This window comes from Larus michahellis, chromosome 9, assembly GCF_964199755.1.
Source record: "Larus michahellis chromosome 9, bLarMic1.1, whole genome shotgun sequence".
Taxonomy (NCBI): domain Eukaryota; kingdom Metazoa; phylum Chordata; class Aves; order Charadriiformes; family Laridae; genus Larus; species Larus michahellis.
The window spans coordinates 43741465-43813553 of NC_133904.1; the positions used below are offsets into that span (position 1 = coordinate 43741465).

General features: G+C 41.7%; 1 protein-coding gene and 1 long non-coding RNA gene across 6 annotated transcripts; one reads left to right on the top strand and one right to left on the bottom strand.

The window, feature by feature from the left end:
* Positions 1–6258: 6258 nt before the first annotated feature.
* Positions 6259–17585, bottom strand: SLITRK2 (SLIT and NTRK like family member 2). 4 transcript variants are annotated; one of them, XM_074600351.1, is made up of 2 exons: positions 10694–17585; positions 6259–9701 (listed from the first exon to the last, which is right to left on the bottom strand). In XM_074600351.1, exon 2 carries the CDS (start codon positions 9656–9658, stop codon positions 7091–7093), a length of 2568 nt encoding a protein of 855 aa, XP_074456452.1. In that variant the 5' UTR covers positions 9659–9701; positions 10694–17585; the 3' UTR covers positions 6259–7090. The 4 variants fall into 4 exon arrangements, with proteins under 4 accessions (XP_074456452.1, XP_074456454.1, XP_074456451.1 ...); XM_074600353.1 differs by having other exon boundaries at positions 12200–12598; XM_074600350.1 differs by having other exon boundaries at positions 12184–12597.
* LOC141748389 (uncharacterized) lies at positions 10358–48773 on the top strand. Of its 2 annotated transcripts, none has more exons than XR_012588980.1 (6): positions 10358–10676; positions 12112–12272; positions 27177–27324; positions 28221–28290; positions 29851–29968; positions 47462–48773. It is a non-coding gene; the product is annotated as an uncharacterized LOC141748389 (long non-coding RNA). The 2 variants fall into 2 exon arrangements; XR_012588979.1 differs by lacking the exon at positions 47462–48773 and adding an exon at positions 30584–38596 and having other exon boundaries at positions 10394–10676.
* The last annotated feature ends 23316 nt before the right edge of the window (positions 48774–72089 follow it).

The following is a 72089-nucleotide window of genomic DNA, read 5'->3' on the forward strand; positions in this document are numbered from 1 at the left end:
ACATCTGAATAGAAGCAACAGCTCAGCAGAATGCGGCAGGCGTGATGGGAGCAGTAAAGCTTCGCTCACTTGAGTGGATCACTGAGTTTCTCAAACTCTGAGCGTTTCAAGCCTCAGCTGCCCTGGTGCTTGAGGAACTTGGCTCCTCGTGAAAGAAGATGAAGGAAAAACAAAGACTTAGCTGAACATATTCCATTTGCCCTCCATAGCAAGAGTACAGTCAGGAATAACCAAGAATTAAAATTTAGCAAAGATATCATAACCTTGGGATTCCAAGCAAAACCAAGCAATACTCCTACTCCTAGGAGTAGGAGAGGTGACAGCTGTTAAGATTTTGGCCACACTTTAAGCCAGAAGGTCACATCATGGAGTACTCGGACATTACTGAAAATCTGATACTTAGTGACGCGGGTATAAACCTGGGAGTATGCTCACTTTGGATTTATGTTGAGTAAGCATTCAGCCTGGAAAACTCCCAAATGGCATTTTAAGTGCTGGTAAGAGGAAATAACCCCTTTTCTCTCTCCTCTGCCACTCACACTTCGTAAGTTCAGTGGCTGCCCTGGTGAGATTCTTGTCCCGGGTGCCACGGCCAGGCGACTCCACTGGAGCGGCTCAGGTGTAAAGCTAGCAAAGGTACTCTGCATCTACACCTGAATCGCTCAGATGTGACGGTACCCCGAAACCTTTAAAAGCCTCTGTGACAGCTTTGCTTCAGAATTGTGTTTGTTCTTTTGTGATTAGAAGAGAATTACATGTAGTCATAGCGTAGTCATTACATTTTCACAGTTCTCTCAGATTTTTCTGTTCATTTTAGCTGTCCAGCTAAAATACTGGCATGTACCAAATCAGTAACAAATCCCTGGGGAGAAGGAAAAAAGTTCATAGCATGGGAAAAAACTGCCTCAACTCCAATTCCTCTGCCTCTCAGACGAGAGGCTCTCAGAACAAAAATCAAGACGTCTTAAAATAGACTCTGTCATATTATCGGTGATCTCGAGGGGATTTTTTTTCCAGGCTTTTGTATGGAAATGGGTCTTATCTCAAGAGGAGATAACTGCAACAGGTCTATATACATTAGCTGTGCCTTTTCCAATGCAGACAGCATTCTTAAAATGGCTGTACTGCCTCCTACGCAGCAGATAACTGGTGCCTAACACTTCAGGCTTTGGGGAGCAATGCACGAGCAGGGCGAGGAAAGGAGATGCAAGGAATCTGTGTTGCTAAGACGCAGCTCTGTACTTGTTCTGTCACCATAAAGAATCCTGATGACATATTGCAGGCATTTGGTGATTTTGGTGTTATTTCTGTTATACTGCCAATACGGGTTTACGTTATCTCGCTTTCTGAATGGTAGTGCCACCTTCCTTTTTAAGATCAGCAACAATGTTTTGCATTGCTTTTGTTTTGCAACTAGCCGCATATATTGATCTGAAGAGTTTGCTGAAAAGTTGGTTTTTACAAAGGGCCTTAGAAGTTGAAAGACTATGGCGTTATTTACACAAATGGTAAATTCATTGTATTTTTAAAAATAGAGATAAAAAAGATTTGGAAATACTGCAACGAACTCTGCTCTTCCAAACTTCATCTTGATTACTTTTTCAAGCACAGGGGTAAATTACCATTAGCAGTGGTAATTTAGATGCATGCACAAATAGGGTAACAATCAGAGATGAGAACCAAATTCTGAACACTTCAGTTACCTGAACATCCTTAAAGGTAATGGAGGTGCATCTGGCCTCTAATTTCATCCCTCCAAATGTTTAACAGCACGTTACAAAAGCCGCTGCTGTACTCAAACGAGAGCCCTCTGTGTTTATCATCTCAGGAAGAAAACCAGTTTTATGATGTCTTGTTTTTCAGACTTCACTCATACTCTTGAGTCTATTCGGTCTTTAGAATGACTGCATCTCCGATTGCAGCTCCAACATTTCTTTCACTCAAAATGATCTATTCATCTGTATTCATAAACATGTCAATCTACTGGTTCAAAAAATCCAACCAACCCTCCAATAACAAAAAAACAACAAAAACCTTCTCATTAATCCACCTCCCTCATTAGCTAGGATTAAAAACCTTAGTCAAAATGATTGGCCTTGTGCCCAGAAAAGCTATGAGATCAATAATCCAAACAGACTTAATGATCCTCTTACAAAAGAATAACTTTTGTACTTCTCTGACAAAACACTTTGAAAAAGTGAAGGGAAAAATACAAGAAATGTCACATCATCTGCATAAGTTAATTTATCTATTGGTTTGGAGTTGTACGGTTGGGGGAGGGACTTTGGGGAATAGGGTTTTTTTTCTTCTCTCTCTGTTAAATGACATTTATTGTCTGCAAAAACAGTAATATGAAAAATCATAAACTGTATCAGTGATTAGCCTGTAAAAGCCTAAGACGTTTCATTAACATTTCCAGTATCTCATTTCACTCATGAGCAGTTTAAAATTATGGCATTTGTACTCCTATAAAGATCAGTATTCTTTAAGACTTTTATTTACGCAATTTAACTTGTTGGTATCCTTATTTTGACACTACTAATTACAGCTTCTAACTTTCAAAAGTTTGATTTTTATTTTACAAACTCAAGTGTTGATGGGAAGAAAAAGAAAACCAAACTCAATCCTACTGTATATCCACAAGGAACATTTCTGTCATGGACAGAACGGAAATTTCTTGGGGGAGAGACGGGTGGACACTCAGCAGACCAGGTATGTCGCATGTGGGTACGCTAGAAAATGATCAGGCTGGGCTGACTGCAGCTGCGTGGGAATTAGCTCTCTAATCAGTGCTCATCATCTAGCTTCTCTACAGTTACTGGAAAAAAGCAGGCATATCTGTAGCCCAATTGGTGCCACATAGTTTGGGAGGGAATAAATCACCTTTGAACTGCCTGATTTTTGCTGTTTACTCCAGAGACCCCTACACAACCAGTTTGAGTCTTAAATTTTAGTGGCTAATTTTGGCAAGATCAGCCCACGCTGCAGGCAGCTCACTGAAATTACAGCAGAGTGGGATGCGATACCAGTAGCTTCGCACAGCTCATCCATTTGTTCTTACTCAGAAATGCTGCTTGCATAGCCAGGGCTGGCACACGGGAAATCCTGCGTGGAAGCTGAAACGCTGTTTGATCCTCCTCTCCTCCGCTCCACGAGTGGAAGGGGGAAGAGCTATGCAGACGTATTCTCCAGCGTATTCACCACTGGGATCGGTTGCCTCATTTCACATGGGGCTACTCAGCAATGTCACAGGAGGAGGTAAGGGCTGAGCTGTCAGTGGAGCAGGGACATCACTTCCCTTCTAGGCTGAAATCGGTCCTCTAGAGATAGCGAGAGAAGAGAAGGAGAGCCTAGGGGGACAGATATGAGGGGAAAGGTTGGGGCGTTACGTGGTGAGGGCTTGAGAAGCAGATAATGGAGGTGAGGTAGGAACTGAGCAAATGCTGGAACCCAAAAGGATGAAATCTGATGGAAGAGAGAGGCTGCAGAAAGGAGGGCTACCAATGGGCATTTGGAGTGGCTCTGCAGCAGAGCTGAGAACCCAGAGAGATAGAAAGTACGGACCCTTTTGCAAAAAGTGGCACTTCGTGGGGAAAAAAAGGGGAAGGCAATTAACCTGTCATCTTCTGGGTGTGTTCTGTTGCTAGCAAAGCCACAGCATCGTCCCAGATGTCTGTCTAGGAACTGTAGGGCAATCTGGGCACACTAGTGTAAGGTTAGCATCTCTCCCCATTTTGCCATTGAAGTTACTTATTGAAATCCAGTTTCTAAGATCGTTGCTAAACTTCATGCTTACAGAGAAAGATCTCTTCAGAAATGTATTCATGCATTGGAAGTGTACTGCCCCTCATTTTCACTGGAGATAACTGCATAGTTTTAACAGCGCTTCAGTCTGCACCGCTGCTGTTTCTGTAAAGGTCATTATGTCCACTTTCACAAAAGGAAACTTGTGAAGAAAGAAAACTATATTTGCATCCCGTTTTCCTGAGGAAAAAAAAATACTTTGTTAACCTGGTTACGTAATTTTCCCCGTTCGACTTTTCAAACTATGAAGGAAAATTTTTTCGGACTCATTATCAAGCCATAACTCCGGCAAGCAGCTCTCCCCTAACAAGCAGCAGCTTCCAGAACTGCACAGCTAAAGAATTGTAGAGACCTTCCACACAGCAGCTGCCGACACACTTTCCCTGTTAAACAAATCTCTTTAAGTGTAACTGAAAAAAATCTCCTTCTCTCTCACCTAGACACACTATGAAAAGAATTTCTTAATAGATGTCAGCTGAAGGATTTAAAAACAAACCTAAAAGATCTACAGCAATAACGATTTTTAAGTTGGTACTGGTGAGGCAAAATAAAATCTAGTCACTAAATAAATTCCACTAGGAAAGCTAAGGAAATGTAAAGCAACAGCAACCTCTGTAAAATATGGCTGTGCTACCAAAGCAAACACGTTAAGACAGTCTGAGACTGAAACAGTAAAAATAAGCAAGATAAAATTACTAAAAGAATCATTTCTCTACCTCTTGTTTGCAAACACTAGAAAATTGAAAACATTTTTGTAGGAAAAATCAGCAGTTTTCTGAGCAAAAACCCTGTAATTGGTTCTGGTTCACTAGAGAATCATAAATAATAATATCCTAGCTGCAAGAGTGCCAGATAAAACATGGTACTTGCTTTGCAGGCAATACTAAAATCATACCTAGAAAGAGTTAATAACTTTACTGTAAAATAATACTTATACTTTTCTTAAGGTTTCAGTAATAGATGCTTTTAATTACCCAGGGAAAGGAGCCATAATAAGACAATCACTACTGGAAGCTTTCGCACAAGTACCTCACTCAAAGATGGATGCTATTCCAGTCAAACGTTCCAAGTTCAACTAATGCGATACCATTTCGCCTCCTCCTTCTTGAAGTGAGACCATTTTGAAGACTGATTCTGCAGCAGTTCATTGTAGCACTTCAGTTTTAAACCTGATCTAATGAACAGCCATAGATGCTATGGACTCTAAACATAAAGAATTGACATGTTAGCATATTAATGTACTCAGATGTCACATAAATCATTAGCAGACAGTTTACTGAATGACTCAGATAGCTGGCAATATACACGCAAAGCCTCTTTAGCTCTTAAATATAAAGCAACTTCCTTTTGGCAAAGTCCTGATTAGAACAACATTGATTGTAGTTATTTATAGCTCAAATGCTATTGCTGAAAATTTCTCAAAGTTGTAGATACTGTATTATTAACTATAGTAAAGCTCTAAAAATCAGTCAGCAGAGGCCACTTCAATCTCCGCATGATAATAAAGGATTATTATGTGCAGTAACCTATTTATGAAAAGGAAACAGTGTGCTTCTTTCAGACTCCATCAATTGCTTTAATAAGGAATTGAAAAGCCTGGCCTACTTTATATGCAGATCACCATCCCAGTTGCATAAGGATTTACAATAGACAAAACAAAACTGTTTTTGTTGTAAATAAGGGCTGTTTGTTTAAATGGCACAATAATGTTTGCATCTAAAAATTATTTAGAAGCTAATAAGGCTTAATAAAGTTTGACTGTGTACTTGTTAATAAAAATGGTTTCAATATTCTCCAGGAAGGAACTGTAAATCGAAGGTGATAACGCAAAGCTTGAAGTAAAACAGGCCTGAGTTAAGGGGAAAGGAGACGACTTACTGCGTTTGTTCACTGCGGGGCTTAAGAAAACCAATGTTGAGAATGGAATTCAGTTAACTTGAAACGTTTTATAAAATTTAAGATAAGGAACTTAATTGTACTTTTCTCTGGTAGATTAGAATTATTGCAGTATTACTTTTGCTTTAGAGACTGAAAACTTGACGTAGTTCAGGCTCCTGAAAGTTAGTGTGACGCACATACTGATTTCTGCTACCTCGAGTTGGAGGGCTCCGGAGACCCAGGTTCAAATTTTACTTTTGGCATTGGTTCATTTGCCTGTATGTTAATAAATTTAATGAGGTGTGGGATGACCCCTGCTGGTGTCCCTGCTTATTAAAAAAAAAATAAAAAAAAAAAATGTATCTGGCAGGAAAAGGACATGTTAATTGCAGTCCAAAAAAGTTACAAATATAAACTCTGTCACAAAATGTATAAAAATACCTAATTTGATGCATAAAATATTATGAGTAATGTTCTCTTAAGTATGAAAATAATCTTAAACCACTGAACATTACTGTGTTAGAGCTGCAACGCCACATATTAAGGAGGACATTAATTGTTCAGTTCACTGTGATATTATGTTAAACGTCTTTTATTAATGAGCTGTTACTCCCAGCTGAGGCATTTGATAACCTCTAGTCCATTGCTAAATCCTCTCAGTGAATCACTCTAAACAAACCTAGAGGGAAAAAATACCCCAATAATTTACATTTGAGTCTGTAAGGTCCTAGAACTAGATTCATTTAAAGAAGGGCACCTTTCCTAGAAATCAAACCTTCTGATTTAATGCAGCTGACATACAGATCTATTTTACAATTTTTTTTTTAATTTCAAAAATACAACACATTAAAATAGGTTCAATTTATCAAAGCTAAGAGCAACAATTAAGTAATAATGTACTTAAAGTGCAAAGGCACTTTAACACAAAAAAGTGACGCCCAGTGGCTATACTTGGTAATTGAAACAGCAGTACTGTATATTATTATTTACAAAAGAAAGTCATAGTCCAGGAAAAAAAGATCTTTGGAGATCTTCTACATAATACAATAAGTTTCCACTTTGACATGAAAAGAAAAAAAAAAACCAACAGAAAACTCAAAAGACCCCCTTCCTCATTTCCTTCAATTAGAGAAGAATTATGCAAGATCTATTACAGAAACATACATTTGCAGTGACAGTTCCTACAGAAGGGTCAAAAGGAGAGAGAGCCAGAAATAACTTAAAGGGAACGTTGCAAAAGCAACACCATCTCCCTGCTATGCTGTAAGGGTTCCATTTCTCTCTCACTCCCTCTCTAATTTAAAAAGTGGAAATGTTGGGAATGCGACAAATGACATCAGCACTGAGTTCAGACTCAATCAAACGTGATGCTGAGCTCATTTAAAAATTTTGTCTCCCACCTCCCCCCTCACAGCTGACTGATTGCAGTTTGTTTTTCCAGAACTTCGAGGTAGTCTGGTTCTGTTTGTAGCTTTCCTTGGAGTAAAGGATGCTCGGGTTTAGACTGTTCTGCAAAATATTTTCTGGGAGTTCCATATAAAACAGTTTTATTTATCCTGTCCTGGTTTTGGCGTCTTGATTCATATGAAGGGGCAAACTGCCTTTTGGGTAAGGTGCAAAAGTTATAATGAACTAATCCTCCGGCGGGGAGTTCCTTGACCCTTTCTGCAATATTTTGATACAGAAGCTCTGGTTCCCTCGGCGAGGATTGCTTTTCCAGTAATTCAGCTGCACTGATTGTAAATGCGAGACTGGTGGGGTCTTCCTTTTTGTGGTCAAGATTGCTATAGCTAAACTCATGGAGATTCCTGTAATAGGCAACTGGATCCCCTTCCTTTTGCATGTAGATGGGGTTTTGGCACATCTGTCCAACAGGAGGGGGAATGTAGTTATAAACATGTCCTTCAGTTTTATCGTGGGTCTCGGTGTTGTAAGACCCATACTGGAGCTGAAATGAACTTATATCTAAGTTGTTTGCGCTGCTGGGCATGCTTTGCACCCCCTTCCGGCGCTTAAGGACAAAGACAAACAGGCCTGCCCCAAAACAGACTGACAAAATAAACACAACCAGCAAGCCTAAAATTAAGACAGACAGCGGAACTTCAGTGTGTATTTCCGGGTAGGAGCTGGGCGAGACACCAAGGAGATGGGGCGTATCTGTATTCATGGAGAGGAGAGAAGAATCTGACAAGTTGGGGTTCTCTGGGCAGATGGCTTCTTTGCTCAGGAATTTCAGATGCTCTCCGGAGTGCTTGGTGGGAGACTCGCATATGACTTCATTGATAACTACAGGGGGATTTGACTGCTGGTTGTTCTGGTTAGTGACTTGCTCTATCCAGTTCCTCAGCCCCAGGATGTCACATGTGCAGTCCCAAGGGTTCTCCTGGAGGTCTATCTGAATTAGCGCCGAGAGCTGGTCCAAGACTCCTCTCACAGGCAGGTGTGAGAAATGGTTGTTTCTAAGGTTGAGTCTGGTGAGGGAAGTGCCGCCAAAGACGTTGTCAGGCAAGGATCTGAGCAGGTTGTTATTAAGAAATAACAGATGAAGATTACTCAGAGTATCAAAGGTGCGTGGCAGGATCTCCTTAATGACATTGTACTCTAGGTAGAGATATTGCAGGCTGTGCAGCCCGTCGAACATAGATGGGTACAGAATCTCAAGGTAGTTGCCATTAAGATAAAGTCTACGTAAACTTGTGAGGTTTTTAAAGGCACCTTCTTGTATCACTGCAATTCTGTTATTTCCTAGGTGTAACAAATCCAGAGAGCTGTACTCTACGAGATCAGTTCTATAAATGACTTGCAGATAGTTACTGGTAAGATAAAGTTTCTTTGGACTGGTTGGCCTAGGGTGGAGATCGGAGATGTTACTTATCTTTTTCTCTTGGCAGTTCACGTTTAAGCCGTTGTCTGAGCTCTGTGAAGTACAGATGCAGCCAGCTGGGCAGGTGATGGGCACAGGAGACTTTGTCTGGTAAACCATGATAGGTCCGAATATTTGTCTGTCTTTCGACACAGTGACACGGGGTGTGGGGCGGTTCCTGGTTTTGGGTGGCCGGCTGGCTTTTGGGGCTCTGGTAGGATTGATGGCAGAGTTGGCTGTGGGCGATAGCCTCGAGATGTGTGGGTCTGAGAGGACAGGGTGTTTTTCCCTCTGGTTTGAATCACTGGAGCTTTTCCTGGGGCAAAGATCTTGCCTGGTGAGCTGGGTCACATCTTTCCCATGAAGCCTGAAGGGGGTTTCGCAGACTATCTCACCCACGAACACGGTGATGGTGTCTAGCCAGGCCTTGAGTGGCAGTAAGTCGCAGGTGCAGTTCCAAGGGTTCTCCTCCAGCTGGATCTCCATGATGCCTCCGATGTGCTCCAGAACACCAGCAAAAGGCATCATCTTCAGCCGGTTGCCCCGCAGGTCCAGGTGAGTGAGAAGCACAAAGCGGAAGACATTGCTGGGCAGGGACAGCAGGAGGTTGTCATTGAGAATCAGCACTTTGAGCTTGTTTAGCTTGCTGAAGGCCCCCGCCTCAATGGCACTGATGTAGTTATAATCGGCCTGCAAGTACTCCAGACTCTCCAAGCCCAGGAACGTGTCCTCCTTCAGCACTTCCAGCTTGTTGTTATTGAGGTGCAGCCTCTTGAGGGTGCGGAGGCCGCTGAAGGCCCCTGTGCGGATCTCCTGCATGTCGTTGTTGCCCAAATGGAGGGTCACGGCATTGGAGTAGTTGACGAACTCATTGGGGAACAGGCGGGTCAGCGCGTTCCCGTTGAGGAACAGCTGGTAGATCTTGGACGGTGGCGGCAGGAGGAGGCTGACGGTTGTAAATCCTTTGTTTTCACAATTAATGTTCAGCACGTTCTCCTTCTCCTCACAAGGGCAGCGGCTCTTGCTGCAAATGTCTTTGGCAGGTTTGCGACTCTCTGTCTGCGAGATCCCAGCCACTGTTAACAAACTGAGCAACCAAACACCCTTCAGCATCTTTATGCGCCGTCGATCCCCGCTTCAGTACCTACAGTCAAACCTTTTGAGACAGGTAAGGAGAGAAAGAAGAAGTCCCCAGTGAAAACGGCCAGGAGCGGAGGCTGCAAGGGGAGGGCAAAGCAGGTTGCAAGGTTGGGGGCTGGGGGGCGGCAAGGCAGCCCTTTGCGAAACTCCTCTGAAATCCCCCCCTCCTCCTGTTCCTCTCGGAAAGCGCCTGCGGAGCTGCTGTGGGGGGAAGCCCCGTCGGGGAGCTCTCAGAAAACCGGGGTCCCCAGCGCCTGCCCCCGCCCGACCCCTCGGCGGCCGCCGGCAGAGCGGTCCCTCCCCGCCCGGCCCGGGGCAGCCCCCGCTCCCGGCTCCCGCTCCCCGTCCGCATTTAAACCCGGGTGGTGGAGAATAAATGACGGCAAACCCTCCCTGCCCCCCTCCCGGCAACAGGGCGCCTCCGCACCGCGCTCCCCTAGCCCGGCGCTCCTCGGCTCCTACCTGCTCTCGGGGCGCCCGAGGGGGCAGCAGGGGCAGGGGCCGCCGCCGAGCGCCGCCGCCGCGTCCCGGCGCCCGGCGGCGAGAGGCATCGCCCGCCTCACGCCTCAGGTGGAGCCCGGCGAGGAGCCGCCGTCCCGTCCCGTCCCGTCCCGTCCCGTCCCGGCCGCGGCTCGGCGGGGAAGTTGGGCCGGGCGGGGGGGGGGGGGCGGCGAGGAGCGGCGGCGGCGCCGCTGCGGGAGCGCGGGCAGCTCCGGCTCTGCGCGGGGCGCGGCGCGGCGCGGGGCTTTTGCCGGCTGCCCCGCACGGAGCCGCGCTGACGTCACGCCGGGGGCGGGGGGGACACGTTTTTCCCAGCCCCCCTCACCCCTTCTGTCTCCCCCCACCCGGCTCCGTCCCCCCGGCTCCCGGTGGCTCTCGCAGCCGGCTCCGCTCCCGGCTCGGCTGCGCATCGCCGGAGCGCTCTGACAGCACCTGCGGCCGCGCCGCGCCCAGGACAGCGCGGGGACCCGGAGCCGGGGAGTGGAATAAGGTAACAAGCGGATTTACCTGGGTCCGGAGGATTTTTTTTTAGCCCCGAGTCCCTAAATCCGTGCCCTCAAAACCGAGAGCAAGTCAAGCAGCTTCTTCGGCAGAAGCCATCCGGCAAGCGCACACACACACCGCACGCACCCCACATACACGCACGCACCGCACACCACACACGCACCGCACACGCACAATCTGGCTCTCGGAGCAGGGGTGCTGCAAAACCCGGATCTGGCATCAGCATCTATCCCCCATGCCGGTTGCAGCAACTCCTTTCCCCACATTGTCGTGCCGAGCTCTCTCCAGCGCGTTGGCGTTTTCTACACGTTCGGGGAAGTTCATCCCCTTCCACCAAACTGGGCTGGCGGGTAACGGCAGTCGTGTGCCTGCATCCCTCCCTCCACGCTCCCGAAAGCCCACCCGAGTGCTGAGCAGCTAAGACCACATCTAACCTGATCGTTCACACTGGCTAGACTGGCCCCGCTGCCAAATTGCTGTGTTACGGTATAGCCTTTGGCTGCATTTAGAAAGAACAAAATGTTGGATGTGGGTTATTGTGACCTCGCTTAAGCACCATGCCCTGGGCACAGATCTGTTTGATGGGAAAGGATTGCTGCTCTTGATCTTTATCTGTAAGGTAAAACTTTGGGTTCACAGTGGGAAAATAAAAAGACACTCCACAATGAATTTTTAAAGTGCTAATATGGCAGGGTGCATTATTACCAGTTTTTTATAGGGAACTATAAACACTTCAGTCTTTAGAGTGTAGAGGTTTGCTGCCAAAAGAGCGCTGGACTTGGCAAAAGTGGTACTGTCATCTTGTGCTATTCTTTAGCCATTAAGTATCAGAGCCCCCATTTTAGGAGCAGCAGGAATCTATTTTCTGTTCTTACAGGGTTTTGAGATCGGAAAAGGTAGCATGCTACAGCAGCCAGCGCAGATGCCTTTGCAGCGCTGCCAGGTAGCAATAGTGCTGGAGTTTGCATTTGGGATTGGAGCAGCTGCAACTTCCCTACCTAAAATTTGAAGAGGTTGTGGAAAAAGCAGGAGCATCCCACACTGGAACATGCTTTTGGTGTGGTGCTGCATGAATTTCATCAAGATTGGGATTCTGAAATGCACTCAGAGCTGCTCCATTTCTAACTCTCTTTATGCAGCTGAATTCAGGAGCAGAGATTGTTAAGATCAGGCAAGATGTATGTAGCAGGTCTGGGGTTTTACAACACCAATACACCAACAGACAGATTTTTTTCTACAAGGTTTTTTGCTTGTTTTCTGCTTTAAATGTTAGCATATGGTTTTGGGGGAGCAAAACTGAGCTAGCTACAGAAATACCAAATCTTACTTTCAGACCTTTCTAACACAGTCTAGGGGCATAAGCCTAAAAAGAGAAGGTAAAAGTAGACCCAGGTTGATTTTTTTGTTTTGCTTTTCTGAAGGGAGGATATTCACACGCACCTGCCCACACTGACACACAGACGGAGGCGCGCACACGTTGCTAGAAAACCTACCTTTAGCGCATCTCACCTGAGCAGCCCTGCGCAGCGGAGCCAGCGCTCACAGGGCTCCCTGCAACGCACAGCCCAAGCTGAAGGCAGAAGTAAGTCCAGTGCATCTTCCTCTCATCTCACAGCGTACGTTTGTTTCGTGTCCGTGAGTTTCAGTGATGTGTTTGGTTGCTGGTGAGCAAGGATCATGTCCTGGAATTGGCTCATGGGGCAGCGTACACTGTCCCGCTTGGCCCGTGTTTACTAGAACGTAGGAAATGTGTTTGTGGTAACTGCTGACGCTGCCCGGGAAGGGGAGGTGTACGCATGGCACGCCTCAGCAGTAATTACCAGATTCATGTGGGATGGAAGGAACAGCATGTTAGGGGATTGCAACAGTAATACGACACAGAGATGATACTGATTCTATTACACTGCAAATGCACGCATATAATAACCACTGTTGGAGGCGGAGGAACAAGGATTTAAAAAAAAAAAAAAGCTACAGCTTTTTATTTAGGAATAAAGTCATGATTTCTCAGCATGCCTGAAGTGTTTTATAATCCCTTCAATTAAAAACACAAAGTATAAAAGAAGAGCTATTTTTTTGCCACCTGTTTTACTGCCTTTTGATTCTGCATGTTGAATGCAGGAACATTTTCAGGCTGTGACTATCTGGGAGCCTCCAGGAATGGAAGGCCAGGAGGCAGGTTGATACAGCAGCCTGCGAGGGTTTGGGAAAGCTCAGTGTTACACCTGATTTGTAAGCATTGTGAAGGTTTCTTTTTTTTTTTCCCAAATACTTTGCTGTGTTCCCTCATCCTCCTTTTTGGAGCAAAGTTATGAAGACTGAGTACAGATTCATAAACTTAATGTCAACCTAGATTATAAGGCTTACTGGCACCATTGTGGCTTTTGGATCTTGCATAACCCAGGCCATCAGCTAAATTGGAATTAATTCCTGTTTAAACTAGATCATACTTCCTAGGAAAAAAAAAACAACAAACAAAACAAAACAAAAAAATGAAAAAATAATAACGTATCCAGACATGTTTTAGCAGTTGCCTACGATGAAAATCTGCCATAATGTTTGATAAATTGTTCCAGCAGCTTTCATCTCCCACAGGTAAAAAATTGCGCGTTCTCTGCAACTCTGCACCTGGCTACCTTCAGTTTGAGATTTTTGTCCTTGTAATATCCTTGTCTGCTGGCTTAAGTGCCCTTAATTATCCCATACCTGTTTCCCATGGGGGCACTCCCAGACCGCTGCAGAGCAAGTATGAACTAAATACTTCACCAACTTCAAACAGTCTGTGTTCGCCCTATGCTGGTGCACACACCAGAGCAGCTCTTGGCTCCTGCATGGTCCTAAAGCCACCACTTGAGCTATCTGCTGGCAGGGAAAAATAAAAGTCAGACCATGGCATGAAGCATAAGCACATAAAATTTGGCACAGATCATTACCCTTCCTGCCTAGTGCACACCATGCTGTTGGCCTTCTGTGACAGCAAATATCAAGGAGCAGAATAAGTCTGGAAATGCGGAGATGATTTTCTCTCTCCACATTGTGTCTTCAGATAGAATCTGAACGCTACTTATGCACCTTTACTTATCAATTTATATAAATGAAGAACATATCCACCAAGTCTCATGGAATAAAGAAAAGAATGCAGCAAGAAACTAAGCAAAAATCTCCGTGAATTGGATGGAGGGCAAGATTTAAGTTTTACTGATAATTAGAAACTGTCAAGGTAGCCTGGGTGCTGGTGGTGGGTAAGGAGGGATTTATTTGTGTTGTATAAATAGATGCCAATATTGATTTTTGTGAACAAAACATGATGACTGATGTGGTGAAACGATGGGAATTTATAAACGTAGGTATTTAGTGATCTCATGTGTTCCTCGTTCTGGGATCCTGAACTGCATAATACGAGATGCCTACTCCATGTCAGCTTCTGGGGTTCGGAGATAATCATTGTTACTATTCAACAAGTTCCCTACATTCTTGCTTTCCAAGGGAATATTTCTCTGCATGCCTTTGTGTGCCTATTTGTAGCCGTAGAAATTCTCCCTCCGTGAGTATGTATGTTTTTGGACTCTTTCCTGTACTGTAAGTGGGATATTTTTGTGCCTCACTTAAAAGTAATTATTAAGGAAATAAACAGTTTCCAGATTTAGCAGTGAGCAGTATGCAAAATAATTGTTACTTGTAATCCAAGGTTTTATTTCATCCAGCAGCACTGGAAAGCATGCTGTAAAGGAGACGGTGAAAGAGGAGGCTCTGGCTTTTATTTTCTTTCTTTGGGCAAGCGATGGGCAAGGGATGAGTGACGGAGGGTGAGCGTGAAAGACCAGGGGAAAGGAACTGGCAGGCTCTGCTCTCCGTGGCCCTGGCGTCCATCCCCGCTCGCCCGTGCTGCCCAGCAACAGCGAACTGGTGCGATGCGTGCCCGCGAGAGGCAGAGGAGGGATGTTTGTGACGAAGTCTCCATGGAAGGAGAGCTGGTGGGTGCGCCAGTCCGTGGGCAGAGGGGCACTGCTGAGTGACAGGGGCTTCTGAACGCGTGGTACCTACTGACCTGCTGTTTGCAGGCGGTCAGGAATGGCCTTTGCTATTACCCATAATGAATTTCCTTGGTTTCGAGATGCATTTTTTAGCTCCGTTTCCCCCAACCATTCAAGCATCTGGAGAGCCATGGGCTACTTCAGAATGTTGTTTACTGACACTTCATGATTACCTACTGTATACATAGACGAATTCAATGAGCTACGACTTAAAATCAACCTGCTTTGTAATTCTTCCCTCAGTGGCTGCTTCCTGCATGCACTCAGATCCTGGCCAAGGGTACATGTTGCTGAGACCCATTATCTAATTTCAAGATAATTTCTTGCAGAGAGACTTCGCCATGATTTCTTTCAGTGTATCTGGGGAAATCTGTTTTGTAACAGCACAGCACGATTGTACACAGGTGGTGCAAAACACAACAGTAAAACTATCAGTTTCTGATTTTTTGTATCATTAACATGGAATCCTAACTCTCTTAAAAATAAGAAGTGAATTTTGTGAGTTATAATACCAGTAATATTGGTTCCAGCAGGAAATGAGATATAGAAGCTGTCAGCCTGAAAGCATCCCCGGTAGCAAGTGCGCTGGGGATAATGACAGACTTACCATTAGGTAATTAACAATGCACTTTATTTTAGCTTTAGCCACTTGTTTTTTCTTTTTTGCATGGAAAAACAAATCTCCCCTCCCCTTGTGTACACACACACACCTTTCAGCATAGGATCCAGCAAAGTACTGTAAGACAGTTGATATTTATGGACGTGTTCATCCTGTTCAGCAAAGTAGTATGTCTGATCCAAAGCCCTTTGGTGTCAGTGGAAGGACTTCTACGGATTTCAGTGGAATTTGGATCAGATCTTTGAACAAATGTTTGACTTAAAAGAATGCACTTAGGTCTTATTGAGTGGGTTAAATATTTTTGGAAGTGCTTTATTTCATCATGTCAATGGGTCTTTTTCTGTGATAGGAACAGCGAGATGAATCTTCCTGATGATAGATACTCTGTGATGACATTGCCGAGCATCAAGAACAAAAAAAAAAAATTTTTTTCCATGCTTAAAACAGCAAAGGATTTACTGTTCCTTTCGTTTCAAATGAGTGAATGCCTACAGGAATATTTACCGCTACCATTTATAAGTGCAATTTTTCAAATTTCCTCGGAGTCATAATCTGCGTGTTATGTATTGTGAATCTTTTAACTGGAAGTGTCCCATCGTGCAAGCGCAAGTGCACACAAGTGTTTTCAGTTGTTCAGAGGGTCTTGTTGAAATTATCAGGTCTTCTTGCTTTACTGAATGGACATGCCTTAGTAATGGGGCTCAGATTTGCATAATGCAGTTGAGGTATGGGTATGATAAATGTTCACTGTTGAAAGTCTGGTGGGTTGATGCGAGAGGTTTCTTCCCTTTATTTATTAGTGGTAAAAGAAACATAATGAAATCTCTCCATATCATTATTTTTATGGCAGTAAAGTTGAAAGAATCCAAATCCCACTGTGCTAATGACATATCTAGCAATAAGTGAGAAGCAGGAGCAATGGGTGAAATTCAGTCCTGGGCAGAGGGCCAGCCCGGAGTGATTCATCATGAAAGCCCCCAATTAAGACCTCAAAACAGGGCCTAAGTGGAACTCCAGTGCCCTACGCCTTGAGCTGGCTTTCTGCAATGGCGTGGGGGGGAAAGTTCCTCCAAATGAATTATTCATCATAAATAAAGCATTCTATTAGTTTAGCCTCTTTTTCTTGATTCCTTGAATTTATTTAATTGAAATTACTCACCAAATAATTTCTATGAATAATCATGGCCTGAGGATTATTTTTGAGCAGTTCACAGTGAGCATTTCATATTCCACATTCGGAATGAGAGCTGTGTCATTGAGTTGTCATTATGCACAGAGGTCACATATTTCTGATTTTGCTCCAGAAAAAAAATGAGATGAGCAGAAAAAAAATCAGTATTTTTTCAGAGTCCGTGAGTTCCCAAAAATTCCTTCCGTTAAGTTAATTCCATGAGATGTTTGTGAACAGTTTCTGACTGAAGAAAAATTTGGGCAGTTATTGGCGTTTTTCACCTGGTTTCTAAGAGAAACGTAACTGTGCTCTATGTATGTGTATATGTCTGGCTGTCAGCCGAGGACCCCTCCCTTCGCAAATATTTCGAACCAGATTTGATGAAAGGCGGTGGCCATTAGGGATTTTAGTTTCCCACTTCTTCAACGAAAGTAAGTGACTGAGAATTGCCCCAGCCAGCGCAAAGATTGCAGCCTGGCCTCATCCACTGTTATCTATCAGAAAAATCCGCGTCAGACTTTGCCTCAAAATTGAAAATTTGTGTTTTGGCCGCTCACCCAACTGCCCGTCGGGAGCAGGGAGGTGGATGTGCTTGTAAGCATTTGACTTGTTGTTTGCAGGCTCCTGCGATATCAAGTAATAACGCATTGGAACAGCCCTATGGTTTGAAAACGTTTTCACTGCAGATCAGACGCGCACCGTTGTTTGTAGGGCTGTTTCAAGGTCTTTTTTCTGCATGGGCTCAATGTGAGTACTTCACCGTGTAAAGTTACGCAGGTGCAAAAGAGGTTGCGGGACTGAGATGGTGGTTTCTGGTGTCAGAGGTGAAGGTAGTTTATGGCTTGTCACTCAACACAGCGCGGGCCAAGAAGCCGCCTTGAGTCGACAGGAAAGAAGAAATTACACTGAAAAAGCAAGCAGTTTATCTCTGCAAAGGGGATGTAATAAATCAGGGGGAGAAAAAAAAAAAAAAAAAGAACAGTGATGTAGCTTTTAGGAAGAAACGGTTTCTGTTCTGGTTTTCCAAGGATAGAAAAGTTAAGTCTCTGAGAAATAAGGACTTCTTTTTTTTTGACTAAAGAAAAATACTCCCTGCTTTCCTGCAGTCTTTCCCACATCGCTTTAGCCAGAAACTTTGCTGTCTCTGAGCAGTAATCATTTACCTGAAAAATACCCTATAATATTTCTCTTTGTGGAGGCCGGTCGGTTACAAATAGTGACTTTGAAGCGTGATGTATAACTCCAAATGGCATGAAAAGAAATTGATGAGACGATTAGAACTTATGAGAATGGTGCTTGCATTAGTATGTTGGGGAGAATCACTTAGATTAAAGAATTCCAAACTCCGGGGAAACCTTAAAATTTATTTGGCATCTGAAGTAGCTCCCCGAGTTGTTATTGCACAAAGCACAATACAAACATACATAAAATCCTGACCTAGACTTCAGCCGCTGACAGATCGCTCTTTGACTTCATGGGGCCAGGATTTCAGCTGACTTCTACTCCGGGGAGCTACACACAAACACACACAAATCTCGAGTATCTAATATGGCATTTTATGGTGAGATTCAGGTGGTCGGGTAGAAAACAGGCATACTCGGAATCTCCTCCCCTGTTGACAGTGATCAAATTCTGATGGTGCTTAAAATCACTTTATATCTCAGTTTTTAACGTTACAGTTTGCCTGGGCCCTGTTTTCCTGGGCATCCTCAGAGACATTTCTGTCTTGATAGACTCATTTCAAAGCAAAGCAGGGATGCGCCCAACGTGGCGCGTTAACTGAAAGGGCAACAGGAAGGGAAGAAGTTATGGTAATACTTCTGCTTTGTATTGAAATCATTATGGCCCAGGATGCTGAAGATACTTAGTGATCTCCTTTCTAGCCTAAATGCCAGGGGATGCCAGGGGACATCTGAATCTGTTGAGCAGTCAGTGGGTGGGTATGTGTCCTAACGGCCACACATGGGGGACCTTGTTTCTTGTGTGGTGTCTTTCTAGTCCGTTAGATTCCATGCGGAATGGAACAGCTTTGGCGAGAGGGAGTGGGCATTTGGCCTTGATCGAAAGTGTGTGTATGTAGCCCGTAACACTTGTAGCATTTCTTTCCATTACAAAGCATATGATTTATGAATAACTGCCCATTGTTTTTATGGCATCTTTTTTTTACCATCTAGCAGTCTTTTTCCTGTAGATCAATAAAATCCTTTGCACAGCAGGAGATTTTAATGTCTGCTTCATGACTGAGCATCAAGTGAAGCTGATAGGAGCAGAGGACAGCTTAGTCAGCTTTGGTAATCAACTCTGGCTTGAAATCTTGAAAACCGTGGGCAAAACCAGTTATTTGTGTGCTTATTTGCTCCGGAGTATTTTTGCTTTGCAACCACTACGCTGGTTAGCATTTGAGCTTTCTAACTAGAAATCTTGCTGTTGCTTTTGCAGATAGAAGTGTTTGGCTTCATTATTTCTAGCTGGTGATACCGGTGCACTTAGAATTATATAGGGATGAGATCATTCCTTTGCAGCTATTTGGCTATGAACTCGTCAGTGGTCCTGATCATCTCCAGTATAAGCATTGCAATACTTCCTTTTTTAGAGCCGTTGAGGTTTTCTGAAGCCTCTCTTTCCTTATGACAACTGCTTGTTTACTGTTGCTAATATTGGTTTTTTCCTGATACAAATACCTGCTCTTTTGACAGAACACTTGAACGTCAACAGCCTATGGGTCTTATTTTGCAGATCACAACTTGCACTGTATCTGCAGTGGAATTGCGCTCAAAAGCAGATGCATTGCACCCACAAATTTCTCCCCCAAAAAGCATTTTTCGTTGTTATTTTTTACCCTTTTTATCGTTAACTTTTGTATTCAGTATTATTAGTGTTTTGTACTGCCGGAACATCTAATAACATGAGTCATGGACCAAGCCGTCGTTGTTGTATTGTTACCTGGTGTTTTGCTTATCTGTTTCTTTATTCCGTAGAGTGCGAGTATACCTGTGAGAAAGTGGTCATATCGGTTTTGATCTATACCTTAAAAGCTTTTGTAATTTTAAGGTTTAGACCTAGAATTATAATTGTGGGGGATGCGATGCTGTATGCAGAAGCAGAATGATAGCACTTGCCAGGTAGTTTACAATGATGTACTAAGAATTTCACTATTTTTGAAACTGAACGTGGAGGTGAAAGATGTACCTATCTCTGAAAGATAGACGCAATTAGATTGACAACTTGTATGTCAGGCTTCTTGCTGGTGTCATTTAAAATAGCTGAAAGAGGGTGTTGCCACTTCCTTCCCCCATCCCCTGAAATGAGGCTTATACTGGAAACGCTGACAAGACCCTTATCTTTTTAGATGGCACCATGCACAGCTTTAAATACTGGTTATGAATGTTAATGTGTTATCTGAATGATATTTTTTCCACATGTAGGCAGCTCAGGATAGAGTCTCGGTAATAAATTTAACGAGTTCAGGGGGAAGACACAGTATGCTTATGTGAGTATTATAATGACTGGCATTTTTGCAAACAGCATATGATAAGTGGTGCAATTTTATTTTCAAAGTTTAATCAATAGAGAGCTCTTTGATATTGCCGTGTACTTTGCAAATAGATGCTTCCTTGGGATGACAGCAAAACAGCTTCTCTATCGTGGTGTGTTGATGCTTAGGTTTTAATCAATCTGCTTTAGTGATTGTCATAAATTTTGATATTCCGAAAAATAAATAGAAGCTATAAAATAATTACGCTTCAGGGTGGCATCCTGCTGCTGCTGGCCTGGGTCATCTGGCGTTACAAAGAGTTAAAAGGGTGCAAAGTCCATGACTGTCCCAAGCACAAGAGCATGGGCTGTGTACCATTTTATTCCCTTGTATTGTGATCCCATGCCAGCTGTTGCATAGGAGATGGATCTTTGGGGGCTTAAGAAGGACCTTATCAATGTATTGTGTTAGCTTTTGGGAGTCAATTTCCTCTCAAATAAGAGGAGTCAGAAATGACCTTCACCCCCACTACTGGGAGGCCACAGCATTACAGTAATTTTGATCCCCATGGGTGGGCAGACCGTGTGTGCATGGACATCCTGCTAGTCCAGAAGCCCTGGGATGGTTCCTTCAGGGCCCCAGCACCAGTACTGGTGCTGTTCAGGGAGGCTGAGAGGAGCAGAGCGTACCTCGCCTTCTCTGCGGCATTTCGAGCCAGCACAGAGGAGTTCAGAGAGGTGCCCGCTGGGTGAGCTTTGTTCTTGCTGAGCAGACGCCGATCGCCTCTGTCTCTTTTGCTCTTGAAAACAACAGTAGCTGTTGAAAGCTGAACTTCGAAAGATCATTTCGCAAACATTTGAAGGCTGGCCATGTCCATAAAGAGCTGTGGTGCCAGCCCAGCTTGTCCTCCATACTGCAGCAGCCTGCACAAATTCGTCCTGGCCCCACAAAACCAGTCCCAGGGAAGCCTGCTTGGAACAGATGGCATTAACGATATATTGGATGTGGCAGCGTAAGGACACACAGTATGAACTTGGAGATAACCTTTGGCAGGGAACTCTCTCTGTCTCTCTCATTCTTTCTGATAAAAATATAGTAACTGGTAGGCATTTGGGAAACAAGGAAGCTGGAGCATTTCAGGTGACTTGACCTGAATTTAACGGACTGCCACTAGCAGTGATGCAGAACCTTCAGAGATGTCAGTGGGAGATCTGTGCCTGGCACCGCTGCAGGGTATGACCCGCTCGGCATCGGGCTGGATCCTGATCTCAGCACAGAAATTCCTTTAGAGGCATGAGAGGCTACTCCAGGCTGACATCAGCATAAGGTCAGGGTTTCTGTGTGCTGTGCATATTAGATGAGCTGTTATAGACACCCATGAAAAAAATGGTCTTTGAAAATGTATTTATTTTTAACGCTTTTTAATTCCAGCAAGAAGATACTGTTTCAGCAGCCAAATACCGCAGCTTTAGCTGCAGTTCTGCTTATTTTCATACGGGCAAAAGATTCAAGAGAATGACCTAAAGAGCAAAGGGGGTTTTTATCCTTTTTATATAATTTTATTATGTGTTATATGTGGGGGGGGAGCTCTGCATATGTAAATATATACATATATGTATGTACATGTGTTTGTTCAAATAACGTGTGTTTTTCCTTTGCCGTCCCTAGCCAACATGAATTTCTGTGCTGCCTCCGTAAATATGCCGTAATGGCTGATTCTTTTGGATTCTTTGTGCTATCTTTGCTTATGCTGAATAGCAGCCGACACTTTAATTGGGATGACTGAGCCGAGTGCGTTTGCCTTTGGAATTGGACACTTTTCAGTGTGAACAGAGGGTACCACAGACTGACTGACTCTTCTGTCTTTATCCTCAATCAAAACTCCATTAAATCAGACCTGTAGTTTGTAGCAAGGGACATTCTCTGTTGCATTGAAATGCATGGGAAAGGCTGGAGACTCACAGCTTTTAAGGTTAATTAGATCCTGAAAAGAAAAATTAACTGAAGTTGTTTTCCTATCTTTTTTCCTATTTTTTAAGAGCCTTCTTAATTACCTTCATCTCTGTTGGTGTATTCATGTACACTTTACCCTTTATAGGAAAAATACCATGTACTTTTGAGTTTATTAAAAACCTTTTTGATAGACGGATTTTACTAATTCTTATTTTAAACTAAAATGAAGAAAGTGCTGGTGCATTGTGTTAAAATTTATGTGTCAGATCTTCCTATATATTAATATGAGCCAGGCAGTTAATCTTTATTTATGTTTAACTGAGCATTAATATTATTCACTGCTTAGGCACTAAATGAGAATTTGATTTTCAGTTGGCTACATCATGTTTGGAAAATAAAGGAAGGAATAGTTTGAGGCATGACCCTTCAAAAATTCTTTGGTGGAGGTGGGGGTTTCATTAGCGAAGTTTTTTTTCAGGGTCCCATTACGTACCTGCTGTGAAACCTACTGTTGGTTCAGAAAGGTAAATAATCTTCTTTTCAACTCTGTTTGGAAGGTTGCCTTTGTCTGCGTGAAAACATGCTTCTTGTATCGATATAGGAACAATAGTTAGGCAACCTGCCCATATGCCAGTAGAAAAATCACTCCTGTGCCCCCAAAGAGGGCTCTCCAACCCGTTTATCGCTGCCAGCAGAGCCAGTCCCCTTGCAGGAGACCATGCAAGGTTTGAGGCAGTAGAAAACTGTTGGCTGGAGTCAGCCTTATAACTTCTTTTGCATATATCCCCAAACTTCTTTCATCTTTGTGTGGCTGAAAATAGAGCTATTTTTCATGCTTACCCTTTTTCTGTCGGTATACATGAAGAATGGAATGCAATGTAGGAGGGAGACGTCATCTTGTTCTTTTATTCAATTTTACTTGAATTGATTTTGCAGATGAGGAAAGTTGCATTCGTAGTCCTCCTCCCCATTCCAGGTTTCCTTGTGTTAGGTTCACTTCCAGCCCTTTCCCCCACATCCCTTTAAAGAGTACCGTGTATTCGGTTCTCTAAACCTTAGCAATAGTCTGGGCATGAGGTGGCTTGAAGAAGTTCAAGAAAGGCACTGTAATTTCAGCAATCATATGGCTCTTCTCATTCTAATTAAGTTCCTTGCTCCATGTTAGATTAAAGCAGTTTTCCGTGGCTTCTTTACTATTGCTATACAACACACTTCAGTCATGAAAGAGCAGTGTTCTCGATGGATTGCAGGATTTTCTTCTTGATCCTTTTTTTTTTTGTTGTTCCTATGATCTCTTTCTTCTCATCTCAGCTCTAGGTTTTAGATCTGTTGTACTGAATGTAAAAAGCCTGGCAAGAACAGGACTGAACAGAGACTGACAAGATAGACTTCCCATCAATCATGTTACCAAAAGAAAGCAGTCAAACTGGAAGAGACACAGAGGAGGGACTGCTGTGGGAGTGCAAAGGAAAAATGGGGTGAACTCCATTTTAAGAGCCCGGTTTGGACATCCCAGGGGTTATCAGAAATAATCAAATGCCGGAACTGGGAGACATGTCAGTGTAAAACAGCGCTGCGATGCTGAGGTGAGGTGATATCTCCATGGTGCTTATGAGCCAGTGCGTGCTCCACTTTGCTTTGTTTCTTGGAATAGGTGGAGGATCTCTGCAGCATATGGCAGAAGGGCAGTCACAGAATTGTTCTCTCTTCTGTATATATATTGGGCTGTTGAAAACCAGGAGATATCAATGCTTCTTTTGTTCTACTCCTCCTAGTGGTACTGTGACCCAGTCTTCTGCCACGACTAAGCCCCATGTGCTCTCCTATTCAGGACCCTTGAAGCCACAGTGTGGTTATTCCCAGCTGGGCAAAGGCAAGTGAGCAGAAGCTGATGTAAGAGCACATCCCTGCATTTTTCTTGATATTCTAGTGCTCTATTTACGTGACCACCCTTAGGTGGTCCTCCAGAGCTAATAATCTTCTGGAGATACTGAATTAATGTCATACAGTCAATCAGGCTTAGCTTCAGAAATTATCTTGACCTCTACTAGAGCTGATAGTTTAACTTTTCCATTCTAGCCTATGTTTTGCAAGCACAGATTTGGTGTGCCAAAGAGGCAGACTGGAAGGCTCTTCTGAGCATCTAAGACTTCAGTCTCCTATACTGTGTTTTGATCAGCTTTGCGTTGGATCCTTAGAGTCCAATGCTAAGTCGCTACGAAAAGCTTGCAAACAGGGTCAATGCGTGATTCTGCTGCAGCGTTTCCTTCACACTCAGGCATTTCACACCTGATGTCATCTAAGAGTTCTTCAACAGAGCCTCATTTGACACATCCTCAGGCATCCAGGAGCATCGAGAAAGTTATTGATTTCAGCCAATTTACAGCGCACTCTCAATTCTTGTCATTCTTGTTTGCATAGCTGTGGGGTTCTGCCATGTCAGAGCAAATAGGCATCAGTTGACACGAACAGATACAAGCAGAATCACTGGGGGTACAAAGGCGTGAGGGGGGGATGTTCACAATTAACTAGTGGCTTTTAAAGGGAGCTGAGTCATGGATTCCCCCTGTGGCTTTGGAACTGCCAACAAAACAAAGTGCCGGGCTTATTTGACAGTTAATGCGGTACTACGGTTGGTACCAGTGCAGTGCCCAGGAACGTTGACTATGGCTCAGACGCCCCTTGCTCTAGACATGGGAAAACGCTGAGTAAGATAGTCATTGCCCTAAGTGTAACTACTGAGCGAAACAGAGATTCCTTGACAACATCAATATCAAAACAGCCTCCAAAGAGCACAAAACCAATCTCCTTTGTAATATGTACTTGTTTTTGCTGGTGTTGGAAAACAAATTGTTTGGATTCAATACAAGGGACTGTCTGATAATAAGTCACTTTTATACAGAGAAAAGTCAAGATTCTTTATGTAATCGCTCAGTGTCAGAAGAAAGCTATTTTACCAGAGCTTAGCGAGTTACAGATGTAAACCCATCCTTTTCTGGCATCTCCTGAAAGTAGTTTATTACCTTGCTAACAGGCAAAATGCCATCCAAGCAGATGAGCTGAGGTAGGCAGCCAAAATACCAGGACCGGGTTCAGCAAGTGTGTTTGCGGAGGTCGAAGCTCCTGGAAGGCAGAGTAACAGAGGTACTGCGTCCTGAGCTTCTGGGGCTGCCACCTGCTAATTGGGTAGACTGTTTCTGCCTTAGTGCTGATCAGAGTTAATGCCCGAAATCAAAAGTAAGCTCAATAAAGATAAATTTGCAGCATGAGAGAATTCATCGTGTAATCGAGAGGTACTGCAATAGGGTATAAGCCAAGCGTTGGTATTATGTAGGTGTGTGTAAGAGTGTAGTGAGGCAAGGTCCTGAGGCATTCACGGAATCTGAACAGTTTGCCATACAGTTTAAAGAAAATTAAGGGTCCTAATTTCTGTTTGAAGTTATAGGCTATATAGAGCAGAGGAGGGAAGACTCCTGCAGCTAAATTGCATCCTTGCGAGCTATTCCAAATATATTAAAATTCCTCCCTCAAATTCTCTAGAAATGGTCCCACGTCCCTAGAACATACCACAGGACTTTCTGATTGCTGCATGATCTTTTCAGAGATGCTGAGGGAATTCGCGTATCACCATAATGTCACGTAAAGACTTTCCTATACTGAGGCAAAACTGGCTCTGCCTGCTGTCCTCTGTGATATAGAGGACTCTGGCTGTAAGAAAACCAGAGAAATTCCTGCCACAGAGGTAGGAATGGGGGAACAGTGCTGGGAATACTGCTCTTTTCCATTAAGCTTCAGCCTCGTCTTTCATCACCAGTGAAAATTTGTTGCCTTACAGCTGAGTACCACTTATCTCTATCCTGAAGGCCTCCTTCACTCAATAAGGGTGAGAACTTATGTAAAAGCTGCTGAAACACCTATGTAATTTTTCCTTTTATAATAGTCAGCGAAGTTTTTCCAATCCCCTTTTTATTCAGACACTTTGGGATATATGGCAGGTGAAGGCTTTTGAAATAGAGTGCAATCTAACCTGGAAACATGGGGGAGCTTTATTTAAAGCAGGTGTATGCACACATACCTCCTACGAATACAGCCTCCTTTTTGCCCATATGAAAAAACACTCTTTCCCAGAATTTGCAGCCGCTGCGTCCTGTGTGCGTGCCTTACACATTCAGGGCATCAAACTGTGATCAGCAGGATAAGGCCGGAGAGGCCAGAAACTGTTGCTTTCTGCTGCAGAACATCCTGGCAGGATGTAAAAACAACAAAGCAAGCCTCTTGGAGACTGCTGAGGAGGTCTGTGCTGTACAGGTAGCGCGCACCGTCCTCTGAAAGGCAGCAGCATGCTTACACAGAGGATGAGCCACCTTTTAAGGTGGAGAGAGCCAAGCTAGGATCTACGAAGACCATTTTGTGGTGTGTGTGTGTTCTGCTACTTCATTAGCAATACTCGATGTAGCTTCAGCGCTCTGACCCTTGATGACCTGCAAGCATGAAGCTTCTTCCAGTTGCTTGCCTCATCTACTTCTTGATCAGGTGGCCTCTAGTCCTGACCCATAAGCTGTCAGCTGGCTCATCTGTCCCAAGGCACAGCCCCAGGCACCCCAGCTACTCTTTCACATCAAGGGCAGCTCTCCCTCCTCGCCGTCCCGACCCGTCCTTCCTGAAGAGCTGGATCCATCCATGGCAGCTCTCCATGGCAGCTGACTGTCCCTTCCTTCCCCCCAGAGCTAGTGCACTGCATCGCTGTGATCCCAGTGAGATCCCAGCCCAGCCCAGGACCTCTAACACCTCCTGTTTGTCCCCACGCTGTATGCCGTAGTGTACAGGCACTTACTGGGGACCATTATGGACCACTATGAACCAGCACTAAGGCATTACATCCTGCCCAGGAGACTCTTGCCCGAGTAGGGCAGGTGCAATGGAGACCTACCAGCCCCATAAAGACTTTTTTTTTAACTTGCACAGCGCTTTCCAGTCCTAACAAACCACTTGACATTGAGGGGCAGATATCTCACCGACGGCTCAGAGACCCCTGCGCGGCACCTCAGTTACAACATGCTGCGTTCAGGTGGCTGTGTGAGCCGAGCTGCCTTGTGGTGGTGTTTCCCAGGTGTGCCGTGTACACAGTGTTTAACAAGACCATGACCTGAGCCCTCCGCGTAGCACTCATTAGCAGCGGGCGCAGCCCCTGGCGCTGGATGGTGCATACTAACTACTTGTTTTCGTCGTTCCAGGGCATGGGAACTGCCTCCACAAGTGCCAGCATCCTCAGCCTTTCCTCGTATGGCATTTGGAGCCTGCCCTGCAGCAGCTTCGCCCGACATGCTGGCTGCCAGCGCTCGGGGCTCCGGGGCAGCCCACAAGGGACCTGCAGAGGTTTGGGTAGGTTACAGGTGATCACATTTACCAGGGAAAAAAAAAAGGAAGCCATCATTTGTTCAGAAGACTGCATTCAGGATTGGTGATAAGTAAGATTTTGCCTTTTTTTTTTCTTTCTTAGTGTGCAGATATCTTTTTCATAACTTCTCTTTTGCCTTGAGGCGAGACAGGCTGTCCACTGCGCTGCAGTGTGATGCTGTGGAGCTGGCAGCCTTTCTTTTTTCACAGCCCCACGCTAAATGCAGGGCAAACAGGCAGGAAAAAAAAAAATATCTGAAAAGGGAGACAGTCGTGCCATTCTGTTTTCCCTCCCCCCATTTTCTTCCTGCTCTTTTCCCCAGGTCTTTTACCCCAGTAAAAATGCAGGTAAAACCCTCCGAGTCTCAACTAGCAAAATCAAGAGAGCCGCAGGCTCGGTCAGTACATATCGGCTCTAATTTCTTTTTTATCATCTCGCCTCATAATCCAGTCAAGTCTTCCATGTTTTCTGCTCCATTCTTTGGGTCAAGAAGACACTGGTTAATAGCCAATTATTTCATACCCTAAGGAAGTTTTGGGAAAACAGTTCCTGGGAAGAGTCAACGTGTTTCAGGAAATAAGACTAATATTCAGTAGGTGAGATGTTTCCCTTTGCTCTCCTTCGTAATACTGTCCCATCCCAGCACAGGCTGAATTTGTAGCTGTGGTAGGTATGGTTCACATAGAGCATAATAGTTTCCTTGAGTTTTTTTTTTTATTTCTTCACAAAAAATGAAGGTTTAGCCAGGGCATCATGGCAAAATTCCAGTTAGGTAATTAAATTCTGCTTACTGAAAATTCCCCTTTTAAAACCTGTCCCAGAATACAATCTGCATTTCCTGTGAGCACTTTAAAAGGGCTGATTAATTTTAACTTCACAGCTATCCGAATTCTGAAGCCTGCTGAAATTATCCTCGGCTGCCTAAACCAGAACGTGCAGTTCTACCCGAGGTATCTAAAGCTACGTTTTACATGCTTAATTGTTGTTGTCTGAATTCTTGTTTAGATACAATTCACATCGACTCAGCCTGTTTACCAACGAGGTCAGATTCTGCTGACTAGCAGGAGTAAACACAATTATTTGCACGTGAAAAGCAAGCACCATTTAAAGCTGTATTTTTGTTAACATGTAGAGTAGACCATGAACAAACTCAATTTGTGCATCGAGGGCCATTTGGCGTGTGCAAAAATACAATAGTGGAAAAAAAAAAAAAAAACAGGCTGAAAGATAACCTGCGGTGTGCGGTCTGGAAAAACCAATCCAGAACAGATGATCCGCGGTATAAATTACTGCGATTTATTTATTTATTTATTTTTATTTACTTGTGCTGCTTTAATTTATTAGTGTTTATTCATTTGATAGATTGCATTTAATTTCGGTATGAGAGCTTCAGGATGAGCGTTTGATGCTAATGGTTGGAATTTATTCCCGGGCAGCAAGCCAACGTGCCACGGCCGTGTTCCACTCGTGCCCTCCAAGCTGTATTTAAGTGGCCTTCTGCTGCCCTTGGGGTATGTTGTACCCAGGAAGCTTAAAGCCGAGGCAGGCCTGCAGCCTGCTCGCTGGAGCGAGGGAAAGATGGCTCTCCCTCTCTTCTCTTCTCCTCAGCAAGAAAAGCAAATAATTGGATTACTGGCCCCTCGATTGTGCTCAGCACAAATGGTTCAAAAGCCTGTTGTCCTGGACCTCTGAGATGAGACGTAAATTGATAAAGAGAACAAATGTGTCGAATTGGTCTAATATGTCAGTTTAGGCCTGAGTAAGTGGAATGGCTATGACTGCTCTTAACAGCTAAGTATATGTAAGACATCTGCTGCTAGACTGGCCACCTGAAAAAAAAAACAAACCAACAATAACAGTAAAAAGGCCCACCCACAGGAGACTAATAGATGCATAAACGAATGCAGGTTTTCCTTCCTTGCTTATTTTTATCTCTGGAATAGAAAATCAAAGCAAACAGGTCAATCCATTGCAGGGTTAAAATTAAAATTACCTAAGGATATATGCAGCACATGAAATATTGGGGCTGATAGAGTAGGACCTGACTGCTTTGTTCTACTTATACCTTCACATGCATTGACTTGAACTTTGAATTTTCTACTCTGTCATTTTTTGTTACTTGCATATATGTTTCATGTATTATTTAGGGCTAAATTCTATTTGTTACATTGTGGTTTTAAGACATAACATCAGCTAAAACTGGGAGAAGCATCCTAACAGATTTTAGACTACTTTATTGTTGTCGCTATTCTACATATTCACACGTGCATGTCATGATCCAAAATATTTTGGGGCAAATCATTCAATTGTGCAAAATAAATGAGTCCATGTGAAAGTGTAGCTGAGTATAAAGCTGGGTATAAAGCATAAATCCCTATACTTTACACAGTGGAGAAAACTTATTTAACAGCCAAGGATTTGACGCTTACATTTTATGTTAGTCTGGTTTCTCTACATGTTTCTTGTTAAAAGTGTTATCTTACTGTCCTTTTGTATTCATGTGTCTGCAGAGCAATAAATAGCTATTGAACTGAGGCCGTCATCACGATCGTGTCTGCGTTTATGTCACTCCACAGCTCTGATGAATGCAGTCTGTACAGGGAGCAGAGGGCTGTAACCTTGGATGATGTAAGTTGGTAGCTCCTGTGTCGAAGTGAATTTTTTGCTGGCCAAATACCTGAGTAGAAATTCTAATGACTTGGGTCTAGAATAGAGCCTCCAAAACTGACTAATAAAATACACATTAAATTAGAAGCTGAGGTATGTTTTTGCAGCTTGTTGAGATTCTGGCACATATTTGTATTAATAAGATAATAAATGCATAATGGATGTGACAGTTACCCACCTGAACATTTTCAAGTTAAAAAAAGACCGATAGACAACGCATTCCATTAGTTCTCTCTTTTACAACTAATAAACTTCCAGTTCATTAAGTTATTACATGCCATTCCTCATCTCACAAATAGAACCCATAATTCAGTTTTTCCCAGAGCTGCACATTCTTTAAGTCTACAGACTAAATTACCAGAGCACATTTTGTCAATAACGCTTCTGTTTGGTGGGGGAAGGAGGGGGCAGTTAAGTAAAGTAATACGAAGTGCAAGCCATTTTTTGTGTCAGAGGTCATTTATTTGCTTCAATATTGCTTTTATTCTATTTATATGTTCGCTAAACGATGATTATTAGGTCAGGCCCATGGTTAATCACTGCATTACATTTAAAATGTTTTACATTTTGTTGCAGACTCTTACACTTGCGAATCTTTAGAGTTATCTTGAACAGTAAGCTGTCCTTCTGCAATGAATCCCTGACAATCTATTAGTTCAGCCGTGCATTTACTGAAAAATAAATGCTTTCTTCTGTGAGCAGTGGGAAAGCCACAGCGGCAAACAAAAATCATCCATATTCTGCAGTCCTAAACCAAAAGACTTGTCGCTTCCTGAGCCAGAATTGCCCAGCGCAGATGCAGGCAGCCAGTGAAACCTTCTGCATGGGAAGTTATATGGGACTAATTTGTGTCCTACACCAAGTTTCCAACACTGCTCTTCTCACCGGGGCTTGAAGTGGGATTACTGTGCTCTCTGTTGAGTATAATATATAGTATCTATTTGTAAAAAATACAACCTAGTGATAAAATGCTCGCCTAGAGAGTGAGATAGAGTGGTCTGGGCTCTTCACAGCTTGCAGTGATTTAAAACCACTTCTGCAGTCCAGAAAAACTGGCGATTGTGATGGGGGGAAAAATGCAGTCTACCCTTTGCTCTGTCAGCTCCGGCGTTTAGGTGGATGCTCAGATAAGGTCCCAATAGGTTGTAACTAACCTCCCCCAGGAGACAGCACTCTGCGAGGAGGGAGGCGAGGGCGAGAGCCGGGAGGGGGAGCAGGACAAAGGGGCCGTGCTGCAGCGTGTTTAGCCCTGTTTGGGGGCTAGCGGGGGAGACCCTGGAAAGCATTGCACTGCCTTCCTTGTGGGGGAGTTGCTATAACCCTGGGAAGGCTCGGAGCCTGCCTTCTTCCCACGTCTCAACCTCTTCAGATTAAAACCTGCGTGCTTTTTTCCTTTCAGTGGAAATTAACAGCTGTGAGCAGGCATAAATTTTTGGCAGAGGGAGAAGGCGGCATTCCCTACCCCAGACTGCCCCAGGGGGGATATGGTTCAATTTGCTGCAAGCATGCAAGCTGCAATTAGCATCACCTGTATAGGGGAATAGTCAGTGTTAGGAGAGGAATGAAAAATATTAGCACTGAACAGGAATATTCAAGCCTGGACACTACTGGGGGGTGTGTGTGTGAATAAAGTTTTAGCTGGTCCGGATCTGTCCAAAACACTATCACATTGTATTACAGTACTTAATATCAGCTAGTACTTCTCATTAAATTTGCAGCTAACAAACACAGAGGTGATTGTTGTCAACTGAAGAAATAACGGTGTCATCGGAAAGCACTTTTTTAAAATGAAGAGCTGTAAAATGGTGCTATGACAACAATATAATGGGGTTACTGTTCATGGCAATTACAGACTCTGAATAATAAATGAGAGAAAAATGGAAAATATAATGTTTTTTAAAAAATGGAAAACGTAATGAATGAAAGGGGAGCAAAAAGTTTCTAACCGATCCTTTTCCCAGAGATCACTCAGAGCAGATCTCATGCAGAACAACCTATCTTGGATGAAGATGCAATTAGCGTATGTTCAGTCTCTGCAACAGTCCCTCACAGCTACAGCAGCGTATACGTCTGTAGATCCATATTGTTGCTTGCTCTTGGGCTTATCTCCATCCGGGCTTGAAACCCCACTCAGAATATGTCCTGACTTCACAGTATGGAAATCATGCTGCCTCGCCTATATTGTTGCCTTAAGCTAACCTCTGAAATGACGGCTCTCTAGACCGTCCTGGAAGTGAGTCGATAATGCTTTTGCCTTATCAAAGCATTTCTAAAATCAGATTTATCTAGATAGCTAGATAGTGAAATATTCAGTATTCTAATGGAGTTTCATAATCTATTGTCACTCTCTACTGTGACTGTAGCCTATGTAATTTAATTAGCCATTTATAACTGTAGTACATAATATATTGTCATGGTTTAACCTCAGACAGCAACTAAGCACCCCACAGCCACTCGCTCACTCCCACCCCCAGTGGGATGGGGGAGAGAATCAGAAAAGTGAGAAAACCTGTGGGTTGAGCTAAAGACAGTTTAATAGGTAGAGCAAAAGCCGCGTGTGCAAGCAAAGCAAAACAAGGAATTCATTCACCACTTCCCATCAGCAGGCAGGTGTTCAGCCACCTCCAGGAAAGCAGGGCTCCATACACATAATGGTTACTTGGGAAGACAAACTCCGTAACTCCAGACATCGCCCCCTTCCTTATTAGTAACTGCTGGCAGCTGGAGTCTAGCCTCCAATCTTCTAGCAAAGAGTAACTTCATTTACCTGAGCTGACCCCTCCTGAGAGGCCCTTACGCTGAATTTATCCAGTACTTCTGAGCTCTTGCTTTATGTTAAAAAAAAAAAAAAAAAAAAGAACTTATTACCTCTAAGCTTGTTGCTTTTTTATCAGGGAAAGTTTTAATGAGAAAGTTTAACTTATCAATGTTAAGGTTTCTACTAATTATGTGAAAAGCGTTTTTTTTTTCTCCAGCAGTTTCTGTTATCTGGTACTCCTGAACTAGCGGGTAGCATCCACGAATAGTGTTATACTGCTTTAGTCTTTAAAAAAAAAATAATTAAGAAGTTATTGACTACTATAGCATTTATATTCATGGGCACAGTTAAAACAGACACTTAAGAGCTGCATGTTGTTTCCGTAGTTCCAGAATTGGAATAGCTCAGCCTTTCTGCTATAGCATATGCTGTTTCAGTAGCAAGACAATTTATGATTCAAAATAATACACTTGACAACAGAAGTGATCGGTCTAGGTCACATCTAGTAACTTAAGCATGTATTCTTGCTCGTTGTTACAAAAAAAACCCCAAAGCTAATTAAGACCTCGGCATTCATTCCTGGCATGCCGTCTGTTTTCACATGCTGGCTGTTTTTATTTTACGGGCCCATCATGAGCTGATATGGTAGTCACTTTTTTTTCCTACTGAGTGAGTAAATTACAAATCCTGGAGCAGGGCTCCGTACGCTGTAATTCTTGCCCATAAGACCTATGAGATATGTTCAAACTGAATGATCCACTACTCGGAGGAGTGATGGCTTCTTTTATAGGCCTCTTGTTCTTGTAGACAATAAACCACCGATACAGACTATGAAGACAAGGACATGTTCACCATATTTTGGTCTTTTCCTGAGTCGGGCACGTACTTTTGTCTGCGCTGTGCAACTCCTCACGCCTTCAGGACCAACTAAGTCCTGTCACTAGTAGTGGTATTTTTTCGCCAGTCTATGCTTTGAATATTAAAACTCTGATAATTTCTGGTAACGTTTGTGCCTCTCTTTAAGGCAAATATAAATATGTATTTCATACTCAAACCCTTTTTAAAAGAGGTTATTGTTCCTCCTCATATTCATCTGCCCAGAAAATGTTTTTCTTCCTCCAGACAGACTCTACCTCCTATTTCCTCAGTCACCTTGTAAATGTAGAGCATTACCGTACAGAGAAAGCGCAGCTTTTTCACTGACTCTATGACTTTGACAATTGCACTTACTGTAATTTTTCTTCTCTCCTGTCCATCTGGAAAGATCCAGCAATGTTATTTTATCCATTATGTGACCTTCTTGCTTGGCATTCCTTTGTATTTGCTCTAAAGCCAGGCAGGAAGAATTGAACAAGGCAGGGATGCGTGGGAAAGGAGAGGCCAGGATTGTTACAGGTAGAGCACAAAGCAGGCGAGTCTGGGAAGTTCTGGTCTGTGACGCCGCGTTGAGCACCCTTGCATTGCATGCCTGTCCGAAGGCTAAAGGATAACACACACGCTCATGACTTCTTCATGACTAAAATTATCTTTCATTCATAAAAGCAAGGTGAGGTACGACATTTTTTTTATACTCGTGTTGGATATTATGATTGCAAAACCCCCACCCTCAATACCACCAGCCCCCGCCACAGGCTTCACCGGGTTTCTACTACTGAGTAGTATGCTTTATAATTTTGTGTGGCAAACTGTTTTCACGTATTTAAATATAACGTCTGTCTAGGTACTGATTTTATTTTCCTGTTTAATTTATTCTCCAGATTCTCTGGCTTTCAGTCAATGCACTGGATGATTGAATTATTATCCCAATAATGAGGTTTGACACAATCTATGCCAGTTACCTATGTGACCTGCTAAGTAGGTTAATTGGCAACCCTGAATAATTATCAGCCGCCTCATCTTGCTGACTGAGGGTTGACAATAAATGAAACATAAAGATTCTGAAAAAGACACACAGTTTTCCATTTCAACTTCTGAATTGTTCCAAGGAAACCTTTTAACTAGTAGCTTATTCATAAAATGCAGCAATTAAAAAAATATCTTGTGAACATTTTGGTCATATAAAAATATAGATGCTTGCTCTTCTGCATCATCATGCCTTCCTAGGAGAAAAATCTGTGGCATATTAGATAAACAGGTCCCTCTATTCTGCAAATTGCTCGTATGAGTGAATTGTATCCTCAGAGAGCAAGCTCAGAAGCAAGGAAGATTCAAGAAGTCCAAGTGATATTTGTGGTGGCATTGCAAGGATCACGTTTTAATGCTTTTTTTGTGAAATCTTGCGAACTAGAAATTAACTTTATTGTTCAATGAAAGCTGTGGTTCTTCTATTCCCATTTCTCAGGAAATAGTCAAGAAAAATAAATATTATGCTACCTGGTGACACTGATATGTATTATAGATCTATTTATCTTTTCTACCTTGCTCCTTTCTGAAAAGCCAAAATGATATTTCTTTCTGCCCTAGAAAACAGAAGATTGGAACTTAGAGAGGAAGCTGAATGGACTCCTAGGGATGAGAAGGTGGGGAAAAATATGTAAGATATAAACTTGTGGTCTTTTCACAAGCTAATCAGCCCAAATTAGTGGTTCAGAACCACAGACTTAGGCAGACTTCTCCCAAAGTCAGTCCTCTGCCCTGGCCAGAAATCCCACCAAAACTTGGGGCAGGAAGAACAATCAAAGAATCCATTTCTTGTTATCAGCAGTTAATGACTGCAACATAAAGTGTCTTCACAGACACACTTTGGAGAGCCCTGCTTGTGCTCCCAGCCTGCGAGGAAGAGCTGCTCTGCATACATTTCCAGGTGGAAAATGTTTCCATTTCTAAGCACATGCTGTAATGGAAAGCAGAGCGTGTACTTTCCTGCGTCCGGAACAAGGACTCTGCACGTAGATACCCATTCCAAAGCCATTGGATCTTTCAGTTAGTCGGTTTATGAGCTTTGGAGTGGGGCGATACAATTCAAGAGAGGATCCCAGCTACGATGAAATCACTTAAACCTGAGCCTTAGCAAGTGAGCAGAGCTCAGATTTTGAGAGCGCCCCACACGTTAAAACCAAACATACGCTCAAGTGCTTTACTGGTTCATGGCCACATTGAATGAACACCTACAATGACCTAAACGGATTTACTCCCCAACAAATTTACCCGTTCCTTTCCTCCTACCTACACATACATTTGCACCTCAGCTAACCACTTATGTCTCTATTTCCTACATTCTACTTTTATTGAAAACGTTATGGCTTGCTTAATTTCCCCTAAGCATGGCTTTAATTCCCTCTTAATTTCCTCTATGATTCATCAACAGGGCTTTTTTACCCCTACCCAAAGAATTTCAATTTTACTGAACAAATTTAATCAAAGCAAAATTGTTAATCAAAGCAAAATTTAAGCAAAGCAAAACAAAAAGAAAGGCTTATTAAAGAAGCGAAGCTGTGCTGTCTCTTTGTGCTCCTTCATCTTGCCTCTCTCCCCATGAAAAGATGAAGGAGGTGCTGAAGATGCACATCAGGTGAAACTACTGTCTACAAATGGCAAAAATAATATCTTTCACCGCTCTGCCTGTGGATTTTTTTTGCTGATATGTGGTCCTGATGTCTAAAATTATAGGCATTTAGATGTCAGGTAGCAGGAGAGAAAAGAAAAAAAGAAGAGGTATTATAGTAAAATAGCAAAGAACCAATGTCTTAGCGATAGTTGTAAGGGTTTTTATTCCTTAAAAATAGCATGGCTTTGTAAAGTTTTTATCATACCTGGTAGAAAATTAAGGGCTGCTGATATTTTGCAACTCGTTGCTTGTTGATTACATAAGTGTTTTTGAATGAAAGAGCACTGTAAGGTTCCGTCAGAAGCTAAGCTGACATGACTTCTGCCTTTCCTTTTTGTTACGATAGTCAATAGCTTAGTTGTAAGGAATATAATTGCTCTTTGTGACTGTATTAGACGTTCTTTTGGGAGAGCTAGCTAAAATTTGAGAACAGAAAAGCATTTCTGGAAAAAAAAAAAAAAACAACAACCCAGCATGCCAGACAAATCAATAATAAGTGGACGGAGCTGAATCTGAGACTTTTGGGTTGGGTTAGAACCTAAATCAAGACAGTATTGACTCTATAAAGCCTGGATTTTTAGGGGTGGCTATATCAAAATCATTATTGCCTACTTGCTTTATTTGAAATCTTCCATGCATTTGTGCAAGCAGATCCATTCTGCAATTATATTTCTTTTCTTGAGATAAAGTCTTCTATTTGGTATGTGTAAATTAACAAAAGGTGAATTGTATGTGATATCTCTCTACTAATGACATTTGCAAAGGAAATGAAATATCTATACAAAGTCTTCAATGCATAAATTATGTACAACTTATATATATAAATTCTTTACAAGCTGTTCACCATTACCTCAGAAATGATTGTTTTATTTTCTGGAAAAAGGATACAAGCATACATTGATCATCAGAATGTGAAAGCATAAACCGTGGGCATTAATGATTTAATACTTTGCCTTTAGGCAGTTTCCCACCCAAGATCTTCTTACTGTATCCAATACATCCAATACTACATTATTGAAACGTACCACACCTTTGTGAGAGGTAGATGTTTGTATACCTATATTGCAGATAAAGCTGCAAGAGCAAATGCGAATTTTACCTGTCTGTGCCCTGAGTTAGGCATGAATCTTGTGATCCTGTGCTTGGCAAAGCACTTGGACTGATCCTGACTGTTAGGAAAGCTCAGTGGGGCTTAGTACCTTAGGCACAGTTACATGGTTCCTGTTCAGAACCAGTTTGTGCTGGCCATTTCAGAGCGTGCGTAGGGAAAGCCTGTCTCTTTGTGCACCTGCCTATGTAGATGTGCTTTAAATAAATTTGGAAATGAGATTTCTCTGTCTTTGAACATTTAGGGTGGAGATAATGCAGTATTAGCTTGCTATAAAGCCACTGAAAAATCTGAACCTGGTCTCCAGAGTTAAACCATTGAGCACTCCATCCTCAGGTCCCTGTCTTCTGCAGGTTTTAGAATGAAAAAGCATTGCTATTATTTTGATTAACTGTTTTGTAGAGCAAAACCACTGCATTCCCAGTAAAGTCATTATGCTAGAAAAATGTATCTACCACAGGTAGCATTTTCTAACTCCTAATGCTTCTAATTTTTGCTTGTGCTACCAGTCTTTCCTGACCTATCTCATAAGTACTCTGTGCGTGGTATTTATGAGATAATATCCAGGTATGATGTTTAATCTCTTAGCAGGAAAGAAAAAACACGATGCACTTACTCAGCAATTCCTTGTGAATAGTGCTTTGACGGTCTGATTTCCATCCCTTGATATGACCAAATTATTACTTCAGCAAAACCGGTATCCTGCAGTGCCAACACACACAGCTGAAGTGATAATAATGGTTTGTTTTACACATACATATGCACATCCTCCAAATTACATTCCTAAGAATAGAGGTTAGAAAACCTATTTGATAACATGAGGGTGAAAGGGGTTTTTTTGTACAATCAATAAACACATGCTGTTTGATGCTTAGTATTGATTGCATCTGCTTCTACAGAAGATGATGTATATTTAAGTGTATAAAATAATTATGTTAAATACTAGCCCTGTGTTTTGAATAGAATAAAATAAAAGTTCTGAGTTAATAGATGTGTTTTCCATTATTTTTTGGTACATTTTCACATCTCAGAGTTTAACAACAAAATGCTTCCTGAGTTAGAAGAAATAAATTCCCCCTTCTGGGTAAAACATTCCCTATAGAACTGGTGAAATTCAAGGTTTAAATTTGTATGCATTGTAAAATATGGTTCATTGCAGCGTAATAAAATGTTTAACGAAAGATAGGTAGAATACACGAATGCTTGAGGGACTGGAGACTACCTCAGTAACGTGTGCTTCTCATGGTTTAGGTTAAGTTGTAAAGGTAGAAAAAAATTAAGTTGTTTATAGATATATAATTATGAAGTTCAATAATGAAACATTCACTGCTGCTAGAGGAGGTCAGAAATGTAGTGACTACATCTTTTCCTGATGGATTGCTTTATAAACATTTCTGAGAGTATGTCATATCATGGGATGTTCATAAAACTCCCTTCATAAAGAAAAACTGCATGGGCGGTCGCCCCCGTTTCCCTACAGCTTGCCCTCTAAGACGGAAATTTGCTGAAGGGAAAGTTCAATACGAAGGTAGATTTGGTGTCTGAGTCCCACAGAGCAAGGGGCTCTTTGGCTCCCCGCAGCCTCCTCAGCCCCACACTGGAGACAAGTTACTGCGCCTGCGCGGTCCCCACCTTTTGTGGGGCCACTTTTATGAGGCAGATCAATGGATTGATCCCTGCTAAGAGTAACCAGTCAGAAAGATCAATTAACACACTTGAAAGTAAGTCATTTCATAAAATAAAATAAATCTGTTTGCACCACCAAAGGAACTATTAAAATCTGATGGGCAATCTCACAGTTTGGACTTGAAAAAAATACGCCTTAAGAGGTGTAATACTAAACAGCAATGATTTCATTAAATAACACTAAGCAATTGCTATCTCTTGTTTGCAGTTTAGGAATCCCTTTGGTCCCTGAGAACACAAACCAATATACATAAACAATCTGGACTGAATAGGGCACTGTCTTGCTTTGTGTAACAACCGATAAGAGCAGAAAATAGCTGTGATCATAATGAATAGATTCTGACTACAATCAGTTTCTTCTTGTGGAGTCCGCATGACAGATGAAGATCAAATTACTGGTACACGTAACAACCTGAGAAGCAAACAGTCCCGTTAAAATGTTTTGCCAACGTTCATAAACCAATGCTTCCCAGAACTCCATCCCTGTCAAGTAAATAACTTTTTGTTGCCTATTAAATACAGAGAGTACAGGTTACTATGGTGATCGATGGAACACAGAATAAACTCTGATTCATCATAATTGCCACATGCTAGAGGAAAAAAATATCTGATCATCATCTCGCAGTTTCAAGCTGGTTCTCTGAAAAATATTTTGAGAATATAAAGTGATTTTATCATGTCCAAATAACACTGGGTGAAGTATGACAAAAACGGAAGTGTTGGGCAGTGTGCCCCTTCAAAGGAAGGTGTTTCAGGTCTGAAACATTTTAAAACTCATGATCACAAACCTTAGGGGTTTTTGTCCTTTTATTCTAATCAATGAAACATATAGAACCATGACAACTGCAAAGACCGGTAGAGAAATACTGTGGGCCACGCTGTCCTGCACATACGTCTTCATCTGGGTCATGGACACCCTCGCCTTTGCCTGTCGTGTACTTTCAGTGCCCAGTTGTTTTCGATCCCATTTACTCTGTATTTTACGTTCAACGGGCTGAATCGTTGACACTGAGAAGCCACCAAGCAGGGACTGCTTTGATGCCAGTCTTGGAGGTTTCAGTCTCTTGATAAGAAGGACACCCATGCTTTTACTAGCACTTATTTGCACTCACTGTTGACTTTGCATTACCGAGGCTTAAGAAAATAATGAAGTAGCTCTTATATTTGCTTTCTCAGTAATCTGTGCTTTAATATAGGTAATCAACACACTAGTTATTCAAATACATACAGTGAATTTCACACCACAAAATTAAATGCAATGTTATAGTTATTTCTAGTAATTCCCAGGGTTAGTTTCTAGTAATGAAAAAGAACTTCGATTAACGTAGCTTTATTGCAGTACAAGTTGGATCTTCACAGAGTCATTGAAATGGTTTAGAAGTAAGGAAGTCAGCACTAGAGCTAACACAACTGAGTGGACCTAGGAAAGAGCCAATTGTTGTTCCATGGCTTTAAATTGTATGCTGTTTGTTTTTGAAAATTTCACCTTCTTCTAGCTTCAGTACAACATCAGATCTACAAAATATCCAAAAGAATTGAAACAAAAAGATTACCTAGTAGTTTGTATACTGACCTTCAGGACTCAACTCTGCCAAGTCACCAAAATCTCTATTCACATTCATTAAGACCTGAAGAGCAGCTTTGAGACGTGTCTGGTTTTTCCTGCTGTACCCATTCAGTCTACTAAGTTACAGTATCTCTTCTTGGTACCCCTGTGTTGGAAACTGAAGTCTTGCTTAGCAAAAGTAACTAAATCGGTGAAGCCTTCCTTAGGCAGAAAGTTGTAACCTAGCAACATCAGTGAATTTAGGCTGAACTCCTCCTTAATCCACAAAGAATGGCTGGTAGCCTTGTGTGACTTTGATACATTGTAATGTAACTAACATAACGAAATTGTATAAGTAATATTAATGAAGATAATATGCTTGAGCAATATGAATTAGAGTGATCGTTATGATCAAAGGAAAGGGAACTATAATTCTTGGAAATGAAGAAAGGGACCATTCTACCTGGACTCAGCAGAAGACAGATGAGATCCAGGTGTGGATGGGCCAAAGAGATCGTGAAAATGTGTAAGAAGTTAAAGGCACCTGCACCAAAACTCCAGTGATCAAAGAGGACACAAAGCTGTTGAACAATTTGATTGGACACAAGACACGCACTTGTCGCATGAACAGGGGCACGAACAACTTGTTTGATAGATTGTAAACTTTTAAAAAAGCACAGGAAAATAACCAAGGGGGGTCCCTCTTCTCGGAGGCACCCAGCTCGAGCTGTATTAAACCGACTCTGTGACAGAACCTCAGGTCCAAACTCTTCTTTACAGTCAGAATCTAAGAGTGGATCCAGCCGCACCCAGACGCCTCTGAGAAGGAGCTTAGAAAGCAAGGGGGTCCAGGCTGGACCTCACGACTTGGCAGGAGGGTCTTCCCGGACTCTTCTTTAACACTTCTTTTTGAAGGGATAATAACCTACTTTGCACGGGGGACTTAGTGAAAGTGATTAAAAAAAAATTACAGTCCATTGTAATATACTTCTCATTACTTCCCGCTCTGGAGGTTTGGAGCCCCACACAGTTATTACCTAGCTGGTCCCGTTCAGTCAGTTTTATCTCTACTCCCAAGTATGCTGTCCCCGCACATTTATGGTAGTGAATTTAAGTGACACAAAACTCATACAATATGAAAGTCTTCTACAGTCTTTACAGTTCAAAAGGACATGCCTGTGGGTTCACAAATATGTGAAGCCTTTCCCTCAACAGGATTAAAAGCAGGAGATTCAAAGGCTAGTAAAATCCAGAGCCCACAGCTTTTACCATTTGATGATGTTACAGAGGATGTTTCCTTCCCAGCTGAATCTTGCTTACCGCTAGTTTACAAATTCTCAGCTGGGGTAGCTCCACTTTGATACCCGTGAGAGAATTGCAGACTCCCTCTGACATGGTGTCTCTTCGGTATATCTAAATTGAGGGGGCGGGAGGAGAGAGAAAAAGAGGGAGAGAGATACTATCTTTCACATTTCATATTATTGGCAGCCTTTTCTGAATTTCTTAAGGGCTTCAGGGCAACGTGAGAATAAAGTTGGAATTTTTTGCTTAGAAGACATACTGTAATTCAAACAAAAATCAACTCAGCAAACCCCTCTCATTTATGCCTTACGTCAGACTTTATAAGCTAGCTGTATAACCTATGAACCTGGTAATTCAGAAGGTAACAAGTATCCTTGTTGTTCTACACATGTCCATTACGAAGTAGCTCTTACTTCATAACCTTTAACTAATTGGTGTCACTCTGGTGTCATTCTCCTAACCCATTGCTTCTCCCTACCGTGGGTGCCTTTTGTCTTTAAAATGCCGTATTAAATATCATCAGCATTTGCAGTCTTCTGGACAGAACATTTAAAATCAAAATAGTTGTGGCAAATATACATAGACACTAAAATCGAACTTATTCAATGAAAATCTGTATGGATGAACAATTACTGCAGTACCAGTTCTTCTCTAACCCAAATGTCATTGTACATTATGGCCTGGCTGATACGACTGCATCGCAACTGAGCCATAACCTCTAAAAGCACCAGCCATTTCAATTGCCCCTTTATTTAAAAAAAAAAAAAAAAAATCCGACAAAATCCCCAAAACTTAGTTGCCCACTAACATCTTTTAAAAAAGGGCTTTCTATTTTATGTGCTTGACTTATATCTGTGTATGGCTAATAACTTCTGTGGCAATGGTATAATCATTCCTGCTAACCGTGTTTTTTGAATTGAAGAACCACCTGGGTAATGAGGACCGGCAAAACTGCTGAGGCTAAATCTCCTCTTGTGACTCATGAGCATCAGCCTTATGGGATGAGAATGCCTCAAACCCGGGTAGATCCAAATGCCCGTGTAATGCTCTGGCTGTGCCTCCCTAAGCTCTATTCTGCATAAATATTTATGCCTTCCTATTTTTACCTGGCATGGTTGCGGAAAGCAAATGTAGTAAGAATATGAACATGCCCACAAATGACTCAGTTTTCATCTCAGAAAGCAATCTAGTAATTTTTCCCATGTTACTCCAACATTAGTAAAAGTTCAGGCAATCAACAACTGCCACTTCTACCAAACTGTAGACAGAATATATACTTAAAACCCCGGATTACATTTTAAATCCAGTTTTCAGGTTCGCTACAAAGTTTTGTTCTCTGTAAATTTGACCAAGAGATTTGTTCTTCCAGCTCTGCCACTCTAAACAAATATGAGGTTTCCCGGCCGTACAAGCAGCAGAGACTGCACACATAAAGGACGGGAAGCCACTCAGGCACAATGGTAAGTCAGATGCAAGGGCCATTAACAAAAATCTGGATCGGTTTGACCACAATGTCTTCAGGGGCTGCTGTTATTAATTTTTGTTCTGAATTACATCCTCCAGTATAAATTATAGGGAAAGAAAAATCATAAAGAATACTCATAAAGAACATTTGATGAGGCAGGTCGGTGCCCTGGTGAGAGATTTCAATAAGAGTGATTTTTTTACCAAGGATAAGCTTCAAATCAAGGTAGTGTTCCAGGTGGAGGAACTGACACTTTCTGGAAAGAACAAAAAAATCTACCAGCTGCTGAGACTGGAGCTCAAGGGTGGGTTTGCTCTGAATGGAGACAAAGGTAGACAGACCAAAGTTTTTAAGCAGACCCGCTCGGCCTTTGTAGTTTTCCGTGGCAAAGCAGGCACCGACACAGGTCCAGGATGAAAATGTTTTAACAATGACTTTCCATGCAGGAACTTCAGCTTTAAAGTCACACGCGCACCCAGATTACTGTGAGGATAAAAGGCGGATGCTGCTGCATCAGACCATGGGGTTTAGCTGTTCCACCCAGAACGCTGGATCTGTTCGCCATCACACTTCCCTTGGGCAAGGATGAGAAGTACCTACCTCTTGCAGCCCTCTGGCTCCGCCGGCAATCGGGGAGAGCAGAGCAGCCTGAGGGAGTGTTTTCTTCTCCTGCCACGCTGTCGGCCTTTCTGTCCACCCTCCTCCCTTTTCATAGCTCGAAGATCACAGGCTGCAATTCCGTCAGCACTTCACTGGCTCAGGAAAGCCTGCAGCACGAAGACAAAAGGAATGGATTTTTGTTTCCCTGGTCGTGCAGTGTTGCTTCCTTGACGCTCTTGGAACGGTGTTATTCTAAAAGGCAACTTTGCGATCTGGCTGTGCGCTGGTGGGACCTCAGAAATCAGCTAGTGACGGCTTTCACTAGCGTCAGTCTGTTGGGGAGACACGTTTTCAGTTTGTGTGGTAGGAATGCCTTTTTTGCTCTGCCTTGTTTGTAAATCCCTGGAAACGTACATAAATTTTATTCCTTATTTCCAGCACAATCTCTTGCAATGAGCATTTGAACTTTTTCCTACCTTATGAATCCAAGTTGTTGTTGAGGCTCGGTATGGCCTGAAGCAGGGGGTGTAACACCAACCAACATCCACAGTTTCTTCAATCTTGTAGCTCAGGTATAAAAAACACACACCTGCCCCCCTCCCCCCCCCCCTTCCTTTTGGCTTTGAGTGTTCTGTACCAAACATGTTCTTTGGTAGCAAAGGAACATTTGTTTCTTTCCTTTCACCATTCCTAGGGTGCTTGAGCATCATCAGGAACTCAGCTGACGCTATCAAGCTTCTACACTGCATATAGATACATAAGCCACCATTTCCTAGAAAGTGAGAGACGTGCAGCATAGATGATTCAGAAACGTCTGCCCGAGTCCACTCTTTCTACCTATTAGCGCCCACGCATATATATTATAATAAAGTGCCTTTCCTGGTATAGGGGGTAGCATATATGCAGAGCATACTCTGCAGCCAGTGTCCCAGCGTCGGTCCAAAGAGGTCATTTCTCTTTCCCACCTTCCCCACAGTGTACGTACCACAGAGACACCAAAGGGGCATCGTCACGGAGCAGCTCATTTGCTTTAAGCTCACTCCTTAGCAGCTCCTTGGCACTGCAGCTGAATGAATGCACTTAGGCCCGTTTTCCTTGGAGTGTCCTGCAGCCTAATTTTTGTGCCTTGCAAATACATAGAGTATTTAGCCAAGTAAAGCAGAGACATTTTGGACAAAGTGGACAAAGAGTCCACTTTGATTTTTTTCAGAGCAACTCTCCTGATACCAAAACACCTGCAGTGAAGCGGCTTGAAATACCTAGACGGTTTGAAACTAGCCCTTTCATCCCACTACTAGCATTTGCAAAACAAAAAAATCATCCTCTTTTCCCTTATGACAGACAAATAACTGTTGTTGTATTTCACATTGTCGTAACCAAGAATGAACGTTAATTCCCTAAAATGTAATTTAAACGCAATTAGAGAGAAATGCTATTAAAAATCCTATTAAAAACGATGGAAGTTCCAATTTTACATTACCAATTTTAGAATGCTTAAATAAAAAAAAATATGCATGTGCAAAAACTGTACCCAAATAAATTACATTTTAACAGTGGAACTAATCATATTTCTATTTAGCTTTTAACATTAATTCACTAATTCACCTTGAGTGAAACATTCTGCGATCATGACGTTTTGTGTTAACCTCTAGTGAGTACCTTCTTCCTGCTTTGTAACAACTGATGTTGGTGCAGGAGGAAGAAAAAAGAAACAGTTTCTGGAGTGATCTGTCTATATGGAGAGCTGCATTTAATTAATTGGAAGCTCATTTATTACTGAGGTCCTATAACACTTCTGATAGGATTATAGGGACCATTCCAATAAACACTCTATTGCGCTTGAAGCAGGAAATAATCAGCTTTCAGTTCGCTTCAGGTTTGACCAAAATAAAGAAAAGCAGTCCTGGTAGAAGGAGAATCTGAATTTCTACTTCAAAACACCATTATAAGCTTAGCAAAAACTGAAAAAAATAAAAGAGGTGGGTGGGCTCAGAACTGGAGACCTCCCCAAACCGTGCACGAACCAACTTTTGTGGTTAATTCACTGCAGCTTCTTAACCATCTAAACAGGATGTCTAGAGCTGGGCTGTGTATGCTCGCGAGGCGCTAAGCAGCTCCTGTATGGTCCTGGAGAGGTGGACATCATTGTTGGAGCCCCTGGGGGTAGGGAAGCAGGCACTCCAGCCTCCTCTCCTGTCCTGGCTGGCATGGACGGAGAGACTTTCATTCGGTTTTCCCAAATTCCTTGGCAAATAGTTCAGAAGTCATCACTGAGCAGGGCCATACCCACAAAAGTGCCAGTTGTGTTGCCTCCTGCCTGGTAGCAAAGGCAAGGCTCGGACTGTGAGTCTCAGACTATCATCTCCAGCCTTGCTCTGCTCCTCTCTCAGGCAAGACAGCAGAATAATAGCCAGGATTATTTTTAATGAAGACTGGGCAGGAGATGACTCATCCACCACAAAGTCTATGATTTATGAGACATCAAGGAAAGTAATCTATATGAAGATGTCCACTTTATATTCCATTGTCACATATCTGTCATTTATCCAGGTCCTGCAAGATACACAAAAGACGACATAAAAGTATAGATCCATTCAAAATTAGAGATTGTCAATAACTGTCTTTAATTGGAAAAACGGTAATTTTTGAAATTGCTACTTATTTCTCTTCTAGTTTCAGCATATTTTCCATTTGGTAAGGAAGTAAAGAAGTTCCAAAAAAAAAAAAAAAGTCCCGTATATATTTCCTAGGGGTAACTTTTCTTCAGTACCTGTCTTGGTTTTATTACGTGTTATATCATTTCAGGACAGCTGGGTTGCAGCAGAGCAATTCCACAGCCCCACTCCGGATCGGCCCTGTGTGTGTCACACACTTGGCTGTAGCTCATTGCTGTGATGTTCTGACGCAGCCCCGCAGGATTTAGTGCTTTGAGGACCCTGTCGGAGAAGGGATATTTATGCCCAGAGGAGTGGGAAGGTTTTAGATGAGAAGGTTTCTAACGCGTGGTTTGCACTCACAGCCCCCATCCGCTTGTATTTAATGTCCCTGGCTGGAAATGTTCCAGCGGAGGCATCTTCTTTCACCTGAGGGCAAATGAATGTGTTACAACAACGCTGGAATTATTCTGAGCAGCCAGGAGCTCAGGAGGGAGGTCTTCATTTCAGAAAGGGAGATATGATTATACTCCTCGTTGGAAGATGACTTACTTTGATTTCTTCACAGGACCTGCGGGAGGTCCCCTGATGCCAGGATCCTTCAGAGGCCTTGGTCTCAGTAATGTCACTTAGATGACAAGACAACTTGGAAGCAACAATTGCTCCTTTGACCTGAGCATTCAGCCACACATTCAGGATTTTGCAGGGTGTTCTGCTTAGAAGAAATATGTGATGAAGGGCAGTGGCTCTTTGAAGCAGACCTCTGATTTTTTTTTTTTTTTTTTCAGAGAACACTGAAATGCTGGAGGAATCAAACAAGAAGCAGCTGTGTCTTTGCTCACAGCTTCTGCCTCTATGTGCTGGTCTGCCAGGCTGAAGTCTTCTCACGTGCCTTCTCTCTTTCTCCAGCTTTTCTCAAGCCCGCACTACAGACAAGTAGAGGTGTGGGCTCCCTCTCTCTCATGCACATACAGGAACACAAGCACATTGCTTCCACAATAACAATATCCTTTGCCTCTGTTGTTAATGGTCTAGAGACACTCCTATGTGTGGCTTTGTTTTGGGCAGGAAATGCGCTGGCGGGTTATTCTAGAACATTTCATCACTGATGGTGGTTATGCTCTACAGTTTTAACACAAAGCTGGAGTTATTACAGAGCTGCCCTCAGCCACTGTTGGCAAATCTGTTGAAAGTTAGACCCCCAAACCGCAGAACTGAGTGGGGTCCAGCCTTTTTGACCATTACATGCATGCATGTTTGGCAGACTGACCATTTCCTTCAACTGGCGGGATTTTCTTCACAGACATTCAGTTTCATCCCACAGTTATTTTTATTTGCTAACATCTAAACATTCAGCAGCATTTCATTATGAAAAAAATGGAAAAGTCAGCTGGGTCATATGCCTCGCATTGAACCCCCTTATATCTTTTGATTAACAGAGTGTGAGATAATGTATGTTTTGTTTTGGTTTTAATGAAAAATTAATAAAAGTTCTGCACATTCTGATCTGACTTCAGTACAGTAATGAAGGCTTGTGGCTTCACTGGATCACTGAAATAATTTTGAAGGCAAATATATTTTTATTAATATAGGGGGTTTTGTTTGTACAGTATTTCTGTGCTATACAATGCTAATTATACAGTGTGCCTGGATTCACAGACTCATAGAATCATAGAATCTTCATGGTTGGAAAGGACCTTTGAGATCATTGAGTCCAACCATACACACACCAAAAAAAAAACAAACCACCAAACAAAAAAAAAACCAAACCCCACAAACCACCGCAAACAAACAACCTGCAATCTCTGTCACTAGAGCATGCCCTGAAGTGCCACATCTAGACGTTTCTTAAACACCTCTAGGGATGGTGACTCAACCACCTCCCTGGGCAGGCTGTTCCAGTGCCTGACCACTCCTTCAGTAAAGTCATTCTTCCTAATATCTAATCTAAACCTCCCCTGCCGCAGCTTCAGACCATTTCCTCTGGTCCTGCCGTCATTCACCTGGGAGAAGAGGCCAACACCCACCTCTCCACAACCTCCTTTCAGGTAGTTGTAGAGGGCAATGAGGTCTCCCCTCAGCCTCCTCTTCTCCAAGCTAAACATGCCCAGCTCCCTCAGCCTCTCCTCATATGACCTGGTCTCCAGACCCCTCACCAGCCTGGTAGCTCTCCTCTGGACACGCTCCAGCACTTCAGTGTCCCTCTTGTGGAGAGGGGCCCAGAACTGGACACAGCACTCGAGGTGAGGCCTCACCAGTGCCGAGTACAGAGGCACGATCACTTCCCTGCTCCTGCTGGCCACGCTGTTCCTGATACAAGCCAGGATGCTGTTGGCCTTCTTGGCCACCTGGGTTGAAGCACCACAGGTTGAAGAAACATATTTTCTAAGTTTTATCTGGTAGTGTAGTATGGTTTTTATTTCTAAATCTATGTTTGAAGGAAGCCCTAGAAAGAGGTGTTTCTGTTCATGGAATAGCATGGGTGGTTTTATTAGAAACAAAGGCTATCCACACTTAACAGTTTCTGAGCTGTTACACAGAAGTCTCCGTCTGTTGCACAAAAATCCCCTCAATCCTGCTTTCTAACTTACCTCAATTTTTATATGCAGCTGTGGTAGAAATGGGTTCTTTTTGGTGAAACAGAAACAGGAGGAACATATTTATATCACTGCTGCCCTCCCAACAGATTGTACCAGTCCATGGGACAGCTATTTATATATTCTCCTCCTATGAGGAAAACGCTGAAAGAAACAATGACTTCTAGTGGTAATCTCAACTCCACTGCTTTCCTAGCTTTCTCTAGGGCAGTGGAGTTCTGGTGGGATCACAACCCCATGTCCGCCTCCTGTGTGAATGGGATTTCAACAGACACCATTTGTTAAAGTATAACTGAGCACCCCCAGGCATGCTTTTCACTAACATCGAATGGACAAGACAGAATCCCTCTTTGAAGGAGGAAATGTTGACTTTTTGTTCAAGTGTTTAATCAAGAAGTATCTGATTTGGCAATAAATCTGCTAACTAGTCTCTTTACTCCACAAGCGCTTCAACTAAATTTAATCACCCTGACACCAAACGATCCTGAGTGCTCTTTGCATGATTGGTAGCACAGAAGGAATTGATTTGCCATAGGTTGGTAGTTAAGATTTCATTTTTCATCAAGGAATCTTAATTTTTGCAGAGGCGTGCCTATTCTCAGACTGACCAAGTGCCAGGCATGCTCAAAAGCAACCTGGCTTTAGTTTGTCTTAAGAGGTCCACTGGACCCCCATCTGGTGAGATGAGAAGAGAAACTGAACAGCAGCACCAAGATTTGGCTGTAAATAGCTGCAGAAATTTTTGCACCTGTCACAGGCAGTTGGCTGGAAATGCCACCTTTCACATTTTTTTCCAGTTCTCACTTAATTTCCCCTGAAAACTCAGTGCAGATGTACTTAACCTAGTTTATAGTGCTGAGATTGTGAAATTCATGAGAGTTCACGTGTCCTGTATAAAAGAAAGTTGTGCATTAAAAACTCTCACGCTACCCATTTTTTAAGGTCTTTTCTCATCCTTCCCCACCCCAGGAATTTCCAGGCATCCTACCATGGGTACAGGCCTGCAGCTCCTTTTCCTCAGGCTGTCAAGCAGCTGACAAGGCTTGGACATGTCCAGTGCTCCTCTGAGAGGGCTGGTCTCTGTTTTCGTCCTTCCAGCTTGGGGCAGCGCTCCCTCTGCTCTGCCCTGCCCTTTCTTTTCCTCTGGACTTCCAGGGAAGGAGTTGTAATGTTGACAACCGCGTCTTCCATAGCTCATCCATACACAGGAAATGCAGGGAGCCAGATGCCAGCGTTCCGATGTGGTTTAGTATATATGTGCAAGGAAGGTTTTCTTTGTAGCATTACTGCTGGCAGAGTGGAAGAGAGAAGTAGGATTAGTATTCTTGGCCTGCACTTGAGTAGAGATGGAATAATTCTTCATAAAATATACGGGATGGGATTTAGTGGACGGTTGAGGGTGTATCTTAATTAATCTCTCTGCCAATTAAAAGATGGAAGTTCTAATTAAGATGACCCCAAAGCAATTATTCAGACCTGTGTATTTACATTAATTAGACTACCAAAGCATTAAGAGTGAGATTATGACTTTGCAGAAGGCACAAAGTCCACTTTCCATGTTGAAGTACCTCACTACCTAATTTGTAATGAGGGAAGATGTCACAATACTTGCACCGTTTCCACCACACTATTTATTTTGTCCCTCAGGACTTCAGCTCTAAAATAAAATTAAGAGGAGGATGTTTGTGTTGAAGTGATGGGTCATACCCTTCTCCCTGATGATGGGGAGGATTGATGTAGAAATATTGATTTGTCATGTGAAGCAGAAGTCCTCTCCCAGGAGACAGCTGCTGCTTTTCACTCCCACTTAGTATTCACCAAACTAACATCTAATCAAGTATGATATCACTACTGCTACTTAGCATATGCATTTGTGGTCTATTCTTTTCTAGAGCAAGTCTAATCTACTCATAAAACACTTAATTAGCTTGGTGATTAAGCAGTGGAAGTTAACACCATAAATACTGTTTAAAAAAAACCCAACCCATGGCCCAGAGTCCATGATTCAGTAAGATATTTAAGCACATGCTCTCAGCAGAAAAGCTCAGAGGATTCAAGAGAGGCAAATGGTTCAGGAGATGGGCTTCCCTCAGCAGGCAGTTTGTTGAACTAAGGTCTCAACAGCCCAAAATTGATGAAATAAGGTTCCAATGGTCCCTGTCATGAATGGGTGATTTAGAACGCTTAAAGAACCACTGTCAAAGGTATTAGCAAAAATGGGTTTATTGAAATATGATATAAAAATTTGACTTAACAAAGGCAAGGTTCACTCTATTACTATACTGCATAATCATTTGAACAATGAGTCAAAACTACCAAGGCAGAGTCAAAGTTACCAAGACACAAATCAAAGTTACCATACTACAAGGTGATGCGCGATATCGGTCGCTTACCAAAGACCTGCCATTGGTGAAAGGTCTCTCTGCCTCGAGGAGCTCCCTTGAGAGGTGTCCCAGCTCAAGTGGAGATCACCGCCGTGCAGCCAGGCTGTTCAGCAGGGAGAGTGCACAGAAGGCTCACTTCAGCTGTCATATTTATGGAATAAAGTGGTTGGCTTGTAGTCAAATTGTATGTGATGGAAAAGGTGTGCATGAGGCTCCTTGTACCCACAACTATCTTTATTCCTTGATAAATGAGTCTTGGAAAAGCCATCCACTATTGATGTGTTAATTGTATGACTGGTCTTCCAAGCTCATAAGCATCAGTGCTCACTGTGTCACTCTGCTCCTCTGTGGATTTTCAGAGAACAGACTGGAACTAGAGAAATTCTTGACCTGGTTACTAGCTTAGGCCTTTACCTCATTCGGAGCCTGTCCCAAACTACCGCTAGTTTGGTTAAGGGGTCAAGTGCATCTGTCACAGTCCCAAAGTTCATTCATTGACAAAAATAATCAGTACCAGGTATTTCCATATCAGACTGACCCAGTCATTTCAAAAAATTATGCTTTTTCTATGTGGATGAACATTTCTAAACCATCATATTCCTTGAAAACCTTGCAGAGTGTTTGGAGTTGGTGCTTATAATTGCTAACAATGTTGTGTGATGTAGCAGAGGTAAACCATATTTTTTAAAAATGTTTCTGCCTGTCAAATTTATATATTACCTGCTATAATGCTCTCAGTATTTTAGCAGAAAGACAGTCAAAACAATCTGTAACTGAATTATTGAGGGAATGAAAAAATATTGTAGACAATAAAATGATTTTCTACAAAACCACCTGAGACGACATCATCTGACATTTAAAACTTTGTAAAGAATATATTATAGGTCTTGAAAAAGAACAGGATGAAAATCAGAAAGGACTTGGAGCTCTGGATACGTCCACTGGCATTTTTGCACTCAGGAATGCCCAGCTGACATCCAGGGGGGAGTTGGGGAAGGAGTCACGTAGACATTTCTCCTCAAAAACGTGGAATCTACCTTAGCTGCAGGCTCCAAAGAAATACCAATTTGCCTTTGCTTCACACACCTCTTAAAGTCTGTGCTTTTTAACTTTTCTTCCCCAAAATTTCATCAACCCATACAAAACCATGCCCACTTTTCATCGGCCAGTCACTCTAAGCACTAACATACATTCTCTTTGCTGTTTATCCTATGTCCTGGCCTAAAAAGTTGGTTTGAAATAAGGTAAAATAAAAGTAGCTGGAGATTGGAACAGCCTTACTGATTAGTCTCTGTGTAGTTCAGTATAAAGAGTTCTGAAAAACAATCTAAATCTGTTCACATTTTAAATGTCAGAATTGGACTATGTTCAAGATATTATTAGACTACGGGTATTCTATCAACAGCAGAGCAGTAGGAAAAGATACTATTTTAGCTAGAGAATGCCTGGAAGGATATGGGCTGTAGTATCTCTTTTGACCCAAGTAGCAGAATCAATATTTAATGTTTTTGGGAGTATTCTGGCTAAGCGGAAAAAAAAACTGATGGAACTGTTGCATTTCTGTTTATTTATAAAAATGTAGAAAAATCACGCCTTCTTGAGCATACAGAGAATCAAGTGAGGCTGGTTTTTATGTTTAGAGCTCCAAACTTTGTTCAGCTGCCATGTTACCTCAAAAACCTACTTCTTTAATTTGTTGTCAAAGTCAAACCCAGGTGTTGCTCAGGCTGCACAAAAACATCTGCTGCCTCAGTCTCCCTTGTGAGCAGCCTGTCATCTGCACAGGCACGTTCACACATACCCCTTCCCAAAACAGTACAATACACAGAAGAAATCCTGAAGCACAGAATATGGAATTTTTTCCGATATCCTACAGTTGCCTTTGGCTGTGGAAAGGACCACGTATCTCCTACAAATGTCTTAAATGAAAATTAAACTCAAACAGTGAGAAAGTTTTAATCCAACCTGTAAATATAGAACAAGCAAGAGAAGGAGGAGGAGATTTCCTCTGCAAGCCAGTAAGTTACCAAAAACAGTCAGAATTAAATTTTCTTTAAAGACTTAGATTGCCTAAGTTGGATACCAAATTCAGTCACTGAAATATGAAGAAAAGGGATCTTAGTACTGCTTTAACTGTGCATTTCAACCAACCGTCTTTAACTGTGACATCACTTCTGACACCTCTATAATGCGTGAGCATGTGTAGAAGCATACATGCAAACAGGGTTTCTTACTGAGTCACGACAGTGGAAAGAAATTCTCTGCTGGCACGGAATGCTCAGTTGCATAATGAAAAATTCCCCAAACAGCTGTGATTTGCTCTTCAAAAATATCCTACACTCTATTCAATGACACTTCATCAGTTTTCAATGATAATTTTTCAGTTTTCTTATTTTGCACTTTCCTAAGATATATGGACCTCTTTCCCCTCCCTCCCCTCTCTGATTTTAGAGTTCTGGTGGCACATTCAACTTCCTACCTTCTTTTCCTAGAGGTGGTTCTTCCACCCTGAGCATCTGTGAGTAATACCAAACAGAGAATTATCAAGGTTGTATAACATAGGGACAAGCTGTTTCACAGTTGAATAGATCTAAGCTCTCCAGGCAAGAAGGTAATAGAAGTCCTGGCCGTGAAGTGACGGGGTTCCTCCTTGGGGGAAAAAGTCCATCTTTACCTAAAGGTGAAGTAAAATACAGCAAAAAGGATACAATTGCATTTATATTCTTCTCGTGAAGGAAAGGGAGCGGGGAGAGAGAGAGAGAATAAATGTTTTTTGCTGGATCACATGTTTGATCTGCTATGGTGATCTTCTGAGAAAGAAGTGAAAAATCATGTTTGCAATAATTCACTATAGAAAATAATATTACCTTTTTATCCCATAGGTAATTTACTTACCAAAATTAATGCACAGGCACTCTAATTTTATGATGTGGAATACTTTAGATCACATTGAAATCTGGTAAGCTTTACCGATATTTTTCTTTCACAGTCTGGAGACAAAGACTGTCAATAGCCTTATGAAAAAAGTACATAGGAACACTGCATTCTGTACAGAAACCATGCAGCTGTATAGCAAGAGCACAAAATATATTCACCTAGATTTTCTTTTTAGAAAATTAATGCAAGTTGTTGATTTTAATTCAGTTTTGTTGTAATACGTCAGATGAATCTGTCTAGGTACGGTAAAGAGGTCAGGACTGGCCACTCAGCCTCTGGAATGGCTCTTACCCGTGTGTTAGCATCCAGAGACAGGAGACTGAAAATAAGTCAAGGGTCAGACGAAAGGCTTGGCACAACAGCTACACACTTCAGTTTTAAAGAAAATGATGAGCCGCTTCAGACATTGTCTTGAATAGAGATAGTTGGCCTGAAACAGAGTTCATAGTTCTTTAAACAAGAACAAGGCAACCATGTGCTTGGCACCGCAGCCCCCCAGAAAGAACTTACATGCTTGGTGGTGGCTGGGAGGACACGGTGCCAGATCCAGGAGCCCTGCCATGTTCTGTGGAAACACACCAGCGATGGGGTCTAACCCAAGCAACTCACTTTCTCAGATGACTTCTCATATTGTGGTATCTTCAGGTTTGAAGGAAAAGACAAAGAAGGAAATGAGGGACACTCTGACACTCTCCTGCTCCCCCCACCCACTGTAACATCATGAGTATTTTCAACAAGCAAAAAGTATCCAAACCGACCTGTGTGTTCCACTCATAGCTAATCATCATCATGGGAACTACACTGCATTTGTCGTTTTTCTTGAAGTTTGCAGCACATAAGTATCACTTATATCTGTGCTCTTTCATATACCAGCTCTCAAGCAACCACTCACCACTGAGATATTCCATTAGTGTCATGCTGAGAATGGAATATGTTTCTGGGTTTTATAACTTGACTTTGAACCAGAGCCTCCTAGCTAGTGTTACTGTCAAGATTACAGTTCATCTCGCAGTCAGAAGGAAAAGTGGATGTGATGCATTTCAGCGTTTCCCCTGCCTATGCAGTTGAACTAGCTGCTGGCTGACATCTGACTGCTTTGATCCCGAGCGCGCAGTGAAATAGCCAATATAGTCAGACCAGGGTACAAATTGTGACTCGGTCAGTGTTTTTTCACTGCTCCTTGCTTGCATAAGGAGTGAGTAACTTCACACCTGCTTGTTAAATAGCTTACTCCCTGCCACGGATACAAAGAAGGAATTCTCCAACTCTCTGCTTCTTTGACCTGCCTCCTCTCTGAGCGCCTGCACGTTCGATGGGCTCCGTGTCAGCGTGACTAAGCAGCAGCCTAGGAAAGGCAATTTCTCTCCTATAAACACCTCTTTGTTCTGCCAAATGGGTTACAACAACACAATCCAAAATAAATACCAAGTGGCTGTAATAATTATTATTAAAATGTTTAGCTGTTGTTATTCGGGGTGTGAAGATACTCTTTTCAAATACTGAATGCGCAGAAGGGCAGGATGGATGACTGTTTCATCTCTGCTTCCCTTTCAGAGCTCATCTGGTGTTTTCAGAGATTTTAGTGAAGCATAGGACTACTAATCTCTAATCAAAAAGGTGAAAGTCAAATCAGAATCTGGATTTCAGTCTTATTTCTTCATTTTTACACATGGAAGATGTTGCATTTGTTATTCATCGCTCCGTGGTCAATCTTAGAGGAGAACGATGACCTTACATCATTTGATTAATGCTCTGGTTGTTAAACGTTTACAGGTCAGCATTTATCTCCGTTCCCTTTGACCACTGAGTCATACAGCTTATATTTTTTGAACTTTGTACCTTTTTTTTTTTCATTTTCAGTAGACTCTTCTTTCAGGAGTGGGCTAATTAACTTCAAAGGGACTGACTGTGGAGAGCAGTGATTGACTGTCTGGGGAGGGGGGATGTATCTGGTATGGAGACAGGGAGAGCAGCAGGGCCATGGGGCTGTGATGTTTGGCAGACAGGAAAGTTGAACTGGCTGCTGATAACAGGAAGGAGAGGCTAACGCTCACTAAACCACTTAGTAAATCTGTGCTGATGACCTGAGTAAGATGAGTAAAGAGCAATGCCTTTATTGACTTTTTTTCTTTTTTGAACATGCACTCATTTGCTCTTATTCACCCAATGATATACAGGATCACAATGCCAGGACTGAAAGGAAAAGTAGTAGCACTACAGGCTATCATTAGCTGCTATTGTTTCTAAAGTCTTTGTGTATATTCTGGTAAGCAGCAGAGCGAGCTGCCTGCCCTCGGAAATGGCTTCCTGAAAAGGAAACAATTCAGAAATCCTCAGTCATATCAGGTAATACCCTGCAATGAACTTCACTGACTTTATGTGAGAGGAAGTTATTATTCAATAAGGTTAATGTTAGCAGAATGTTGCCCATAGTAAACCAGAAGGCTGTCTACTCTTATGAACAATGAGGAGCGAAGACATATCTAGAGTTTGTGTCAAGTTTACCTGGTCCATCAATGACAGATCTGGCAGTGAGGGTAAGTCACGCTACAGTAGAGTATTCCTTCCATGTTCCTGCAGAGGAGCTCCTCTTGGTCACCACTGAGATTTACCTCCCATCCCTTCACTTGTCCTCTACATGCCTACCGAAGTGGGAATGAAAAGCTATGAAATCTAAAACGCAGCACTATATAGCCTCTTTGCATTGCTGTAAATCATTATAGAGAATAAAAGCAAGGTTGAGTTGGGTCCAAATTAACTCAGAAAACATTGTCAGAACATATTCTGCAGTAATAAGGGCAGAGAATGAAAAAAGGACTTTTTGTTAGTTCCCATTTATTTAATGATGATATAAACCCTGAGCTAGCTATTTTGTGTGTCAGAAAGTAATCGTGCATGACCAATTTTTGCTCTTGGAAGAATTTTACCTTGTGGCTACATTCTGTTTGAGATGATTTTAAGGGATACTTTTATCATCTACAGCCTTTTCAATGGTTTATTCACTTGCTGAACAAGTGGGGGGAAAGAGACAAGAGACTTTGCTAATACATAAAGTAACCTTCCAAGAAAGCAGGAGCCATACAGGACATTTGAAGGCTGTGCGGGCCTTGAAAAGGCTTCACTGAAAATGATTACGATGGCATCCCATGCTTCCCAGTACTCTGCCAAAGAGCTCCCAAACTGCTGAAAGATACTTCTGCTTCCCAGACACTTCCATTATAAGTTTTCAAATCGACTCATGCTGCCAAGTGAAGATACAGCCTGCTACCTTTTGCATAGCCCAGAGAAATGGACTGGAGTGTTCTTGCCCACGTTACAAGGACTATCAAATACAGAAGCATGAAAAGTCTAGACTTAAGACAGGTCTTTGGAATCATCCTCAAGTCAAACAGGCTAAGTTAAGACCAAACTGCCCTATATTTAAGGTGTTTTCTAGCAGTTTCTGCTGAACTAGTGCTACTTTTGTTTTTATGCCTCTGTTGGACATTGTATTTGCTCCTCAATTCTGCAAAGATCATCATATCTGCTTTGCACTGTGCTAGTTACTGAAGTTCATGAGACTCAAAGTACGTACAACCAAACGCTTGCTTAAAAGTTTTACAAGCTTAGATTACCTTTAATTGCCCAGGTTTTTCAGGCCTGAAAAGCAGAGATGAGGCACCAGTCTATTTTCAACTGCGGAGACTTGTTCTAGGGTAGAAATATACAACAGACGTAGGTTTCTTATGCATACTTGAGACTCCACTTTTATTAATCATCAGTGTAGAAATTCATGACATATAAAATGCTCAATGTAAACAATGGAATTAATTGTGGTTCCCAGTAATAAACAAGATCAACATTCATATACATATCTTGAAAACAAGCACAGGTTTCCCAGAATGGCAAAATCTGTAGGGGGGGAAAAACCCTAATGGTATGCATTTGCTATTTTATGTTTAGTAGCTTCCTGTACTGTAGGTGTGATTCAGTAGATAATTGACATTTCAGAATTAAGCCCTCTGTAAAGCAGGAAATAAAATAATTGCACCTACACCCAGAAACCCATGTGTTACGTGGATTACATCTCAGAAATTTAAAAAATCTTGTATTAATCTCATGTATTTCCTCTTTAACTGCACAGACAAAATTAAGGCAGAGTGGAAATCTGTAATACATTATTTGTGGGGCATTGAAGCCCAGGGTGTTGCTTTAAAAATTTATTTGTAAGATACAATTTGTTAATGCATGACTTTTTCATTGTACATTTTAATCGCACTCAGATAATACAATGTGCTAGCTTTTGTGCTGTGCAGCACTGACCATGTAATACTTAGCATATGAAGACCACGTCAGAGTAAAAACCCTGTTGATCAAAATTACGGAAAGATGACCCAGGATTTTAAATAATCCAGCAAGTACCTAGCAGCCCTGCAATTACTGAAGACAATTACCAGGCTAGTTCTAAGGAAACAGTTTCAGTTCGAGGGAGATAACAATAAGGTAATTTTATCTTTTCTTTTCACTCCTGCCACTCAAAAATACCATAATATTTGAAATATCTCAAGATCTAAACAAAAATATAATATTTCAACTGTGTTGCACTGCATTGATGGGGATTTTAGACAGTTAGCAAAAACAACAGGCCTAGGTACCACCACTCGATGCGATATACTATGACTATTATGTTACTAACACATATGTTCAAACAGTTGGTTATATTTAGGCATTCAAAAAGGTCACTTGAAAGCTTGACCTCTTACTAAAACTGACATTTTCATTAAAACTTTTTGAAAATAAGCCTTTCAAATGCATATCAGTCCCTGCCTTGCTCCCATTCCTTTTTGAGAGATAAATTAGAAGAAAGAAGGAGCAGACATACAAAGAGAGAGGTGATAGAACTGAAAATAAAGGAAAACCATGAATTTCTATTTTCTTTTCACCAAAATTACTCGTATATTTTGCAAACCATTTATAAATGCTAAAAATGGGAGTTCACATGAAAATGTAAGAAAGAAATAACTTTTTTTTTTTATAATAGGTTCTACATTTTTTGGTAATTATAAGCAGGGAGCAAAAGAAATGAGAAATGATAAAGGGAGGAAGGGATGCTGTGGGTTTCCAGGAGTATTGCTGCTGGGTGCAGCAGCAGTTCTTGTCTTCGCCTTTTCACTCTCCACATCTCCCTGAGATCTGAGGATTCTGCAAGCTGCCATTTATTTCTTTTAAACCGGTAGAACTGACCACAATTTCTATTTCAGCTCACCTTCAGCCTCTGCCAAAGGAATGGAAACAGGAATACAACAAATCCTGTCCATACTAACGTAAAATTCTTTTTATATATAAGTTTTAAAAACGGAACTATAAACATCTCAAAATCCTTGCTCTGCCAACACGTTCCCACATCTTGTACTGACTGACATCACCTCTGAGAAAAGCCAGTTAGTAGGAAAGGCTTTAGAAACCCTTCTGAATAATATTCCTCACAAAACTTCAGTAAGACGATGCAAACCAAACCAAAACAGAGTTGAAGTGAACACAGCACATACTTCAGTATAATTTTTTTCATGTGGCTATAGAAATCCTATTGAGTGGGCCACTGGGGGACACTTTTTTCAGCAACTTGGAGCATTTCTCAGGGGAAATATCATTGTGGCTTTTTTCCTGTTATTTTGCTATGAGACCCAAGAAATTACTCTGAGGTATATCCTTTCCCACAGGCAAATGGAAAGTTAATATTTTGTATGAAGATGAGCAAAGTCCTCTGATGCAGCTTAATGTATTTTTTACAATTTAAATGTCATTGTATTACCAGCATACTGAGTCAAATTTGCCCAAGGGGAGTTGATGGTGACAGCGATAGCAGGGCTGTGACAGGCTCAGAGTAAGGTAAATACGTCGAACAAATGGGAACTAAGGGAATGGCTTCTCCAGAGGAAGCAAGCACATCTCAGAGCCTCCTTTAATATTTTAATGTTTAATCTGGGTAAGCAAATGGTGAAATCAGCTATGAATTGTATGACACACGTTTGATGTAGGGACAAAGACAAGCAAAGTTTGAAGAATCTGAGCCTCCCTGACTACACAAGCAACCATTGGTCACATTCTCGCCCATGCCTGCCAATATAGTCAGCTACATTTCTTTTCCCTTTTATATTTGCAGCCGGTTCAATCCAGGGGCAGCAAGTGAATGAGAAACAACCAGGAAAGCCCACAGAGAAAATGACAAAGTAAAGGAGAAACACATATTCTTTTCTTTCTTCCAGAACCAAACTTCAAAAGTCCTTGAGGCTTTCTGGAAGTGAGTAGATGTATGTGGGTGGTGACAAGGAGTTTGCAGGCTAAAGTTGCCACGGAAGATGGGGGTGAACTCTTGGCCCTTCATGTCCTCAAGGGCTGATAGAAATGGAAAAGGCTCAGATCAGCCAATTTGGGCCTCATGGTTTCAACCAGATGATTCTAGACCTATGTCAGCCAGGAGGCCTGAGGAACAAAGACTTTGGTATAATTCTGGCCGTCTGAATCTGGACATAACTCTTCTGCAGTGTCTAAGACACATCATTTTCTTTTGCTGCCAAGAGACTGCTTTTGTCTTTTCTGCCGCTACAGTAAATTGGTCTTCAGCCTCACTCAACAGACTCGGGCATGCACATTTTCCAGGTGAGGAAGGGGTGAAAGAAGTAGCTGCTATTTGCTCTGCTTGCTTGTTAGAAGATAACGTATGTACTGGGGTCCTGGATTTTAAACTGCCTTCTGATATGTGTTGTCAGTCAGCCAACGAGAATGCAAAGCAAGTGTAAAATACCATTTCATCCAGCTGGGAGAGTTAAACTGTATATTCATACACTTTGCTGAATGTACATGAATATTCAAGGTGCTAAGCAACAGTAAATTCTTCCTGAAATCTTTAATGTGCACAGATATAGTATTTAGGCTATATAGAAGGCAAATTAGATCTGTGTAGAGACTGCAATTAATGGTCTCCCAAATTCTGTTTCATTGATTCTTTCCAACCTATCCCCTACGAGAGGATAGTACCATATTTTGAATTTTAAGACTGACTTTTTCTGTGGGGCTATGTGTTTTAAATAAGAATTTATTTAATGTCAGAGAGTTCAATGATTTGATAGCCATATTCAAGAAAGTGTAAGAACTGTTTCTGGGCTGAAAGGAGATGAATTTAAAGCAATCCCTGCTTAATTTTCCTGAGGAATGTAATTGTATAAATGTGGATTTGTAGAAACATACAGTTGAGGTGTGGAGGTGGGAAAGAGTATGTTCTTGCCTAGGGGAGCAGATGTGGTATAAACATTTTTCTCATGAATACACCTATTCCTGTACCATTGTGTCATATTTATCCTTTTAAATGTATGCATTCTTTGGAAACTGAAGTAAATGGTGTATCTCAATTTCCTGAGGGAAATATTAACTCGTTAGTATTCTATTTGTATTTTGAAGTCTGGAGATAAGACAGTGTTGGGTTAGTATACTGGTGTCCAAAAACATTTTACAACCAGCTCTTCATTCAATCAAAGCAATAATAATGCTGCAGGGTATTAATCTGAATTTTCTTCGCAAAATGAAGTCAAGATTTTGATTTCAATTTTAGAATTTATAATCAGCTGGAGCTGCAGGGATGAGGGAGAATAAAACTTCTGGGCTGGACAATGACATGCCGGGGGAGCCCTGGACATTTACAGTCAAGGGCCAGTTCTCTGAATTGTTGCAAATGCCGGTGATTTCACGGTAGGCACGGTCCTGTCCCCGTGGCTTTGTGAGTGGTACTAGTCTAGCATGGTGGTGGTAAGCATCCAGCCTCTCCGCATAAACTGCCCAAATAACGAGGATAAGACATTCTATTTGTCTAAATCAGTTCTTACTCTATGAAAGTGGGAATAAGACTGCGCAGCCATAGAGGAGCTGTGAGGCTGGAGGGGTACTCGGAGGACTGTCTATGTACTTAACTAGATGAATAGTGAGTCGGTGGGGCATGGGAAAATGGCTGTCACATTGATCTTCTTCACGCTAGCAACTGGGAGCCATTACCAGGATCCTAATACACCAAAGGATCCTTTGAACAGAGATGATCCTCATTTATTTGTCTACACATACTTAAAATGTTGCTTTGTGGTGTAAGTTACTGGCACAGAAGGCGAGTTTGGGCTTAAATTATTTTAGGGACTATTTAAGTGCAAGATATTAAAGCTGATTTGTTCATTTCCAGTATCCTTTTTCTCGTTGTACCGTAGGGAACATGTTTTTGTGAGCCAATCATCATTTTTCTTAAACATATAGAGAAATTATAAAGGATAATTATATCTCAGGGGCACCTTAATTGTCCCAATTACTTGGCCAGTTTTGACAGTCAGATCTGATGAAGAGAGGGAGGAAGGGAGTTCTGCAGACATAAGAAAACATTTCATGTGGTACTTGGACAATACTCATAGCACAGCTATAATAATCAAAGTATCTGCATTTAAAAGTATACTTTATGCAATATAAAACTGGAGGAGAAAGTGAGCTTCGGTGGATATTAAGAAATCCTTTACCCAGTCAGCCTTCTGCATGAGATATACAGCATTAGCACTAAATCAATTATAATTAAGCTGCATGTAACCAAAATTGGCAAATTCAATTTCCCCCACATTTCATTATAGCTTAGCTGCTATAATGATAGATTGAATTAAGCCACCTTCCACAATGTCTTCCAGGTATAGTCATTATCAAATATAATTTTACTTTTCACTTTTTTGGATGAAAATTGAACAATATGTAATTGTCCTAGATCACTGATGAGGTTACTTGTTCTGGTACAATAGGCAATATAAAACCCTTGCCATCATACTACAGTGCACAGATGTTAAAGAGCCATTTCAGGGTTTTTTAGGCATAATGGACATTCTTTGGTGTTAAAAGAGGAAAGACAAATATTTGAACTCACAGTGTTAACGCTAGCTTGAATCAAAAAAAAATGATGAAAGTGCAGAAACTTCCACTCCCTGCAACTTCTGAAAATGAAGCAATTATCCTCTTCTTTTGGAAGGGTCTGGTGTTAGTATGATTTCAAGAACATGGTTAATGTTGAGCACATTCTTATAGTCTGTCTTGTAGAGGTACTTTCTTCAACTGAGGTCACGGTTAAATTTATAACAATAAACAGAATAGAGGCCTCCCACTTCTTCTGCTGAAATGCTCTTAACACCTGTAACAAGGTTTTAACATCTTTCCCAAATCAGTACAATGTTATTCTCATCGTGAAACTGGCAGTTGCATCAAAGTAATTGGATCAGATATAAAATTGGTGCTCTTTCACAAGGTTATACTTTGGGGTAATCAGGGAGGAAGAAACCATAAATTAAAGCAAAACTTTAATCATATTCCCTGGTCCCTAAACCTCCAACTCAGTTATTTAAAAATTTTACCTTTTTACAAGAAAGGTAGATGTGGAGTTAGTAATAATATTGATGTGTAAAATGCACATATTTTGAATAGCTCTGTGAGATGGACGTACCCAGCACCTTCAGCCCAGAGTTCTCATTAAAAAATAACCAGAAAAAAAAAAACAGATTACATTTGATAAAAATAAGGAGAAGATTCAGTGTCTCTGCAATCATCAGGGACATATCTATGCCCACATTGAAACGCAACACAAAACACATCTCTATGATGAACTACTAGTACCAGGCATAATCTATAGCCCCTCTTCCTAATAAAAATTTATTCATCATGTGAAACAAATGTGGTGATACAAAGGCTTGCTACTGAGCCATTCTTGCCAGTGCACACATCATCTATCCCACAGAGACCCACTGGCAGATTAGCTCTTGAAGAAAAGATCATCTTCATGCAAACCCTTACATTATTATAAACCACTCTAGGCGAGCAGTGGGGTGCCTGACCAATCCTTTTCTAAGAGATCTGTTTTACTGGAAAATAAAAACTATTAAAAGCAAGGAACATAACAATCAGGTTCAGGGTCCGGCTCACGTCTGTTTTCTGCTCTGATTCCAGAGATTAGCTACTTTATTTTCTACAGAGAGATTAGCAATCAAAACTAAATTATATTTTCAGTGGATAAATAATTTACAAGTAGTTTAGGTCTTTGGTCTTAAAGCTTCTGTGTGACTGAACAAAACTCTTCTCCCATTTCAAGGGCATTCAAGTGGAATCTCTGTGTGAGCTGGTCTTATCACCTACAAATTCCAGTCCATTGGAAACTATCACAGACAGATGTAAAAAGTGTTATCAGCCAGAAAATTGTGTATTGCATGTAATTCTTAGGGAGGATGACATATTTTACAGTTTCTTTGGACTCAGGCTACATGGCTACTACATGGGAGACTGCATCACAAAAATTACAGGGCCAAAGTACGTACTTAGTGCAAAGATGTCCAATAATCTTGATGCTGCAGACTGCATGCTTGACATAGCTAAAGCCAACTGGATATATATCACATACCTGAGGGATGAGTGAACTCCTGGAAAATTCATAGGCAACGTTTGAGAGCCACAGTTCTATTTGATGATAAGACACAGGTTAGTTATTATTCTGCAAATAAAAACAAAATCAGGTCCTCGTACCTACTGTATTCAAGCACCTGTCATAGTTTTTGAAAGCCTAGCCTTGGTATCGAGGCTGTTGTTACTTAGAATTGCAAACATTGCATTCCATCCAAAAAACTTTATAATCACTTAGCAGCATTGATCTTATCTCCTGTGGGCCACTAGGATTCATGTTCGTCATACGCTTGGTGGAGGACAATGGATCAAAGGGAGAACATACGCGCTTGTGCCAGGACACAAATCCACCCATTTTAATTTTTTACCAAAGATTGAAACCTGCACTATTTAAATCCTGTAGATGTCAGCCAAGCATAGATCTTCTAGCGGATGACATAGTAGTGCCCAGATACTAATTCTGCTCTCCTAGTTGCTCAGTTTTCTTCCTTCTTGGCATTTTAAAATCTTCAAGTACAACATTTTTCCAGCATAAAGAGAATCATTCAAACAAATATAAATAACAAGTGCCCATGGACTCCACTACAACTATGGAAGCAGTAGGAAGTATCTAGGCTCCCGCTCCTTCATTCATGCCCCTTCTCACAAACATATAGCTCTTCATGTTCCCGGAGCTCGTTTCATCAGAAGTGATTCATGGTACTCTGCAGAGCTCGCTCTGGTACCTCGCTGGGTAATACAACTGAAAGCACGCTTGGATGATATTGATATTCACAGCCATGGATGCTTGCTGCAGAAAGCCTATTGGAAATGGACAGTTCATGCTAATGAGCTCTTCTCTGCTGTCCCTTAAGGGAACTTTAAGTTTGATTTCAGTGTGCTGTACATTTCAGAGATAGAACAGATAGCACATGTCCTAACCTCAAGTGCTCAGCTACCTTGGGCCATCAGTTTTCTAATTCACATTAGTTAGCACTTAATGCCAATGACAGTGATGTTTTAAGTATTGATTCAAATACAAATACAGTATTTAATTTTCTGTGGCACCCAGGACATCTCAGAGAGTAGGTGTAATTTAGTACTTTATCAAATTGATGAGAATGTTGCTGCTTTCATAGATATGTAGTAGAGTACAATTGATCAGGTATCCTTATTACATTCTGCTAACAGGATTGAAAATCCCAAAGATAATTTCACTGTAATGCTTGCCTTGCACTGGCAAAGTACATATGGAAATCTCACAGCCTTGCTGATTTTTAATCATTACGAGCAGAATTCATCCATCTTCAGGGAGCCTAACAAAAATTTATCAGCCAGTCAATTTAAAAAAGGACTTAAAGAGTGCTGATTAATAAAGCTGAATTTCACCTCAGGTTGCTGGGATTTCATGGACTTCTGTAGAAGTCAAATAAGCCATATAAATGTCAAGTTGTTAGTTTTGAGTATATATTTTAGCACGTGCTGTGGGTGTTTCTGGACAGATTATTGCAGATCCTTGGAAGCAAAGGCAGACAATGCTGAATCCAGTGACAAAAGTACTTTTAAAATAAGGCAGTTTATTAAGGAAAATTTAAGCACTGTGATTGTTAAATATGTTTTTTACGTCTCCATCCCTTTTATACAATCCACTTCATGTTTTAACTATATTTTAACTGTAATTTTCTTACCCCGTCCTTTTTGTTTCCTTTTTCCTAACCACCCATCCCCTGAGGTAGCAATAGAGATGAGCTGTATGTTTTACTCAAGATTACACATGGAAGTAGCGCGCATGCACTGATCATACTGTACTGTTACAGCAATCCAAGCTCACAGTCTCTGCTTCACAACTGCCTGTTGTATCCGCGTGTCTGTGAGCAGCAACTAATGACACAGACTTGCAAAGACTACGATGAAAAGCGGTTGGCTCTACTACATTTTTGTCTTTAGCCAGTTCATACGCATTTTTCTAAGAGAGTAGGGGTAAGGTGACCTCCCATTACCCTAATAGCAGGTTATATACACGTAAGACACAAGGAGAAAGAGAAATGTTGCAGGAAAACCAGGGAAGGACCTGGAGGACACGCTAGCAATGAAAATAGCAAAGGAAAGCTTCTGAAAAGGCCAGTGCCTCCTCCCAGACTGGGAACTGTAGGAACAACAGGACCTGTTTCCTCTCTCCCATGAATAATGAAGACTGGGTCCTATAAAATCTTATAGCTTGTCTTAATAAGACTTTAGAAGTAATTACTTAGGTTTATATTCAGTAGAACCTGCATTAAACACACAAGGATATACAACAAGACTGCAGAAAGGGCAGGTAAAATTACTTATTTGCAAAAACTCTGTCAAGTAAATGTTGTTATTTTGGAAAAATTTACCTTTTAAACATCAGCTTTATCACTTCTTCCACTATTAATTTCCTTTCTGAAAGCAGGCGGGGGTACTGGGCACTTCGTGCTAGACAGCGGATGAACATACACCGAAGAAAGGTAGTTTCAGACTTTATCCTGTAAGATGGGAGAAAATAGATAAGTACAGTGCAGAAAGCGGAAAAACAAAGTAACGGCAGGCTAAAAATGATCTGTCAGAAATATTCTCAAAGGAAAATTAAGTTTTCTGAAATCTATTTTTTTTAAATGAAGCATACATTTTTATTAGAAAACAACTGAATTTGAAATTGGCCTAACATAAAAAGGGGTCAGGCGCAGGCTTCGCTACAACTTTCAGGAAGCGTCATCTGAAAGTAAACAAAACCTGCCTTACTTCCGTCAATCTTTTGAAAGCTTTACTGCAGTAATGTTCCTAAAAGATAGATCAGAAAAAAATTGTGTGGTAGCTATAAGGTTTTATGAGTCGTTTCCTTGCTTATGAGGCAACTCATGCAAAGGTAGCTGTAGGAAAATCGACCAGCTTACATCATTACCAAACAATGATGCAAAACAAATTGATTTTAAGTAAATGAGTCAGCTCAGAGAATCTCAGGATGGCCTGATGCGAGAAGGCCCTTCTGGAGACCATCCAGTCCAAGCCCTGCTCAGAGCAGGAGGCGCTAGAACAGGCTGCCCAGGGACAAGCCCAGTTGGATTTTGAATGTCTCCGAGCATGGAGGCTCCACAGCCTCTCTGGGCATCCTGTTCCAGTGCGTGAGGATCCTCACAGTAAGAAAGTGTTTTCTTACGTTTAAATGGATTTTCCTGTGTTTCAGTTTATGCCCATTGCCTCTTGTCCTCTCACTGGGCATCACTGAAAAGAGTCTGGCTCCATCTTCTTTTCTCCCTCCATCAGATATATATATGCATGGAGAAGATCCCCATGAGCCTCCTCTTCTCCAGGCTGAACAGCCACACCTCTCTCAGTCTCTCCTTCTGTGACAGATGCTCCAATCCCTTAATGGCTCTTTGCTACTCTGTGCCATCCACTGTTAAATTCAAAATCAATCCTTTTTCTCTATCATGTTTACCATGTTTTTATTGTTCAATTATTCCCAAGGGTGAACTAACGCTGTCCCTATCCGCACTTTCTATCCTCATTGCCATCATGTACTGTTTTGCCTCTTTTTAATCACGCACTCCCAATTGCACAGTTTTGATTGCATCGGGCTCCCTAGTTTCAGGGTCACTGATGAATAAGGCTCAAAACTGTTTCAGCTGCCTAAAAAAATGATGGAGGAAGGACATTTCCCTCTCTTTATTTTAAGAGCAATCAAACTTAGACTCCACCTCTGCAATATTTTTTCAAGATTAAATGCGATTGACCTGCTCTCTTAGAGTGATTGCTCATGGTGTGTTTGATCACGTGAAGATGTCTTTTACTTTTTTTAAGCAGACAGTCTCAGAACATGAATCCCATGGCGCATAATGGCAGACTGTGCAGCCTGAAAAAATATGCAACCAGTTCGGCTAAAATATTGAAGGAAAAGAATTCATTAATAAGTCTCTTGATATTTAATGCCCATAAGGGCCTGTAGACTTCTTTCTGAATAAATACTTTGTTGAGCTGGTCGTGTCTGTTCTTTATTTTAATATCTTTATATTTAATCTTATCATTGAAATTCAATTGCTTTCTCCTGGGTTTGCAGGAGTTCTGATTCCCTGCGAATTACACAATCCACTGGGAACTTCCTTTACTTATACTTTTGCATATGGGTAGCTTGAGGGAGGATGTCTTCCCTTCTAAGTCATTACCGTAAGTTTTGAGATCTATTCATTCAGCTGGGTGTACCTTTTTGTCTCTCCCTCAGGAGTATTACTACTATCTATCTTTCTCTATCTGTCTTCTGATCTTCACTTGAGCAGGGAAGTCTTCTCCAGAAATGTCTTTGCTTCCACAGCTTTAGGGAGTAGACAACTGGTGACTGGGTAGTGTTGGGTAAATGAGGAAAAGCATGTCTTTGCCTTGTATCACAGTAAAATATATTACTGTGTGCAGTATACCACAACAACACCACTTCTAGTCGCAGATTAGAAATTTGCTGTGGGGAATATACTACAACCAGAGAGCAAAAGCTACTTCATGCCCCAGTAGAGCTTATGATTCCAGTATAAGGAAAGATACTACAGATGGATATAGATTGAAGGGAGCACAGGACTCATCTGTGACTTATTATGATGAATTGCAGTTCTTACCTCAAAGACACTGTTGAAGTAATTTGTCCGGGTCTTCATCTTTCAAAAGTAAGCTGGAAAAAGTGTCTAGACACAGAGTTGAAAGATTTGGGTGTTTCAATTTTTTTTTCAGTAAAAGAAATTCTATCTTTCGGTTTCTGATTTCTGCTTCCCCAAGGAAGAGCTTCTGGTGCATGTTGCTTTAACTTGCTTGTTAAAAAGGCACACATTTGCACTCCCTTGTACATAGGTGGATGTATGCACACAAAATGGGCATATACACACATTAGAATTCGTACTTTGATATATTAATTCCTAATAACACTTATTTAATCTTAGAGGAAATGAATACATACAGTTTAATGTTAAACAATTCTCTTTGCTACAAGAAATAGGATTAAACTACTGAATAAATAAGAACTAGATCTTGTGTTTTCCTTTATCTCCCCAAACCATCTGCAATTGTTTTACATCTTACCATACCCAGGTTTCTTCCTTGAAAAGTCTCTGACGTGCTGAAGCAGTAGATTACCTGAAAATGACTCAGTAGCTCAAATTCTCTCTCATCAGATAGAATACAGAAAGATGAAATGAAATGAACCGCAGGTTCCAAAACAGAAGCAAGAAAAATAAACAATAGGAAAAAAACATTATATGCAAATTATATGTAAATTCTCTTACACATTAGATCTTCTTTCTATCACCAGTCACTGTTCTGCTTTCTTGCAGATTAGGAAAAACACATGCCCATGCAATAAAGGTCAGCCTTCTCCAATCAAATGCAAGCATTAATTTTAAAAATCTGTATTTTCTGGTTGGCTCTTTACCCTGTCCTATGCAGGGAATATGCTTTTGTCTGTCTTGCTTCTGTCTGTTTTTTTTCTCTTGCCTCAGAGACAAACGAGAATGGCATCTGCGTTGTTGCTGAGATATGAAGTCAACGCAACCTGATCAAAAATGGTGATGGTAATGAATAACAGGTGACATTTCAGTCTAACATTTTAGTGACATTTACTAGCATTTTAGCTTAAAAATATGTTGAATAAAGATTTTTCAGACTTGGGTCCAAGTCTGAGCTTATTTATATTGGATTTAACGAAGTATAATTTACCTTAGTTTCTGGAGTAAATGACCAGAGCCGAGTTCCTAGACAATGTTTCTCAAACTGTGTCTTACAGCCCTTTAGTGGTCACAAACGAGCCACAAAATCACACTAGATTAGACTTTCTGGGCACAGCACTGTCCTCCTACCACCGGCCTCAATGATTTTAACTAGTTCTTATCCCTCTACCCTAGATGAACAGAGTTGCTGCCAGGAATAAAAGGTGCAGGTGCTGCAGGAATCTCCAGAGCAGAAAAGAGGGAGAGGAAAGGAGAGTTATGGGAAGAGGCTGGAACCCCTAAATGGGTGTCCTGGTTTCAGTTGGGATAGAGTTAATAGTCTTCCTAATAGCTGCTGTGTTTTGGATTTAGTATGAGAATAATGTTGATAACACATGTTGTTTTAGTTGTTGCCAAGTAATATTTACAGTAAGTCAAGGGCTTTTTCAGCTTCCCATAGAAGGTGAGAGGGAGCTTAGACAGGACAAGCTGGCCAAAGGAATGTTCCATACCACAGACATCATGCTCAGTATATAAATGGGGGCTGCATGGTCCTAGTTGGTGGCTGGGGTTGAACCGTGACAACGGGTCATGCTCACAGCAGTTCAAGAAATACTGTTGCAAAGGAAAGAAAAGGCTTTATTTTCTGCTCTATTAGTGCAAACCTTAATGGAAAGGCTCCCGGTTACAGCATCTGTGCTGCAAGAAAGCAGAATAGTACTAGGACCTGAGACCAGAAATGATACAGAACAACATCTTGCATCACCGTCCATTCACCCAGCCATTGCAGTGCACCAACTGCCATGGTGCCAATCTAGACAACCTACTTTGGCTCTAGAGAAATACTGACCAATGTCATACTTTGTAAGTAGATGGGGAAGCTAGGTAAAGTTTTGATAGAAGAATAGAATCTATGTATGGCTGCATGCAGATAAAGGCTAGATCCTGCAGCTGGAACAAATCCATAGGCACTGAAGAACGACACTCTCACCTGAAAGTACGAGAGTTTTAACTAAGTTTTAATGCTTACTTCCCACAGCTAGTCAACTGAGGTCAAGGTCTTCGCCCTAATCATCGTGGGCTCCATTGCTTTCCCAGATCCTGGTATCTCTTCAGCCCCTTTGAGGAATGACATGGCTTACAACAAGGAAAGTACAGCCATGCCAAAAGAAGTTGTATGGGAGCAGAAGTAAATCTGCAGTGTGAAAGTCTCTCTGAAACTCACTTCCTCACAAATCTTCCCATCTTTTGCTTGAACTGCTATATGCATTTCATTGACGTGGCCTTTTCTAAAATAAATGCATTATAGCAGATAAATTAATATCTGCTCAATCACTGTTACCCCTCTACAAAATGACAAGGAGAGTGAGTAAACAA

Excerpts from the sequence above, each read along its gene's own strand:
- SLITRK2 (XM_074600351.1), bottom strand. The coding sequence starts at position 9,658 with ATGCTGAAGGGTGTTTGGTTGCTCAGTTTGTTAACAGTGGCTGGGATC.